This window comes from Lissotriton vulgaris, chromosome 1_2 (genome assembly GCF_964263255.1).
Source record: "Lissotriton vulgaris chromosome 1_2, aLisVul1.2, whole genome shotgun sequence".
Taxonomy (NCBI): domain Eukaryota; kingdom Metazoa; phylum Chordata; class Amphibia; order Caudata; family Salamandridae; genus Lissotriton; species Lissotriton vulgaris.
Genome location: NC_141686.1, coordinates 172,820,962 through 172,893,050, shown reverse-complemented (window position 1 = coordinate 172,893,050; position 72,089 = coordinate 172,820,962). Strand labels below are relative to the sequence as shown.

At 44.5% G+C, this 72,089-nt stretch overlaps 1 protein-coding gene across 2 annotated transcripts; it reads right to left on the bottom strand.

The window, feature by feature from the left end:
• Positions 1 to 17,193: 17,193 nt before the first annotated feature.
• LOC147734790 (interferon-induced protein with tetratricopeptide repeats 5-like) lies at positions 17,194 to 54,498 on the bottom strand. 2 transcript variants are annotated; one of them, XM_086953065.1, is made up of 3 exons: positions 54,411 to 54,491; positions 31,733 to 31,783; positions 17,194 to 19,154 (listed from the first exon to the last, which is right to left on the bottom strand). In XM_086953065.1, exon 3 carries the CDS (start codon positions 19,148 to 19,150, stop codon positions 17,849 to 17,851), a length of 1,302 nt encoding a protein of 433 aa, XP_086809191.1. In that variant the 5' UTR covers positions 19,151 to 19,154; positions 31,733 to 31,783; positions 54,411 to 54,491; the 3' UTR covers positions 17,194 to 17,848. The 2 variants fall into 2 exon arrangements, with proteins under 2 accessions (XP_086809191.1, XP_086809190.1); XM_086953064.1 differs by lacking the exon at positions 31,733 to 31,783 and having other exon boundaries at positions 54,411 to 54,498.
• Positions 54,499 to 72,089: the final 17,591 nt, after the last annotated feature.

The following is a 72,089-nucleotide window of genomic DNA, read 5'->3' as shown; positions in this document are numbered from 1 at the left end:
AGGATACTATTGGATCACGAGTTTGATTTCGATCTCTGTTGCTTGTGCCTTATAATCCTGTACATTGGAACAGTTCCGTCTCAGGGAAAGGATCCAAACAGGAGGGAGAAACACCACCCTCAGAGAGGTATCAAACAGACCCCTGATAAACTGAAGTCTCTGAACTGGATCCAGATCAGACTTGGTCAAATGCACCCTGAACCCCAGCTCCAGGAACAGGGACAACGTAGCTGCCAACACCAGAAGAGCCTGAAGAAAAGACGAAGCAGAGACCAAACAATCATCAATATAGTGAAACACTGAGAAACCCTGATGTTGCAAAACCCCCACAGCAGGAGCCACTACCTTGGTAAAAGTCCAGCAGGGGAGAGGCTGAACTGCAGAACCTAAATCTGGAAATGCATCCCCTGGACTGCAAACCTCAGGACTGGCAGGATGGACCGGAACGTAAAAATAGGCCTCCTCTAAGTCCAGGGAAGCCCAAAAATCGCCCTCCTGGATGAGGGGGATGACTGGCTGCAACTTGACCATCCAAAAATGATCAACTGCACAAATTTGTTCAGGTAACGGAGATTCAATATGGGGCGGAAGGAACCATCGGGCTTTGGAACCAGAAACAGAGAGGAATAGAACCCCAGGCCCACTTCCTCCACTGGAACCAGCACCACTGCCCCTTTCCGTAACAACATGACAACACCAGACAACATGGCAGATCATCGCACGGAGTCTCTTGACAATGGGGTAACCAGAAAACAATTGAGAGGGGGAGGGCACCGGAAGGGAATCTGGTAAGCCCGCCTGATGACAAACAAGACCAATTGGTCTGAAATCAAACCTGACCAACAGTCCAGAAACAAACGGAGACAAGCCCCCACAGCGGCATAGTCACTTCTGTCCTGCACCAGAGTGAGGCTGTTGCTGCTGAGGCCGGGATTTATAATGGAACACGGCCCCTTGACCACAGACCTGACCACGAAAGGGCTGAGAGGACAAAAACCCTTGAAACCCTTCCTTCTGGAAGGAAGACCTTTTCTTAGGAGCAGTCTGAAAAGGCTTAAACAACCTATTTTCCTCTGCAGAGCACTGCACCATCGTATTTAAAGCATCCCCAAAGAGAAAGAGACCTTCAAAAGGCAGTTTATGGACTAAGGCCTTCTGTGCAGCCTCATGACACCAAGGTTTTTTCCACAGAGACCTCCTTCCAGCCACCGCTGCCCCAGCAGCCGAGGGGAAAGCCCACAAGGAATCAAAAGTGACGTACGAGAGGAATTGTGCCAAGACCTCCATTTGAGCCAACTCAGGAGTAGGGCAACCTGATACTTAAGACAGTCAAACAGATTCTCTAAATCCTTAAGCAGGACTTGCGATGCATAGGCCGCATAAGTGCTAGCATGCACCCCAAAGTGAGAAGCGGCTTAAGAACGTTTGAGAGCAGACTCCACCTTACGCTCCACTGGATCAGACAGGGAAGCCTGCTCTGAGGACAAAGAGGAAGAGGAGGTAGCCATAGATGACAAAAGAGAATTAACTTTCGGAATCGCAGAAAACTGGGAATCAAAGTCCGCCAGGCGATGCCTCTTCCCCAGGAATCACGGAATACCCTGCTTATCCACCTCAAGCCACTCTTTTGTGAGGATATCCTTCAGGACATCATGGAAGGGGAAGTCATCCACCACAGAGGAACTATACTGTGCGTAAAATCCTTCCTCAGCCAGGGATTTAGGGTCAAACCCAAACACCTCTCGAATATGGACCAGCATGTCAGAAAAAACCTTGCCCTGAACGTACTTTCCCTTAGGGAAATTGTCCATGTCTTCTTCATCATCCTTAGCCCGCTTAGCTGCAGGCCCCAGCAGCGCAGACTGGACCGCAGAATTAATCAAGTCCTTTAAATCTGCGCTAGAAATCTGCAAGACGTCATCCTCCTGCAGTTCCTGAACATTATGCTGCTTTGAAATCGCTTTAGCAGGCACAGGTGAAGACGCCCCTTCACTCATGGCGAGAAATCCATTGTCAAACAAACCACAACTCACCACACAATGAAAGGAAGTGCCCAGCAACCTCCAATAAATACCGCCCCATAACACCCAATCACAAAAAGGTGAGACTGGTGAAGGAAATAAAAAAGGGCAGCCCTGTAGTCTCTACCCACAGTCACAGATCAAAAAGATAATGGATAATGGCCATGGGTCTGGACGATGCACGAGTGCCCCAGCGCCGGAACAACCCGGTGCCAGGAAACCATAAAACTCCCCGCCCCAGCCCAACACATGACCGGGGAGTGTTCCTGACCCCAGAACAGGAGCGCGGTCGACCGGAATACCGGAGCGGCCACGCCAATATAATTACAAGAAACAATGCAGAATACATAAAAACTGCAAATTATACACTTGCGGCACCGTCCTGAAGAAAATCCAGATCAGGAAACAGGAATCAGGAGCACCAGCGTGCCGACCGATGTCACAGCAGAAAAAAACAGGCATGGCGGTAAGTGGGTGGGGCTTATGTAAGTTTATGAATACTGGCGTTGTGATTGACTGGATGGAGGCAGAACTGCCTCATGTAGTAAGGACTAGGACAGGGAGGACCCATGAGGGGGTAATGCACCATACTGACTGTGAAAGCTGTGGCAGCCCAGTGCGCGCTGCTCTGGGCAGGCTTGGGCGCTGGCTTAGCTGTTGGCAGCTAGAGCTGCTTCTGCAACAATGTTACAATGGTACCGGACAGAGTTGCGCTGGCATTATTGAACATTTACTGACGTTACGTCAAGAGTCAGTGCCCAATCATGGCTGTTAGCCAAATGAGGTAAAACTGTGAGTTTTTCAGACACAATTTAATAGCCAGGTGACAGAGTTTATGAGAACGCTTTGGCTGATGGCGACAATGGCATCACACCTCAAACGTAGTAATGATACCTGCGAACGGACCCGACCAAACCAGCGGCTGTCGCCATGGTTCCTCAACAGTCTTGAGCACACCAGTCCAGTGTGCATCTGAGCCTCAGAGTCGTCGCTGCGGGCGGCCACCATGCCCACTTAATTGCCCTCGCTGTAAAGGAGCAGTCAGGGCCTAGCCTGGAGCGAGGTAGAAGTTGCTCATGTTTCCTGATAAAAATGTGCTGCTTTCCTTCCTTGCACGCAGTCATGATCTTCAGATTCATATTCTGAGCTGCCACACAGTCTGCTCACTGATTTAACTCATTGTGGGTCTTAGTGAGCCACCGTGGGGCCCGCCGGACAGGTCAAACTACTTTACTTTCAGCGCTAAGCCGGAGCGTCACAGAGCCAGCAGGCTGGTGTGATCTGATGCCACTATGGGGCAGACCATTCAGCAGCTGGGTCATTATTAGGGTTGAGGCTGCTAAACTACTGTCTTTTTGAAATAATAAAGCTGTGACCTAAATGTGGGCCTCAGCCTAAGTCTCCCGAGGTGTGCCCAGTGCCCGGTACTGTGTAGGGCGGGTCAAGTCCACAAGTCAACTGACTGTTGACTAATATTTTATTTATATTATTAGACAGCTGAAAAGAGATCTGTGTTGGGGCCTCTCACATCTCGTTTGGGAGACTCAGCCCGGGTCCTTGGGTCCCTCATGGGACAGACAGCGACCTAGAGTCCGGAATATTGCTCTGCATTATCATGTTACAACAGATTCTATGTCTGGTGCCTTGCAGCCTTTTATAATCTTCGTATTGTTTCTTATTGATCAATTTGCTCGTGAAAAGAAGCCACTCGTACTTGTTGCTTCCTTGGTACGCCAATAGTTTTTACTCAGCTAAGGAGGTCATTAGGATGGCGGGCAGACTTTGTCCTCCCGCCATCCTATAGGGAAACGGGACCACCCGCCATAAGGGTGGGGGTCCCGTTAGGGCAATTAGGATGCGTCCGCCACAGTGGCGGGCGCATCCTGCATTCCTGTCATTGTGGTGGGCGGTGCACTCAGCACCGCCCGCCACAATGCCAGGAAGGCATGTTGTGCACTTCCATGCACAACATGGCAGGCACCGCCCGGTGCCTGCCATGTTGTGCATTAAACTTCAGGGGGGTACCATAGGTACCCCCCATGTGCACCCCCAGGAGTCCCTGGGGGCATGCAACAGGCCCCTGCAGTCTATTTTGCATGCCTTTCTGTGGCGGCAATGCCGCCACGGAAAGGCATGTTACCGCATGTTACCACACCCATGGTAATATGGCTGGTGGTGTTCCTGCGGTCCCCCCGCCATAGTAATATGGCGGGGGGGAAATGGGTGGTGGGGGGAAATGGGTGGTAGGTGGGGTCCGATCACAGGCTGATCGCCACCGCCATGCGGGCGGTGGCGATCCGCCTGTTATCCTAATGGGCCCCTAAGTCTCTACCAGGTTCTTGCTGAACAGCTCAGCCAACTCAAACCTTTTGGTACCATTCTGGGACTTGTAGTTCTGATTTTATAATCGTATGCATAGGACTGCAAATTCCACAATGCAATGCAAAACCGTACTGGGTGGCCTACTCACAATGCGGGGAGGTGTGGGAGCGCAGACCACAAGGATAAATTACAGTTTAAAGGTCGACTGCCAGTTAAAAAAATAATGTAACTATTTATTTAACAAAATTAGCTCCTGCTGCCTTCGAACTCTTACTATGAAATCAGTAGGAGCAACATCTCCTCAGCTGAAGAGGAGTGTACAATCAGCTTTTAATATGAGCCAGTAGTTGTACTCATGTGTTTAGGATCAGCACTTATTTTTCCCCATCAGTCATTTAGCGAGCATAAGAGAGAAGAAAACACAAAGCAGAAAGACGGAGAAAGAGAAAGAAGACAAAACCATCACCGTGGGAGAAAGCAGGAACCTGCAGGAGGGAGATAAAAGGACAGGGAGAGTCTAGCAGTGGATTAGAGGAGCATCGCATGGTTTTAATACTAGTTTGCCTTGATATTCGGCGCACCGATGATTAATTGGACCGGCCGCTGGCTTCTGACTAGAGCTTCGGTCACGGGCACACTTCTTTTACAAATTAAGCACTGTGTGCGATTTAAAGGACAGCTATTACACTTCAGGAAGTTCAGGAGGCGCAGGTCATGGAGGGGTCGGGCGCTACCACAAGTTGTCTTATGTGTCGACATATGCAAGATGACAGGCAGCCTCGTCCTTGCTAGAGACCTGCTTGCTACATACACATCTACATTACAGGGTCAGTCATGCACTGGGCAATTAGGTCATTATTCATGGGAGGCTGAGAGCAGGGAAGGATTGGCATGGGCACACCGAGTTCTACTGACTGGCATTGCTGATTACTTGGTGCTTTGGGGAGGGTGTGGGGGGGGGGTGGAGCCTTCCCAACAAGACAACATAGACATTGCCTTCCCAGGAGGAAAGACATTCATAGTACAGTGACTAACAGTGACTATACAGTGCATGTTTCTCAATGTCTCACTGTCAGAAATGAGGCTTCAGGTTGGCTAAGGTAGGCATCTCAGCCAGGCAGAGCCCACCAGTCTAGTCAGGTTGAGTCAGTTACACACCAAAGATAACCTGCGCTCGCTCACCCTCTGGTAGCTTGGCGCAGAGCAAGCAGATTTCTCTACAGAGTCAATGTGTAAAGCATTTGTGCAACACACTCACACAGTAACGCAATGAATACACCACAAAAAGACTCCACACAGTGTTTATAAAAAAAGATCACTATATTGTACAAACGTCAAGGACAAAACGAGAGAAATCATATGATTAGTGCAAGTAATGCAGAATTACAGAGAATCTCATACATTGCAGTAAAATTGTAATGATTGCATTGGGCACGCCTTGCAAAAATGGCTAGTAACGCAACCTTTGTTTAAATTATGTTCACTTAACCTTTTATTCTAGGAAGATATGAAAGGAAAGGGGGTGGTGCCCATGAGCCTGTACAGGAGTCGCTGCTGGAGGAATGGCAAGTGGATGTTACCCTATCTAATGGCTAATGTAATGCCTGACCTGCCTATTTCTCATTGTGGACTATCAGAAATGGAAGCCAGGAGATTAAATGTGGAGAACATTTGTCACAGAAGAACCATGATCAGACCTGCCCAGAAAGACTCTGCATGCAGGCTCCTCTGCTTTGACAGTACCTGGCAGCAGCGGCTCCTATATACGGGAGCAGAGGTTCAGCCCCTTTCCTTTCATAGCTTCCTAGAGTAAAAGCTTAAATAAACACAATAAACACAAAGATTACATTACTAGGCATTTTACCAAGGCATGCCCCTTTGCGAGGATGTGCCAGATTCAGTACTAGCAGGCCTTATCCACGCAAAACCCGGGGCAGGGGTACGAGAGGGATTCAGAATGGATAGTTTTCATGATCTTTAGGTGTCATCACTGGTGAGGGTGGTACAGTTGAGCAGGGTCGACTGGGGTCTGCAACATTCCGGTGCAGTGGTTGCGGGGTTTGGTGAAAGAGAAACGGATGTAGTGGTGGTCCGTCCAATGTAGTTCGGAGGTATGGCAGACAGAGATGTTGTTGCTTGTGGAGAAGTTGGGGTTGAGCGGCAGTCCTGCTGAGTGGGTTGGAGAGTAGACCAGTTGTTTCAGTCTGCTGGAGGCAAGGTTCTCCTGTAAGGTGGTCATCGAGGTTGTCCAGGTGGAAATTAACAACTGAGGAGGTTGTAGTTAGTCTGTTGAGGTGAGTGTGTAATGTGCAATGAAGTCGGCTATGGATTTGCTGACATGGGGACGGGTTCCGGGAGGTCTGTAGAAGAGGGTGCCGCGGAGAGCAGAGTTCGGGCTGGCCCTCCACTTCTGCTTTGGTAGATGTTGGAGTGTGGGCAAGTGATAGGGAGGCGGAGCAACGTTTTCTTGTTTCACTTTCAGCCAAGTTCTACATGCCACATACATATACATACCTACATATATACACAAATGAAGAGGAGAGTTGAGGAATAGTCTAGGAAGTCAAGAAAGAAGATCGATAGAGCAGCAGTAAATGGTGGAGGACAATATTTTTTAGGACAGAGCACAGACAGAAAAGGGATGGACAGGGATAGAAAGGGCAGATGAGTGGCACAAGTGAAATGGGTAGAGCTAAATGTTCAGGTAGGAGAAGGCTCAGACGGAGGCTTAATGAAGGGTGCGAGCAAAGAAAGGTGATGGCAAGGTTGGGATATTGAGAAAGTAAGGGTCACTGGAAGAGTGTCGAAGGGCAAGAGAATGGCTGAGAAGAATTAGACCGAAAAAGTTTCAACCACTTCACTGTTGTACCAGCTGTAGAGTGTTCACTATACAAATGGCAATAACACAACATAAAGCACTAAAAAGGGTAATGTTTTTATGGAGCTAGGTAGGGAAGCACAGGTTAGAGAAAAAAGCTGACCAACAAACTACTATTGTCCTAGTGTTCAAGGCAGTTACCATACCATACAAAGATCTGCAGGCATGTCTGGTTGTACATAGATTACAACATACCTCTCTTCTTACAATGAATCTAGAGTAGGGGATATCTCAGTCTACTGCCACTGTTAAAAATAGCCCAACTCTGATAGACAGACTTAAACAAGTAGAAAACCCACATTCACCTAGTGTAACGACAGAAAAAAGGTGAAAAAGCGAGATGGCACCTCACGGGCGCACCACCAATGGATCCCCTGGCTGGTACTAACCAGGATGGCCCTGTTATCATCATTGGTGCCATCAAGCTATAACGGAAACGTGTCCTAAACCCAAAGAAAAGACAGTGAGTGGTGCAGTGAACACAAATTATATGTAACACAACGTACAACATTTAACAATTAACATATAATATACTCTGCAACTGGGACAATTTCTTTAATGGTGTTCCTTCTTGTTGCATACGGTACATATATGAACAATAAAAAAAGGAGGATGTGAATACTACCAATCGATTCACACCCTACTTACAGCCGACATGTTTCATTGCCTTGGTTTATATCAGGCAATTTCCTCAGGGCAAACCACTTTCAATGCCACTGCAAAGGACACTGGCTTTGCGCGCTGTAGTAAAACATAAAACATACAAAGTCGAGGTTACCTGCTGTCCTACCCTGTTCAATTCACAATGCTATTCTGCGCAGAAAAACATCGTGATGCTGCAAGGAAGGAAATAATTACCCTTCAATGAACCTTGCATCTCATACCAGCCAAGAGGAATTTAAAAGGATAACAGCCCCCATTGGTGAGCTTGGTCCAGTCTCCCTTCGTTACTGTTGCTAGACCAAACATCAAAAGATCAGGGTTACATTTAAAAAGACACATCTTGTACCTGTAATTTGAAGATCTCTCATCAAAGATGCACCCAAAAGGCCCCCTCGCGCCCTATTTAAGTTGTTACCAATAGAGGAGAACAGTCCGGTATGCACTCAGCCCTGGAACACCGGCACCCTCATCAGCTATTGCATTTAGCGTGTCTAGTGCCGATTTTCGCACTGCCTGATTGGCTGTGTGAGTCACGTGCTTCCGGCCGCCATATTAGAATGGGTCCCGAGTCACTGTAATACAAGGACCCTGCGTGTGTCTCGTAGAGTTCTCGTGGGATCTCGATCTTTCCTCTTGAATGGGCTTTATTGATTTTAAACATAATCCGTTTTTCTGTATTTACACGGTACTAATTAGAGAGTCCTGATTCTGGATTTTAGCATTTTGAACATGTCCAAACCTCCGCTATAAAGTGCGCCAATTAAGACGTGGTGCCCCTTTTCACAAGCTCTTATTAATGCCAGTTTAAATATTATGCTGGACTCGCCTGCAGATATTATTTAAAAGGATATCTCTCATTCTGGCCCGCTTATTCACATAGCTTAATATTAATACAATCGATACCTCAGGTATAGTCGCCATCTTGGATAGGTAGTTCTCCTATTGTGAATGCCATATTCTCTGTATTTTCATGCGAAATCTCGCGAGATTTCACCGTGAGTGCCGAATTTTCATTCTATAATTTTATTAGTCAGAAACATTATATCTGACCACACATCTTGTTACAAAATAGGCAAAAATTAACAATTTATTATGGATTTTATAGTTATGAGGCCACTGCTTCCATAGGTCACATTTGTCATGTATTGCTAAAGTTGAACTTATGTGTGTTGTATATACTACATTGGTATTACACACATAATATGGTTATGTTGAACTTGTGTGTGCTGTATAAACTTCATTGATATTACACACTTAGTACCCCACTTTCCACCACTACATGTGCGACACTATTATAAGGCCTGTTGTGGACCTATATTTTCTGTTGCTGAATTAGGTGGTTATTAGAGCATGTAGCTGGAATGATGTTTACGGGCCTGCAAGTACACAGCAGTCAGTAGCTACCTTCGCAAAAGAACATCTCTAGCGTAGCTTATTCCACTCAAGGAGTTCGTTGAGTCCTTTCTGTTCACTCTTTTCCTGGAATATCCATCTAGCTTCTTTTGTAATTAAACGTCTCTAATTTGTCTGGGCATCCCCTGTCACTCTCTCCAGGACAACCCACGTGAAAGTGTGTCTGTTGCGGTGGCAATGTTGCACTAGCTTTGTGGCCAATGCTCGCGCTGCTGCCACCAGCGCGGCATCTTGAGGAATACATGAATAAGTCTCGGGATCGAATGTCATTTCACTTAGGACATTTAAAATGTCCATTGTGTCCTTGACAAAAGATTTCTGTGTTATCACAGATTCGCGAAGATAGTAGTCAGCGAACTGAGATAACGGTTCCAATATAGATTGGATGCCAGATACAATCATCCGGCCCGGCGGAGGCCCGGCTGGCTTATGTATTTTTGGACGAATATAGGAGGTCGGAGTCCTAGGGTTGTTATTAATAAAGAACTCCGCCTCCTTCGCACTGATCCATTTCTTCTCTTTAGCATTACCAACCAATTCCGTTATAGTTGTCATTAATTCCGGAGTGGGATCTTTCCTCAAGGGTTGGTAATTAGCTCTCACATTTAGTAAACAATGGACTTCAGCTTCATAGTCACAGGTGTTTAATATGACCACTGCACCGCCTTTATCGGCGCTCTTTATTGTGATGCTGTTATTATTCTGAAGAGACTTCACACCTTCCCAATCTCCTTTGGCCATGTTCTTAAATCCATTGTTTTTGTTGTTGTTGTTTTCAATCTTCCCGATTTCTTCTAAAGACTTTAGCCTCGAATACAGCCACCTCGGGGCCGACCGCCCCAGTTGGTGGGCAAACCGTGGAAGGTTTCCTCAAGTTAGTATTAAACCCTTTATTCTCCTCAGAAGGTTGTTTAGCAAAAAATTTCTTCAGCTTTATTTTCCTTGCGGTCTCATGAAATTCGATCCATTACTTAAAAGCATCATGGGAAGGTGTCGGGACAAAACCCAACCCTTTGTTGAGTACTCTTTCTTCATTCATGGTCAATTGATGATCCGATAAATTGACCACAATACTTTTCAGACTGGTCTCCTCCCTCTGCTCCGTGTCTGTCGCAGGGAGAATGTTTGCCATTGGGGTGGAGGTTGGTTGCCTCGTCCCTTCCCTCTTCCCTGTTGGCCGGTCCTTGTTTGTAGCTTGTCCCTGTTCTAAAAAATTCTGCAATAATGCACTTAGATCTGAATTGGAGGACTCCGATTGGTTGAATCTCACTCTACTAGTACTTGGTCCAGGTTCGGGCTCTTCCTCGCTGGATGTGTTATCAAAAGTCCAGTTTGATGGTGTCCGCCTCTGATGTTTGTTGCCTGGCTCCTCTTCCTCTTCTTGCCCCTTCAAAATGTTGTTGTTGTTCTTGGGCAGGTTGATAGTGTGAATCATTTACATAGGGAAACGCCCATTCGTGTGTATAGCGCTGTAAATTTTGCTGTAACCCTCTGATTTTCTGGGTCCCCATATACTGTTTGTATTCATCTAGATCTTCCTTAATTTTCTGCAGATGTTCTTTTGTGTCGGTAAAGCTACTATCACGACTAATGGTCTCCTCAAGCTCAATGATCTCTTTGAGCACCTCCTCACTAAGCCTCTGGGCTGTACTTATTATCAGAATCAACCAATCTCTGGTACATTTATTTGCAATATAGCTCCAGTCAAGGCGGAACTGTTTGTCATCCAGGAAAATACGAGGTTCAATCCTCACTATTAAGCTAGCTGGGGAGGCTCCTGCTCGATAGTACTCAGACATAAGAGCCCCATGTAGGGCAATCCTTATGTGTTTTTTCTTTAAGTTACTCAATTTCTCCCATTCTTCTCTTATTGTATTACTACCTGTTAGGGGATTACCTTCAAGCAGCGATGGACCCGCCAAAATAGCAGCAATCTGTTCGTCCGTAAAGGCCAAACAGTTTTTGTCCATTCTAAGAATGTAGACTTATTCACTGTTAGACTGCGCAGCAAAAACACAATTTGTGTAAAGGGTGTCAAGACAGGATTTACCAACCTCGAATAAAAATCAGAGTAACTGAAAGGGCTAGTCAGAAATACTGAAATACTCTCATGGCTTAGCCGCCGTACATGGTATGGGAAAAAATTAGGAGCAAAGAGGGAAACAAACAGCTAGGACGCCCTAGAGAAGAAAGCTGGACAATATCTTTACAGTGTGACTGGAATGATAGTCAGGTTTCACTTACCTATTCAGATATCTTCTAATCTGGGGTAGCCAAAGCCCAATAATACCTTCAGAGCCCAAACATTTGATGTGTTACAATATTGTGTCACTGGTGAATTGATACAAACATATACATTTTTGGGTACCAAGAGAAATGAATGGTGTGCATCTAACACAGGTTTTCACCGAGAATGTGAAGCTGTAGGAGCACAAATACATTTTAATGGGTTCTAAGCTTACACGGAAAGCAGTTACACCCACGGGTCTCCAAGTTATAACACTAAAGTTCCTTAGCATAATCAGACAATAGCTTGCACACCAAATCACTAAAGAGAGTACCAGGCATTAGATGGGAGGGCACTGCGCTGGGCAAGTCTGAGGTCAAGGTAAAGAGCCCTGTCTTCAGTTTCTCGTGGAATCCAGGGAGTGGGGAGCTGGCTCTGATGCTATTGTTTGGGTGTGAGTGACAAGAAGGTGTAGACATCGGCTCTGGATCTGTGGATACAGAGCATGTCAGTGAGTAGAAGACTAGCCGCACATAGGCTTGTGGTCGGGGATTGGAAATTGGTGAGGCTGTTAAGGTTGAGAGACCTAGATTGTGTGAGACTTACTAACTGTGTGTGAGGAGCATGAAGAGATTATGTTTGTGGACGGGGAGCCAGTGGAGCACTTTGAGGTCTGAGGTGATGTGTGTGCAGGGTGGGAGCCTGAGTGTGAGTCTGCATTTTGTGTGCAACCCATTTGTGACAACTATATTATGTCCACCACCAGTGCAAGAGTGTTTTCGCGTTGTGTTTGTATAGTGATTGTAATTCTATGTTGGGTCAGGAATAAGTGATAGTCATGAGTGTATAAGAGGGTGTGTGTGTAGAGAGAGTGGTCTTCTATGCAAGGGATTATGAAAATAAATTGGACATACTTATTCAGCACATCTACCGTTCAACAACATCCGTTGTCTTGTGGTTTCGGATGTATTTTTGTTCATAGGTTAATTTCCTAAGAGGAAAAAAACTAAATATCAACTGCAATTTTTTTTAATTAAATTGTGTAATTGTATATATGCATTGTGTATATGTATTTTTTGTTTCTATTGAACAATCAAATGCACACATTGGACAGCACTTTACATATAGCATGTATGTATTTATTGTCGTATGTTTCTCCTTACTGTGAAAAAAGATATTTACAAAAATGATTAATCAAAGAAATAAAAAAGTCAATGAACATAATAAACTAAGAATAACATGATAATCCTGCAAGGATGTTGTTTTTCATTAGAACAGCCGTCAGCTCATTCTAGCCGTAGTAGAAGCAATACAGGTCTGATAGGACACCCTTCTTATTTCATTAGACTTCTGCAACACACTCTACATCGGCATCCAAAACGAGCTCACGCTAAGACTCTAGACCATCCAGAACAACGCTGTCGGACTCATCCTAGACGTCCCCAGAAGCACCCACATCACTCCCCACCTCGCTGAACGACACTGGCTACAAATCCAAATTAAAGCTGTTCATCAACACCTACAAAGCCCTCCACAAACCAGGACCAGCAAACCTCAACAGCTGACTCCAACTCTACAAAACCAGCCAGTTATGCTCCACCTTTCTCTCCTTAACACAAATCCCCAGCGTCCGCAGAAGCAAGAGAGGAGGACATGCTTTCTCGTTCACTGGCGCCAAAAACTGGAACGACCACTGCATCTAACCTCCAAAGAAAAATGAAGACCTGGCAGTTCAACTAGGCCTTGCACCTGCACCTGCTGCAGAGCCTGGATACCCTCACAGGTAATAAGCTACGCCTTTTAAATCTAAATAACATAACATAACAATAGATGGAAGCCACAATATTCATATCCAATTCTGACCCATGCTTATTGCTCATGCCACCTCTACCAACTTAAACTGCGCCTAATTAACTCCCTTCTTCATGCCATCCACCTTCCCTATGTTCTTGCCTTGGTGACCTGTACCTCACTCCTTTACACCCAAAATACTGCTTATGGTAGTAATATCCAAATTGCAGCCATTTCCTTACTCATGATCCTTCCTGCCTGCACCATATACTTCTTCTATGTGCTGAACATCTCTTCCTCCTCCTTTCCCTCCCCATCTGATCTTCCCCAGCTATTGCATTCCCTCATCACAGGCGCACCTCATACTGATATAATTCTCCCTATTACAGGATCTCCTCTTTGGTTCTGCAATGTCACTGCACTCGTTAACCATTACTTTAATGAGCAGGGTCTTCCTAACATAATTCCAATTTCCAAACATCCCTCCCGGTTGTGCCAAAGACTTCTTGCTTTTGGTGATTGGTCTTAGTGCCCCCTCTTCTTCTCCCTTGGTGAGGTTCTTCTAGTAGACAATCTGGGCGCCCAGCAGGATTACAATACTCTCTACTGAGGAAAAATAAAACAGTCAAGCAGGAGAGTAACAGAAAACATTTGCTTTTTTGACATGCTTTGAAATAAGTAGACTATAGTCATGAAATTTCCTATTGCAGTTTATAGCTAAATCTGGAAATGTCTACATGCTTCTGTTCATTTATCTTTTTTTAAAGCAAAACGAATAATCGATGGACGGAATGCAGAACAATATCATACATTCACCCCAGTACAGAGCCCCGGGCCTAAATCCATCGGTGTTTTGCTCCATATGCCATTCCAGTTTGAGGCCAGCCATATGCAAATCAGGCTTGACCCTGTGCCCAATGAGAACAGTCCAGCCCGAACTGCCACGCCATGTCCTCCCTGGACTGGAAACAAGCATCCTAGGACAGGTTTTGGGGTTTCACCCCTCATCAGCCAGGATAGCTTGAATCCAGCGGCATGGAGATTACGGGACCCACATCTCGGCATACCCGTCCTACTCTGGGCGACAAATGCAAAAAGAACAATTTATGAACAGAATGTAGAACAATGTCATACATTCACTTGAGAACAGAGATCTGGACCTAAATCAGTCTATCGTTTTTCTGCTCCCCATGACATTCCAGTTTGAGCCAGCCATATGCAAATCAGTCTTGACCCTGCGCCCAATGGGAACAGTCCAGCCCGAATTACCAGGCCAGGTCTTCCCTGGACTGAAAACAAGCATCGTCGATCAGCCATGATAGCTTGAGTCCAGTGGCCCACATCTGGGTATACACGTCCTACTCGGGGCGACAAACGCAAAAAGAACAATTGATGAACAGAATGCAGAACGATGTTAATAAATTCACTCGAGAACATAGACGTGGGCCTAAACCAATCCTTTATTTTTTTTTTTGGTCCCCATGCCGTTCCACTTTGAGCCCAGCCATATGCATATCAGATTGACCCTGTGCCAAAATGGCAACAGTCCACCCTGAACTACCAGGCCAGGTCATCTCTGGACTGGAAACAAGCATACTAGGCCCGGTTTCGGGGTTTCGCCCTCATCAGCCAGGATAGCTTGAATCAAGTGGCATGGAGAGCACGAGACCCACTTTTGAGCATGCTGTTCCAACTCTGGACGACAAATCCAAACAGAACAATTGATGGACAGAATGCAAAACAATGTCATACATTCACTCCAATACAGAGATCAGGGCCTAAATCCATCATGTATTTGCTCCCCATGCCATTCCAGTTTGAGCCCAGCCATATGCAGATGAGTTTTGACCCTGCGCCATATGGGAACAGTCCAGCCCAAACTGCAAATCCAGGTCCTCCCTGGACTGGAAACCAGCATCCTAGGACCAATTTCGGGGCTGATGAGGAGTTTTACCCTGAAGTCAGCCCCAGGATGCTTGTTTCAGGTCCAGGGAAGACCTGGCTTCGCAATTCGGGCTGGAGTGTTCCCATGAGCAACAGGGTCAAAACTAATTTGCATATAGCTGGGTCTAAACTGGGGTGGCGAAGTGAGCTAAAGAACGATGATGGATTCAACCCAGATATGTGACTGGGGGAGAGTATCTGAAAAGTTTCAGCACTATGTCCATCATCTACTTCTGTTTGCTTTGTTTGCCTTAAGTTGGCATGGTATGCCCAGACGTGGGTACCTTGTTCACTTTGCCACTGGATTCAATCTAGCCTGGCTGATGAGAGGTATTACCCTGAAACAGGTCCCAGGAAGCTTGTTTCCGAACCAGGGAAGACCTGGCTTGGTAGTTCGGGCTGGACTGTTCCCATGAGGTCCCAGGTCAAGACTGATTTGCATATAGCTGGATCGGCACTGGGATGGTGAAGTGATCTAGAGAAATATGATTAATTAATTAATTAATTGCAAGTTTATATAGCGCTAGGATCGACTCCCGGAGGAGTATCTCCGCGCTTCGACCGCTGCGAAACCCTTCCTGGCTTCCCTGAGAGATGGTCCCTTAATGGGTATCTCCAGGGTGAGACCAGGCATCCCCGGCGGTCTGGTGGGGCCGTTAGTGAAGATGAGGCAAGCTAATGCCCAGAGTTGCCGAGTGTGATCGCTGATCAGAGTGGGCACCGAGGCGAGAGAATTATCGAGTCCGCTGACCCTGGTCCAGAAACCTGCCGCGTCGGGAATCGAACCCTGGTCCCGGGCCGTCCTCTGCTCTCGGGTCTGCTGCCTCTAACCAGTGAGCCACACTACTTCATGATGGATTCAACCCAGATCTGTGACTGGGGTGAGTGTCTGAAAAATGTCAGCACTCCTTCCATCGTCTCCTTGTGTTTGCTCTGTTTATTTTTAATCATTTTTCATAAATAACTTTAAGAGTTAAAAGGTTTTTAGTTTATTAATCTAACATGCTTCATTTTTGGATTAACTGATTTATGTGGCATTTGTTTAATTGTATGTCTAAATAGCAGACACAATAACTTAAACTTTTAATATAATTTAGTTAATGCTATTTGACATCCTTAATGCTAAACCCATCAGAGCACTGTACTAAACATTGTGTATATATAGAATTACAAATCACACAACAATCAGATACATCCTCTCATTGATGTTGAGTTTTAAAACTTCCATTGTCATCTTAGAACATTTTTGTCCTCAGAAATTCAGAGTGAATTAATTTGTATAATAATGTAATTTGTGCGGCATATTTTTCAATGTAATATATTGGTATCTTCCTCATTCAACCCATTAATATTTTAAATATTTTATATTTTCTGTATATTTTATGTTGTAGCTGGGAGTCCCATTTATAAAATAACCTGGAAATGTACTCAGATTGGATTAAGTTGATATAGGGATTGCATTTCTGACATTATTGACAGTTTTCAAAGAATTCCAAGAGTACTTATGGTAATCTGTGACTGTCACAGATTTGCAGAAGACACACAATTGATGGAAGGAATGCAGAACAAATCAAAAGATTTAACCCTAGTCAACAGATCTGGGTTAAATCCATCATTCTTTTGCTCACCATACCACCCCAGTTTAGACCTGGCCATATGCAAACCAGTCTTGACCCTGTCCCTCATGGAAACAGGCTAGCCCAAACTGCCAAGACAGACCCGCTGTGGATCGGAAACAAGCATCCTAGAACCAGTTTCAGGGTGTTACCCCTCAACAGCCAGGATAGCTTGAATACAGTGGCACAGTGAGCCTGGGTCTCACGTCTGGGCATGGCCGGCACACTTAGGGCGAGAAAGCAAAAGACACACAGATTTGGGCAAGTTTTCACAAGGGCAAACCTTTTCACATAAAAACACATTATTCTGAATATGTCAGTTTTATTTATTTATTTGTTTCTCCCACCGGCAAAATATTTCTCCTGTGGAGATGAGATAGGATTTCTTGTACACCCCTGCCAATTTTGGCATGTTCACTCCCCTTTCCACCCAGAAAAGCTATTCATTTCTGTCCTCAGTATTCAGAATGGGAAGCTACCAGTAGAGCAGTTGTAAAATGGTTGTGAATAGCAGAAACCCATACCTTAGTGGATGTTCACCAGGTGTGTTCTTAAATACTTGCCCACCAACAAGCCCCTGTAAATGGATTTGTTCACAAAGAAATTCTAGCACACTGGCTTTCTGGCAATTTTCTGCATTAACACATCTATTTATTTGTGTGAAATCACATACTGTGGACCTGTAATGAGGATTTGCACTCATAAATTAACCTGTTAGCGCACCAAAGTACAACGTAGGTGCACAAATACAGTGTGTATTGGGCACTGTGCTATTAGATCACACTAGATCACCTTCTCAATCAGGCCTGTTCTCATTGGTCTAGTATTTCAGAAAACATTTGTTCTGCTCTATTTATCCATGGTTTTGGTTTTCTTATCGTGGAAGAATGAACTCTGATCTAATGTGGCCATAATTAACTCTAATGACCGCATCTTCTGTACTTTGTTGTTTCTACAAAATATCTCTTCCCTTCTAGATCCGTTGGAGAAGTTGTGAGAGCTCCCTGGCCTCTTCTGTTCTGCCATCTTCCTCAAACAGACTAACTATCTGTGACAGCTCATATTTACATTGAATTGCGCTCTTTGTTTCTCTAGATATTTCGAAGCCCTTTACAAATATTGTAACTGCATCATTTAGCAAATGTTTCTTATAGAGTAGAAATTTCCCGACGCTGACATAAAAAGCTTGTTGACATTTCTCACTGGCAATAGGGAGCTCCCTCTCTAGATTATCATATATCTCTTGCTGGTAGGCCTCTTGGTTATTAGCTCCATACATTTCTGCTAAGTCAATTTTTGCATAGACACAAAGTGGATCCAATTCAATGGCACGTTTGTAAGCCTGGATCCCTGCTGCTATAACATTTTGTGATGGCAAAATGTGTGCATGTTTCTTCTTCATTAGTAGTTTCTGGTAGAAATAGCCCAGGTCTCTATGGAGAATGTTATAATCTTCATTGATGGAAATGGCCTGCTCTAGAATGTCACGGTATCTTAGAATGTTTTTTGGCAGAAAGACGTGTGCCACATTCCTCAGGACCTCAGGATCCCGACTGTTCTGCACCACATCTTCTGCATGTTCTTGTGCTTGACCAAATTTTGAATTCTTAAGCAGTATAGCCAGGTAGGCCCTACACTCATAATTGATTGGCTCTTGGTGGATGACTTCCTTAAGTTTGGAAATTGCTTCTTCTTTCAGTTTACTGCCTGCACCGTAGCGTGTGGCCACTGCATAAAGTGCTATTGCCAGCCCAGCACAGAATTCCACATTTTTGGGGTTTTCTGACAATGCTGCCTGGAAACAGATTGCTGCCCGCTCTCCGTATCGACTGCCAATTGCCATTAGGGACCAACCAATGATTCCTTTTATCTCAGGAATAGTTGCTGTAGATTGAGAGGGCTGAGAAAGGAACTGATTGATTCTGTCAGATTTGTCGAGGTATTGCTCTACCATTTCATAGTTGCACAAATGATAGTAGATCCAGGCGTAGTTACCATAGATGACCAACTTATATCCGATCGAGTTGACTTGTTGAATTTCTCCCAAAAGCTCTTCAGCTGTCTTAAGACTTTCAAGGGCCTCCAGGTATCTTCCTTCCCGCTGGAGTATATAGGCCTGGAGTGCGTAAAAGATGGATCGGTTTTTGTAAGGTGTGTGTTGAATTCTGACGTTGAGACCTTGCTTCACGTGTCCTATATTAATTTTGTCTTGCTCCTCATCAAGACTCAAGGTAAAGTGACACTGAAGCTCCTCTAGTCGCTCCTTTAAGGGCATGGTTCTGCAAAGAAAAGAGGGTCAGGGAGAACATGTTATACATCCCTCACTTCTTGAGAACAATCAGCAGAACTTGTCAGCTTTGCAGTGCTTCATTTCTTTTCCACAACCTGTGAGCAGCATTATTTTTGCCTTCAAGTATGTGTGATTGTGTGTATGAGAGTGGGTTTTGAGAAGAAGGCTTGGTTCAGTTGCTTGGGGCTGTGACAGGTGGTGAACTTTGAAACAGATGGGGGGGCAAATACCTGACACAATTGTATGGAGCTAGTGAGGGATATGAGTTAAAGTGAATTGGAAGTTGAGGAAATCTGGGGTGCCTCTGTCTAAGAACATGTTAAAAGAAAGAAACATTTGAGACAAATTGTGCATTCTACTTCACACCTACACAAATCAAGTGATTAACAAATCAATGCGTATCCAGACAGTAATAATAGAACATTAATGGAATATTGCAAAACATCAAGGAAACTCAATACTATCTAGGGGTGTTTGGAGGTTTCCCTCTATAGGAAAGCAAAACATTTGGCCCAGCCAGTGCCTTTCACTACATAACTTCCCAAACACAGTGACCAAAACACAATTTGTTCACATAATCTGTGTTTGCCAATTCTTCAAATATAAAAAGAATGAATAAATAAAATTGAATTTTTATTCTGTGCACATAAAAAGCAGCTACTTCTGGAAGGAAGTGACTTCACAATAAGGGGTCCATTAGGATGTAGAGTGGATTGCCACCGCCAGCATGGCAGTGGCAATCCGCCCTACATCCTACCTCGCCAGCCACCCATTTCCCCCGCTATACTAGGCGGACGGAAAGACCGTCCGCCACATTTCCGTCCAGTCGACTCATTGACCGAGTGGAAAGGGGTTTAATATGGTGGCGGTGTCTGCTAGACACCGCCATCCATATTGTGTGCAGGCAGAGAGCAGCCTTTCCTTGGCATGCGGAGTTCACAATTGGGGGCCTGTCGCAGGGCCCCAGGACGTTGGGGCGTGGGGGGTGCACATGGGGGGTACCTATGGTCACGTTGTGCATGCAAATGCACGACATGCATGTTTTACATTGCGGCTGGTGCTGCTTACAGCACCGCCCACCGCAAGGTTAAAAATCCATGATGCGCCCGCCAGTGTGGTGGGCGCATCCTTATCTCCCCCACGGGACCGCCGCACATAAGGCGGGTGGTCCCGTTTTCCATCAGGATGGCGGGTGGCTAATGATGCCCTAGGTCTCTTGAAGGATCATGAAACCTCATACATCTTTATATCCTCCCCTGCCTAGTCCTTGATCATCACCAGTCACATAGGTAAGAACTATTGATCTCTATTGAGGGTGTTAAAATTAAGTTATAAGGTGGTAATTCTTTGTGAAACAATTATGGCCTGGAGTCAAGGGTGTGATGATGAGGGGAAATAATAGTTGCAGGCATACCTGCTTCTTTTCTTTATTTAAGGCTTTATCTTTAAGCAGATTGCAGGCAAAGAACAGGAGGTGATGGAGTACATTTAATTGCTTTGGGACTTCCCACGAGGAGCTTATATGAATAATACTTTACTTGAAAGGGGAAAAATTTAAAAATTAGGTTATACATAATAGTGTCCCATGGGTTAGACATCTTTTAAAGAGGCTCAGCCACTACCAAAGAAACAGCATATTTCCACAGCCCTATTTGTACACATGGTGTGACAGAAATTCTAATCACAAATTTCACTTTTTTGTTAAAGTTTGATTCCTGACAAGCCACATGAATGCCAAATAACTCATTTTTAATGAAGATGGTTCTTGCTCAGTAAAAAATGCGTATACACTCGTGCCATTTTTACCTTATCACCGTTCTGAACACCTATTAGTATTTTGGTCCTGATTTTGCTCCCCAAAGGGACACTGATTAGCTTTCAACATTTTACCTTCACAAGACACCTCTCATAAAGGTGAGTAAAGACGTGAGACCCCTCATGACCGCAAGCAGTCTTGGTCATCTTCCTACAGTCTGGTGTGGCATAGTGGGTGGAGAATGATGGACTGGAATGCGACCCGAGTGACTGGCAATGGATATTTGCAAGCATTCCACCATCACCTTTGTGTTTTATTCAGTGTTAGATACTAAGTGCTAAAGCTATGCCAGGACGCGGGTCCTATGCCCCTTGTGCCACTGGACTCAAACTATAACTCGCTGACGAGGTGCAGCTAGGTCAAATTTGGTGTAATGTTGCTTGTGCTGTTGTTCAGAATGGACATGGGATAGCAGTTTGAATGGGACTGTTCCTACTGAAGCATGATTAATACTAATTTGCATACATCCGATCCCATCCTTGAAAGTTTCTACCCTAATTGGGATCAACTCAAACCTCAGAATAAGGGAATCAGAAGTGACCATGTAGCAGCCAAATCACTTCAGACACAATTCCACATTTCCTCCCCCTCTGTACCTCCATCTCAGCCAATGGTGTTTGTGCTAAGATTGTAATTAGAGTGATTAGTCAGAGACCAATATCAACTTTCTGTCTCCCTACAACTCAGACAGCCCCCATTGCATCTAGAGAACTGACATGGAGCAGATATCACCAGCGTGCCATAAAGGTAAACGAAAGGCCATAGTAAATAGATAAAAGAAGGTGCTTTTGTTGGGTCAGGACACAGAAAAAGGTTTTCATCTATGTGTAGAATGCAGCAGAATGTGTTCAACCTCGATGCAGGCCATAGCAAAAGTCGTTTGGTTCATTTACAATTCAATGCAGCCACAACAGTCCTGTATCCTCCACTGCCACTGAGACATAAAACCTCCATCTTCCACTGTCACAGAGCCGGTCATATGTCTCTTCCTCCACTGTTCCAAATTCCTGACAGTTTTCCTTTAGGTTTATTTATTTTATTTTTATTTAGAGAGTTTTATATAGTGCAAACGTGACCCTTGGGTATCAGAGCGCTTCACAGACAACTATACATTCTGTCGATATGTGATTCACATAGCATAACATTACCATATATTATCATAGTGAGGTAGATCAGTGTCGAGTGGCTTAATTCACATAACATAGCATTACAATACTATAATGAGTGATAGATAAGTGTCGAGTTATATTGTAAATATTTCCCATTGTCATGTGGTAGGTTAGGTGTTCGTCGAGGTATAGAAAAGGAAAAACCTAGAATACATAGTGCTGTTCTGTGGTAATGTACTTACATAACGTAGACATTGCCTCATAATATATTGAGTGAGGTAGAAGTGTCGAGGCTTAATTCACCTAACATAACATTACAACGTAATATATTGAGTGAGGTAGATAAGTGTAGAGCTATATAATAAATCTTTCCCGCTGGGATGCGGAGGTATAGACTGAAGAAATATCCTGGCATATATATTCTACGATTTGTAAGGGATAGTCTGTATTCCTGTCCAGAATGTTCTGCATTGTCCTTAAACAGTGTATCCTTCAGTTCCGGGACTCAATCACCTCCAGTTCACCTCCAGGTTGGGTCAGGATAGAAGTGTGGAGGATCCTTGGTGCTACGACAGTTCAATCAACACAAAGATGCATTAGCTAAGCAGATGAGAAAATCCTAGGGATAGTAGGAATAAATGCTGTGGAGGGAGGAGGGTAACCTGTGAGATGAAAGGAGAAGTAGGGCACAACTAATCTGACAGGTTTGGTGGAGTAGGAAAGAATAAAAATTGAGGCAGGACAGGAATTGTATAGTAGAAGAATGAGTAAAAGGTGCTGTAGAGGGTTGATTCTGATGTTTGGAAAAGAAGAATGGTGAAAAGAAGTCTGGGAGGAGATGTCTGAGAATTAGTATGAAGATGATGTCTTATCCTCATCCTTCATCGAAGTCCTCTCTGGAGAAGCTCTCTCGCCCCTAATCACAATTGGCAATGCCTTCTGCACACAAGGCATCTTCCTGGCTCTCCAGACATACCAGACACTCCTTCTTCTAAGGAAATATACACTATACCATGAAGACCTTGCCAGCTTATGGCCTAATACTAACCTACCCTCCGTCATCATGATCATTGCACAAGCAGTCTATGTTCAACTCCATGATTATATCAACACCACCCAACCCTCTACACAGCTACCAATTGTGCTCCAGATAAAGTTGCAGCACGAAGCCAGTTATGTTACATATCAGAAACCTTTCATAGCGGTCAGAGAAATATAAGCTCTGCCCACTGAAATTGTTCAGTGTCTCAGCCACTTTTCACACCTTCCTCCAGCCCACCAACTTCCTTGCCCTGAAGTCTCAAAAGTGATTTACTGTCAACGTACGTCAGTGGTTCACCTCCAACTATGAAACCAACACCATCATATTCACATGTATACCTATAGGTCCAGGAGCCTCCCTGTTACCTGCTTAGTCTCCCCAGTATTCATCTCACCCCTCATATTCTTAAACCTTAACATGCAGCCCCTTGAACTCTATTCACTGATAAAAGGAGTAACATTTAGAAACATGCCAATGCGGCACAACTCCACTGAAAAGTCCCCTTCCTCCAGACATTCAGCACCTCTGGAACTTGTATTTAATCCAGAGCTAAAATGCCAGCTTTAACTTGTAATTTAACATCACCAAAATAGAATTTCTATTATTTGTCAAGAACAAAACGCAACAACTAATTCAAACCTAGATCAGAAACGTGAACAATGACTTCCCCCTCAAGGAAAAATCAGGAGAAAATGCTAGACAGCCAGGAGACGTCTTACTATTTAAAAAAGAAAAACTGTTCCTCCCAGAAAGTTCTTTCATTACTTCCTTCCTTCTCAAGCTTCTTGGTGTGGTGGACATTGTACTCCTCAATCTCCGAGAATCCTCATTGGGCCTTTGTGGGGAATCCTGGACTCAGCAGCCTGTCTCATCAAGTATCTCCCACTCCAATAGAATTCCACTTGTTAACCTTGATGGCCCACACCATTAGCATCTACAAATCCATCATGACTAGCACCCCGATTATCTTACTGACAAACTCATATCCATCATGACCAGCACCCCGCTTATCTTACTGACAAACTCACAATCTCTGGTGGTTCATGGCATGCCCTCTGCCAATAGACCATCCGACTGGAGACGAAAAAGTGTGCACAAGAAAATCAGACATATTTCATTTCTTCACCCAGAATCTGCAAAGAAAATACTGTATACATCAAAACTGTCAAACTCTTTACCAACTTCAAAAAGAGAAGAAGACACTCCTTTTTAAAGAACACTACATCACAATGCAGTACCAATCCACTTCTGCTCTAAGAACCCACCAGCCCTTTCAATAACTTGTGGACTGTGTCATTGCCTTCGACTCAATAAAGCACCATTCGGTTCCCTTTTAGCCAAGTATGCATTTTCAAATGCACATGCAATCAATCAATCAATCAATCAGGATTTATAAAGCCCAGCTAATCACCCAACAGCGTATCCAGGTGCTTGCAGGTTCCAGAGGCTTATTCGAACATCCAGGTGTGGAGGGCCATTGGGAATTCTGGAAGGGAGGTGATGGTCCGGAGGTTCATGGGAGGCTGTTCCAGATCTTTGCTGCTGTGTGGGAGAAGGAGAGTCCTCCACTTCTGCTTCAGTAGATACGAGGAGTATGGGCGAGTGAAAGGGAGGCGGAGTGTAGTCTTTGCAATGGTTGGTGGAAGTTTAGGTGGTTGTTAATGTAGGCTGGTCCTTGGTTGTGTAGAGCCTTGTGTGCGTGTGTTGGCAGCTTGAATTGGCATCTCTACTGTACAGGGAGCCACTGGAGTTTTCCTAGGTGGGGTGTAATGTGAGTTCCTCGGGTAAGGCCAAGGATTAATCTGGCTGAGGCGTTCTGTATGGTCTGAAGTCTCTGTAGGAGGTGTGCGGTGATTCCTACGTAGAGGGCATTGTCACAGTCGGCTGCAGATGAGGGCTTGGTGTGTCCTGTATGTGAGAGTAGCCACTTGAAGATGTCACGTAGCATGCACAAAGTGAGAAAGCAGGAAGAGGAGACGGCGTTGATCTGTGATTTCATGGTAAGCTTTCATGCCAATGATGATTTAAAAGTTTCTGGTGTGGTTGGAGAGAGTGGGTGTGGGTCTGGGTCCCAGGTCTGATGGCCAGGAGTTGGTTCATGTGTCTGTTGCTGTTACACATACATACCTACATACATACAGACATATATATGCATGCAGAGAAGGATAGAGCAATTGTCCAGGAAGTCAGGAAAGAAGACCAATAGGGCAGTAGAAAATAATGGGGAATTTAGAGGCTTTTTGGAGAGAGCACAGTCCGAGAATAGGGATGGGGAGGGCAAATGGGTGGCACAGGTGAAATAGGTAGAGCTAGATGTTTAGCCAGAAGAATGCTCAGGCAGAGGCTTAATGAGGGCTGCTCAAGCAATGGAGATGGAGATGAGGTTGGAATATTGAGAAAGTAATGGTCACTGGGAAAGTGGCAGGGCAAGAGAAGGTCTGAAAAGAGTGAGACACGTAAAAAACCTAAACCACTTCAATGTTGTAGAGAATGTCCTCTACAAAAGCCAATAAAACAACATAAAGCAATGAAGAGGAGCTGGGTAGAGCAGCACAGGTTAGAGAAAAGAGCTAACGAAAATATCTTCACAGTGTGTCTGGCATGGTAGTCAGGTTTCACACACCTATTTAGATATCATTTAGTCTGTGGCAGCCAATTCCCCGAAATACATCCAGAGTTCAAACATTTGACAGGTCAGACCAGAGTGTCACTTGGAGACTGAAATATTTCACAATACACAGTTTTTGACACGAAGAGGAATTAGTGGTGAACACCTAACACAGGTCTATGCAAAAAACATGAATTTGTAACAGCAGACATCATTTTATAAGTTTAAATGGGTGCTAAGCTTATACAGACAGCAGCCACCCCAGTGGTCTCCAAGTTGGAACACTAAAGTTCCATCGCATATTCAAACAATTGCTTGCACACCAAATATAGTAGTTGTGGGAAAGTGATATGCTAGTAGAAGTTGGTAGGGACCTATCACTAGCAATAAGGCCAAAATCACGATATAACGTCCATTCAAGGGCTCAATAAATTATCCCCTGGCTCAACCTTTGGTAGCTGGCAATGAGCAAGCACCCTTAACTTAGAAAACAGGTGTGTAAAGCATTTAAAAACACCAATATATTAAATAAGTAGGACACAACACACAATACAAATCAAACACCCATTATTAGAAATAGAAAATAACAAAATCCAATGTATGGTACTGGAGATAAGATTTTTTAAAGAATAAGGTGCAGATATACAAGCCACGCACGCCACATTTGCGCCACCATTGCGTCACTTTATGATGCAGCGGCGGCGCAAAGCCTGCGCCATGCTGTGGGGTATTTACAACGTTACGCATCTGGGAGATGCGTCACATTGTAAAGCCCTGTGCCACATGTAGGCCTTTTGGCGCAGGAAGGGGCGTTCCGGCGCGGGAACGCCTCATAAAAGTGGCTGAGTGAAATCTACTTTTAGAACCATGCTGCGTCAAACCCCTGCATCTGCTTGAAGCAGGCGTAAGGATTGACGCAGCATGTTAGGCATGGGGCACCCCAAGCCTTGATGGAGCTGCCTTGCTGCAATGCGTCACCTTTCCGGCAGTAGATGAGTTACACATCTGTCTATTCTTGCCCCATGGTGCGCCGCATTGTAAATGTGGCGCATCCATGGTGGCGTAAACGGTGTCTGCCATGACGCACAATAACTGGTGCATCCCTGCTGATATTCCGGGATGTGCCAGTTATTGTAAATCTGCCTCCATATGATTTCTACTGCCTAAAAACAAAAACAACCAACTTGGGACATCTGGTCACGCTTGCCTGGGACAAGGTCAAAGTTTGAGGCCGAACGCAATTGAGGGCGGGTTGGATACACTGAGCTGGAGGACTTGGTCTAGTTATTACCTTCACACTTGTTTTTCTGGAGCCTTTTTTTCTCTGCATCGAGTAAGGCACCTCTTCAGGCCGGAATCTGAGTAGATAATGGTGGCTTACTTCAGCGCAAGGCCACAGTGAAATCCTGGAACTCTCGTTGACAACAGGAGCTCCTGAGCTTTCAGCTGGACGAACATGGAATCTAGGCCGGGTAGTGGTTTGACCTCAGCGGCTTGCTCTCTTTTGGCGTCAGAGAATTGACTCTTGACGACAAGTCGTTCAACTTATGAAGCTATTTCTAAAAAGTTCTCTGTACTTCTGGAACTTCTTTGTGGGTTCAAAGTGTCCGAAACACCAATCTAAGTCCGCCCGCCATCCCGTCGTACAGTGGGACCGCCCGCCATAAGGGCGAAGTCCTGTGCCTGCCATTAGGATGCGCCTGCCACAGTGGCGGGTGCATCCTGCATCCCTAACATTGTGGTGGGCGGTGCACTTACATGCGCACAATGTTTCAATGTGTCAGGGAGTCCTTAGGCCCCTGGCCACCCTTGATTTTGCGAATCACTGACAAAATTTCAACCTCAAAAATTTTGAGGCACAAAAATATCGAAGTCAAGAATATCGACATCCTATCTACATCATAGTGAGTACAAAAACATTGAGAAAAATATCAATGTCAAAAATATTGTAAAAAATATAGTTTTTTTAAATGTTAAAATAATAATGTAAAATAAAGTAAATAATATATATAATGAAAAGAAACAGTTAAAATAATTAAAAATAAAAACTGATACATATAATGTTAAAATAAATAAAACATATACATATGAAATATAATAAATTTACTGACGTAAAAATATTCATAAATAATTATCTTAGTAACTTATCAATTGTTAAAAACATTTTATGAATTATAAATACATATATACACATACAAAAATAATATTATTACAAATTTTACAAATATATTTAACAAATTTAAAAAATTACAATATTTTTATTTATTTTTTGATAAATTATACACAATATTAACTAAAACAATACAGAAAATATGGACAGCGGAGGGAAAGAAATTACTATTCCTACTCCAAAGATTGCAACAGTAGGGAAAGTGTTGGAAAGCGTAGGGGTAAAAATTACTATTCCGACTCCAAAGAGTGCAACAGTAGGGAAAGTGTTGGATAGCGTAGGGGTAAAAACTTACTATTTCAACTCCAGAGAGTGCAACAGTAAGGAAAGTGTTGAATAGCCTAGGGGTAAACATTGCTTTTCTCACTCCAGAGAGTGCAGCAGTAGAGGAAATGTTGGATAGCGTAGGGGTAAAAATTACTATTCCCACTCCGGAGACTGCTACAGTAGGGAAAGTGTTGGCTAGTGAAAGGATTGAAATTACTATTCCCACTCCAGTGAGTGCAACAGTAGGGAGAGTGTTGGCTAGCGTAAGGGTAAAACTTACTATTCCCACTCCTGTGAGTGCAACAGTAGGGAAAGTGTTGGATAGTGTAGGGGTAAAAATGACTATTCCCACTCCAGAGAGTGCAACAGTAGGGAAAGTGTTGGATAGCGAAAGGGGTTAAAAATAACATTCTCATCAATTAAATACGTTTTTTTAATTAAAGAATGATTTATTAATAAATTAACAATACATTCATTAAAAATACCAATAAATGAAATTTAATAACTACTTTAATACAATAAATTACTTTCCACCCAATTCCCTAATAAACACAAATCCCACTCCACATCAAATCTAACACAATTAACATAATTATCAATTAACCAATCAATAAAAAATTATTAAAAATTAATAAATAATTAACAATTAAATAATTATCAATACCAATAATTAATACTTAATAAAAATTAATTACCCAGTCATACATAATTAACAATACATTAATTATCAATACTAATACATATTAATACATTATTACCTAATTATAATACATCACTTCCCACCCTATTCCCCTATAAACACACAACCTGCTCCTAAACTGAATTAACACAATGAATATATTTATCAACTAATTAATTAATACAAAATAATTACCAACTAATAATTGATGAACAATAAATTAAGTATCAATACTAAAAAATAATAATGATTAACTACTTTATTATAATTAATGTGCTTCCCACCCTATTCCCCTATAAACCCGCCACCCGCTCAAATAAACGTACATAATTAATATAATTGTAAAACGATCAATTAATTGCCAATTAATAATTAATTAACAATAAATTAAATATCAATCCCAATAAATATGAATTAATCATCAATCAATCAATCAATCAGTGCATTTGTAGAGCACGCTACTCACCCGCGAGGGTCTCAAGGCGCTGAAGGGAGAGGGAGGGGCCGCTACTGCTTGAATAGTCAGGTCTTGAGGTGTTTCCTGAAGGTGAGATGGTCCTGGGTCAGTCGTAGGTGAGCGGGGAGGGAGTTCCATGTCTTGGCGGCCAGGTAGGAGAACGATTGTCCTCCGGTGGTGACTCTGTGGATTAGTGGGACGGTTGTGACGGCGAGGCTTGCGGAGCGGAGCTGGCGGGTAGGAGAGTAGAATGAGAGGCGGTTGTTGAGGTATTCGGGGCCCATGTTGTGAAGTGCTTTGTGTGCGTGGGTGAGGATCCTGAACGTGATCCTCTTGCTGACGGGGATCCAGTGCAGTTTTTTCAAGTGGGCCGATATGTGGCTGTGGCGAGGGATGTCAAGGATGAGTCGTGTGGAGGCGTTCTGTATGCGCTCCAGTCGTTTCTGAAGTTTGGCTGTGGTTCCTGCGTAAAGGGTGTTCCCGTAGTCCAGACGGCTGGTGACGAGGGCCTGCATGACTATCTTTCAAGTGTCTGTGGGAATCCACTGGAAGATGTTTCGGAGCAGGCGTAGGGTGTTGAAGCAGGAGGATGAAATGGCGTTGACTTGTTTGGTAATCGTGAGCGAGGAGTCCAGGATGAATCCCAGGTTGCGTGCGTGGTCCTCGGGTGACGGTGCGGTGCCCAGGGCAGTGGGCCACCAGGAGTCGTCCCAGGACGGGGATTGTCTGAGGATGAGGACCTCCATTTTGTCTGAGTTCAGTTTCAGCCGACTGAGCTTCATCCATTTCGCGACGTCTTTCATTCCTTCCTGGAGGTTGGTGTTGGCGGTGGTTGGGTCTTTGGTGAGGGAGAGTATCAGCTGGGTGTCGTCGGCGTAGGAGATTATGTTGAGGTTGTGTTTGCGTGAGATGGTGGCGAGGGGGCTCACGTAGATATTGAAGAGGGTTGGGCTGAGCGAGGAGCCTTGGAGTACGCCGCAGATGATCTTGGTGGCCGCGGAGCAGAACGGCGGGAGGCAGACTCTCTAGGTTCTGTTGGAGAGGAACGCGGTGATCCAGTCCAGCGCTTTTCCCCGGATCCCAGTGTTGTGGAGGCGGTATCAAAGGCGGCTAAGAGGTCTAGGAGGATGAGGGCGGTTGTCTCCCCGTTGTCCATCATGGTCCTGATGTTGTTGGTGGCTGCGATGAGGGCTGTCTTGGTGCTGTGATTGGCTCGAAATCCGGACTGGAATGGGTTGAGCGAGTTGTTTGCCTCGAGGAATGCAGTCAGCTGTTTATTGACGGTCTTCTCGATGACTTTAGCCAGGAAGGGAAGAAGAGAGATGGGGCGGAAGTTCTTGAGGTCTTTAGGGTCAGCTGTGGGTTTTTTCAGAAGGGCGTTGATCTCTGCATGCTTCCAGCTCTCTGGGAAGGTGGCTGATGCGAAGGAGTTGTTTATGACGTACCGGAGGTGGAGTGCGATGATGGCGTATGCTTTGTTGTAGATGTGGTGGGGGCATGGGTCGGAGGGAGAGCCGGAGTGGATGTTGTTCATGACGTGGGTGGTGACTGTGTGCTGATGGGGGTCCAGTCGCTTAGGGTGGAGGTGGAGGTTGTTGGTTTGGAGTCCGGAGGCAGAGTCTGGGCGTCAAAGCTGTTGTGTATGTCTGCGATCTTGCGGTAGAAGAACGTGGCAAGGGAGTTGCAGAGGTCTTGTGATGGTGTGATGTCATTGTTGTTGGGGTTGGAGAGCTCTTTTACGATGCTGAAGAGTTCCTTGCTGTTGTGGGTGTTGTTGTCCAGCCGCTCTTTGAATGATTTCCTTTTGGGGGTGTGGATCAGCTGGTGGTGTTTGCGAGTGGCGTTCTTGAGGGCTGTCATGTTTTCTGTCATCCGTTCGTTGCACCAGGTTTTTTTGAGCGTGCAGCATGATTTCTTTGAGTCTTTGAGGGCGTCGGTGAACCATGTAGTTTTCCTGTTGCTGGTCTTGCCTGGGGGGTTCTTAGGCGTAGCGAGGTTGTCGGCGCAGTTGGTGATCCACTGTGCGACCGTTACAATTACATTACTTCACACCCTATTCCCCTATAAACCCACAACCCACTACAGAACTAAAATGCAAAACTTAATTACAAATAATTAATAATTTCTAAAAATTATTAATTCACTTACTATAATTAAATTACGTCCACCCTATTCCCCTATAAAACCACAACCGGCTACGGTACTAAAACACAAAATTCACTTTAAGAAGATTACTAACTTCTAATCAATAATACATATATTTAAAAAATAATACAAAACATAACAAAACATGTGGAACACATACATATAAAATACATACTAAAATACATAACACTAACAAAACATCAATATTATTAACATTGATTTCTTTACTATCAATATTAATAACTTTGATATTAACAAAAACAATATTTCTTACCTTCAGGTTGATATTCTGGTCACTGATATTCTTGATGTCGATACTCTGTCCCTACGATATTTAAAACTCAATATTAATGTAGGTTGTTATTAAAAACTCAATATGTTGTCTGTGCACCTGATTTTGTATTACTAATTTGCGATTACCAATTAGGTAACCGTAAATTAGGTAATGCAAAACCCTTTGCACCTGTGCGCATTTAGACCCCTATGAACGAATGGAGTACCATTTTTATTATTTTATTTATTTTTTACATTTGTATGGCGCTCAGCTACCCAACAAGGGTTTCTCGGCGCCTTTGACATTAAGTTGGATTGAAGGAATATGCTGAGTTGTATTTTAGCACAGTTGTTTCTGGAAAAGCCAGGTTTTTACATGTTTCCGGAAATTAACGTAGCTTTCCTCTTTCCGGATATGTGGGGGGAGTGAATTCCATAAAATTGGCCCTCTGACAGAAAATGATCTCCCGCCAGTTCTTTGCAATTTGAATCTGGGAACAGCGAAGTTCGCTGCAGTTTGGGAGCGAAGGTTTCTTGTTGGCAGGTAGGGGGAGGCCAAGGCTTGTAGATATATAGGTGCCGTTTTGGTTTTGATTTTGAACATGTAACTCAGGGTTTTGAAGCTGATCCGATGTTCTATCCTGAGCCAATGTAAATCGTTCAGGTGGTTTGATACTCTTTCAGACTTTGGTATCCTACACAGGAGTCGTGCGGCAGAGTTTTGGATCATTTGGAGTCGCTTGATCACTGCTAGATTCGAGCTTAGGTAGAGGATGTTTCCGTAGTCAATACGCGATGTTATTAGTGCGTTGACTACGTTTTTTTGTGTGACAGGGGGCAGCATCCAAATGATTTTCTTCAACCATTTTATTATGGCGAAGCAGAGGCCGCGACTTTGTTTGCCTGCTGTTTCATTGACAGAGTATTGTCAATAATGACTCCTAGATTTCTTACCTGTGTAGCTGGAGAGGGAAGATTACCCAGCTCAGGTGGCCAATGGGAGGGATTCCAGAGCTCCTTATTCCTTCCCAATAGGAGGACCTTGGTTTTATCCCCATTTAATTTCAACTGGTTGGTGGTCATCCAGTTGAAAATTTTCTTTAGACCAGTTTTGAGTAGAGAAGGGGCTGAGGGATTTGACTCTGATAGGACAAAAATGATATGAGAGTGGTCAGCGTAGGACATTAAAGTCAGGCCTGCGCAGTCCGCCAGGTCGGCCAGTGGTCTAAGGTACAGGTTAAAAAACAACGGGCTCAGGATGGAGCCCTGTGGAACTCCATGTGGAGCGGGAAACGTGTATGAGCATGCAATGCTGGATTTGATCTGGAAGGTTTTCTCGGTGAGAAAGGACTTAATCCACTGTAGGGCATCACTGCGAATGCCGTTTCTCTCTAGAGTAGCCAGAAGAGTTTTGTGTGATATGGTATCAAACGCCGCACTCAAGACTAAAAGAATGAGTGCGACCGTTTGACCCTCATCCAGGAGTTTCCGAATTTTTTCCGTTACACCCAGTAGGGCGGTCTCCGTGGAGTATCCTGCTCGGAAGCCTGATTGCGATGGGTGGAGGAGGTTGTTTTCCTCTGTGAAGGTAGTGAGGACGGAGTGGATGTGCCTTTCCATGAGTTTGGAAAATGCATGGAGCAAGGATATAGGTCGATAATTAGAAAGAACAGTGGTGTCGGCTGATGGTTTTTTTCAATAGTGGGGTTACCATAGCGTGCTTCCAACTCGACGGGACTGTGGAAGATTGGAGGGAAGCATTTAGCATGTCTGCTATCGTGATCAGGGGGGTAGTGTCAAGTTGTTTTAGAATACTTACAGGGAGAGGATCGCAGGGGGAGCCTGATGAAATGGACTTCAGGGACTATTTTAGGGAGTCCATGGTTACAAGGGGCCATTTCTCGAGGGAGTTCACTTTTTCCGGTGACCTGGGGATATCCTGCTGTGTGCAATTATCATGGGGTCTGGTAGTGATGTTGAGGATAATGTTTTCTATTTTATCATTAAAAAATGTCGCAAGGTCTTGACATTGTTTTTTTGTTAAAGGGCGAATAGTAGCAGTTGTTTGAGCACCTGCTAGGTCCTTCACTGTGTTGAATAGAGTCTTTGCTTTGTTTGTGGCATTGTTAATGGAGTTGGCCACGTAAAGGGCCCTGGCTTTGATGCAGGAGGAGTGATATGCGTTTCTTGCCTTGTTGTATGTTTTCTTATTTTCATGGTTATAATCTTTGCGCCATTTCCTTTCTAGTGCTTTACATTTAGAAGTTTCTTTTTGCCTCTGTTAGGGGAAGGCATTGATTGGCTGCAGTTTCTAACCACTGGTTGGTGGCTATAGCTAGACTTTCCACATTCTGGTCGTGAGAGGGTGTGCTAATTGTTAGCGCTTGATTCAGTTTGTTTATGTCGAGTAATTTCCAATTTCTCATTGAATGAGCAGGCCATGTAGTATTTCTGGGGGAGAATGTTCTGGTTAGGCTGAAACTGATGAGGTGGTGGTCTTACCAGCATAAAGGGCTGGTTAGAGTCCATTTTAAATCAGGGATATTTGTGATTATGGGGTCTAATAGGTGTCCTGCCTTGTGCGTAGGACCGGAATTGAGGAGTGATAGGTTTAGGGCAGTCAGATCGTCTATTAGATTACAGCAAGCCACGTTTGTTTGGTCCTCAAGATGCAGATTTAGATCCCCTAGGAGTGTAAAATTTTTGTAGTCTAACAAAAATGGAGCGATATGGTTTGCTAGGCTGGCTGTCCAAGTATTGGCATTCCCAGGCGGTCTATATATTAGGAGTCCAGAGAAAGTAAAATTGGGGTTAAGGGTGATTTGAAAAGAGGCGGCTTCACAGTCTGGGATATTAACTGGGAGCATATTGCAGGTAAAATCTTTGCGAAATATAATAGCGATACCTCCACCCACTTGGCCTTGTCTATCTCGTCTTGTGATGGCATAGTTGGCTGGGAGAGCAGTTGCTACATCCGGGCTGGAGCTGTCGTGTAGCCAAGTTTCTGTGAGGAAGAGAGCACTGGGTGCTTCTTCTAATAGAAGGGTGAAGATGTTGAGTTTGTGCTGTGGCAAGGATCTGCAATTTACGCTAAAAAAGGAGTAATTGCAGCTGGTGCGTTTTGGGCGTTTGGAAGGGATTTGAGCTAGGGGTTCTGGGTCCGGGTATGGTTGGATATTTGTGAGTTGAACATTGCAATTAATGCAGTGTGTGTCACCCAATGGCGAGAGCTCTATGCAGTCGCGATGTATTGCGGGGCGTAAAGCTTTTAATTGCGTGGAGCTCATACCTGAGAGGTGGTTAGAGTAGGGTTCCCTGACCCAAGCCCCATCCAGTCCCGGACGGCCCCAGACGGGCATGTCTTTGGATTCTCTTCGGTGCGGCTTTGGCGCGGTTGCTGCGCGTATTCGCTGCGCGTTATATGGTGTGACTGGTTTATGTAGAGGACGGGCTATTGTTCAGCCCCGCCTCTACAAATCAGTTTGCCCAATCAGTGCCTGCCCCTGCCTGGAAGCCGGAAGAAGGTACCACCCTTCCTAATATAAATTCACTAACTGTGATTGCGCCCCTGTAGGAATTGATATTAGGGAATAGCTATTTTCTTACGTACCATTTTGCATTCCCTAAATAGCATTTACCTAAAATTCGCTATTTAGGGAATGCAAAATGGAACTTTGATACATGTGTCCTGAAGTGTCTCCAGGGAAACTACAGTACTGTCAAAAGGAAGTTCAGTATTTGGGACACATCATTGTGAAGGGAGCTAGAAAGGTATCTCCAAAAGTAGCGTAAGCGATCGTGCAGATGAACCCACTACGAACTCAGAAGGAAGTCAAGAGGTTTTAGGTAATGGTTTGCTACTATAGACAGCTGATACCAAACGTTCCTTTAATGAGGAAAACTCTACTGTGGTTGACACACAGAGATGTGTCTAATTCGATTACATGAGACAACAAATGTGCAAAAGCGTTGCTAAAGTTGAAAAAAAATGATGTTGTCGTGCCTCAGCACTAGGAATGCCTGATTATTCAAAGGAATTCACACAGTGAGAGATGGGTACGCTCTCTCATTGTTGACCCAGATGCATGGAGATGCCGGAAAAACAATTGCCTACATTTGTACTGCATTTAACCTATAGCTGCAGGTCTTCTTGGTTGCCTTAAAGTGGTTGATGCGATAAGCACTAGTCCAGAAAAGAGTGGGGACATAGTGGTGTGATACCCTTTAACTGTAATGGTCTCACACTCCGTCGAGTTGTTATTAACAAGAAAGAAAACCCAATATTTACCCACAACAGACTTGCTCGCTATGAATAAGCCATTCTCTCATCCGAAAATACTGAGATATGCAAAGATATATAGGGATGCATCTTAACCCTTCAACACTGTTGCCAGTAAATAATACTGATTGTGATGAAATTGAACAGGATTGCCTAGATGTCACAGATTTATGCACTAATCTCTGACCTGATATTAAGAAAACCCCTGATTGAGCCTGGCCATGTATTGTTTTTGGATGGCTCATGTTTAAGAGGTAACAATGTAACACTAGGAGTAGCATATGCTGTGTGTAAAAGATGTTATCAAAGCTTCATAGCTTCAGAAAGCCACCTCAGCACAAGTTGACAAATTGATCACCCTTGGAGTTTAACTGCACAAATGATGGTTACCATTTTTACAGACAGCCATTAACTATTATCCCAACGGGCATTTCTGACCTCCTCCGGTGTTCCTATCAGAAATGGTGCTGCCTACATTAGCGATTTGTTGGAGGCTTTCCAGTTTCCAGGAGAGTGGTAATAGATATGTTGCCATGGGCAACAGATATATAGATTCAGTTTCTAGATACGGTGCTTTCTAGGACTACACATGCAAAGAAAATTTCACCTTTGAGTCCGAAGAGTAGAGTTCCTTTACCATGTTGATGAAAGTCACTGGCACATAGGATGACTTGAAAAGGGAGCAGGAAAATGTGTCAGAAGCAGACCAAAACAGTTGGGTAAAAGAGGTTTGTGAGAAAAAGGCAAACTACATTTGGATGTTGGCTTATTGGAGACCAGTATTACCAGACAGTCAGTTTCAGTTTCAGTAAAGCTTTATTCGATTTTTGTAAAATATAAAATCAAAAAAGCTACACATATATATCTATACTACTATTATAAAGGAAGAACTTTGAACCTTTGAGGCGGGTAAACTCAGGAATCACAGCACCAATCACAACACCCAATACAGCGTTGGAAAGGGCAGTTGCAGCAGAAGGACATAGGCTATGCAGACGCACACCATATACATTTAAAAGGTAAAAGAACCGTGCCAGCAAAGTAGTCCCTTGTGGGCGTGTCTGCGTTGTGCTGTGGGGGCGTTACAAATGGGGGGGGGGGCATGTGGTATGTTCCACCCTTTGGGCTGGTCTGTTCCCATGAGGCACAGGGTCAAGGCTGATTTGCATATGGCCATGTCTGAACTGGGGTGGTGTGGAGTGCAAACCAACGATGGATTTAGGGCCAGATCTCTGTACTGGGGTGAATGTATGACATTGTTCTGCATTCTGTCCATCTACTGTTGTTTTTGCATTTGTCACCCCGAGTGGGATGGGTATGCTCAGACGTGAGTGCCATGCTCTTCTCGCCACTAGAGTCAAGCTATCCTAATCGAAAACGGTTGATAGCCAGAAATTGGTCCTAGCATGTGTGAGTCAGCTCCAGGAAAGACATGACTTAGCAGTTCAAAGGGCCTAGATGTTTCTCTTAGGCACAGGGTCATGGCTGAGGAGAAGTGGAGTGCAAAAAAAATGATGGATTTTGGCCCAGATCTCTGTATTGGGGTGAACGTATGAGATTGTTCTGCATTCTGTCCATCATCTGTTGTTTAAACAATCTGCACTTCATGCCATGTCTCATATACCGTGCTGGGGGTGTGGGTGGCTGCGGGGCGCGCGTCGTGTCAAATATTTCATAGTTTTTTCTTCCCAGGTTCTGCACATTCCAGCTCTGGGTGTTCACCCTGCTCCCTTTAAATACCTCTGCACTCCATAATCAAAACCCACCCTTACTCCTTTAAATACCCCAACACCCTTAAACACTAACCCATCGTAACCCTATAAATATACCCTGTACCCAAAACCCAAACCTATACCTAAATCCTAAAAATACCCCTGTACCCCAAAAACCAAACCTACCCCTGAACCCAAAAATACCTCTGTACTCCAAAACCCAAACCTAGCCCGAACCCTTAAAATACCCCTGTACCCCAACACCCAAACCTACCCCTGAACCCTAAAAATACCCCTGCACCCCAAAACTCAAACCTAGCCCTGAACCATAAAAATAACCCTGTACCCCAAAACGCAAACCTACCCATGAACCCTAAAATACCCCTGTACCCCAAAACCCAAACCTAGCCCTGAACCCTAAAAATACCCCTGTACTTCAAAACTCAAACCTAGCCCTGAACCCTTAAAATACCCCTGTACCCCAAAGCCCAAAACTACCCCTGAACCTTAAAAATACCCCTATACCCCAAAACCCAAACCTAGCCCTGAACCCTAAAAATACGCCTGTACCCCAAAACCCATACCTATCCCTAAACGCTAAAACTACCCCTGTACCCCATAACCCAAAACTATATCTGAACCCTTAAAATACCCAAACACCCCAAAACATATACCTCAGTACCCCAAAACATATACCCCTATACCTATACTTACCTTATCCGAACATTTAAAAAAAACATGCTTTTACCATTCATGCATTTACAACGTATTTCATTGTAAATGTATGCATGGTAAAAGCATATAACATGTAATGCCATGCGTTATAATGGCCTTGCGGAGTCATGGTACTTTCATAATGAAAGTATGCGGAGTGATGGTCTGTGGAAAGAAAGTTGCAGAATAATGGGTGTTTACCCTCCCCCGGTAAGTGCATTGGTGGCACGGCGGCCCACATCTCCAGCAACATACTCATATTTTTTCAACACCGATTGGAAAAATGCACAGGTCTCTCTCATTGATGGCCAGCACCGACATACACTTTTAGACACACCTCCCGCCACAAGTTCTAAAATTGCGAACTTTAGAGCTGGGGAGCTACGTTTGAATCTCGGCATCAGGTCAACATCCTGTGATTCCAGGCAAATTGCTTTGTCTCCCCGTGCCTACCACAAATTAATGTGTTCTTCTGCAATGTAAATTGTGCTCATGCCACATTGTCGAGTTCGCGCTATATAATATTGCAAGGAAAAATAAAGTAAGGAAACTCGAGTTCACACACTACTGAACGCGCACTCTTAAGTGCATCAGCAGTGCACTGTGAATCGGAGCGTTTCACAGGCCTGTCACAGATAAGAAATGCTATCAAAACGAAGTCCTACAAAACAATATACTACTGGCCGACAGCAATTCATACCCGGACAACGTCGGGACGGGCTGCTAGTATATATATATATATATATATATATACACATCATTATTTCATAAAAAAATACATAGCCATCATCCATTAAAATTATTAAAAAAGACATTAAATTTGTGCATTTGTCAGAATAAAGCATTACAAAATCAGAATTAATTAATTAAACAGTTTCCAATAATCTCCGCTTCCTCAGGATGCTTTTTAAAAAACACATCATGACCATATTACATTTATCGTTTCCTAGTTGTTATAGACTTAAATACGCTGGTCTACATTGTCGCCAATAACCCTGTCTCAGATATTGTTTAATCCACCTCCTACATTTGTAATCATAATATTTACAGACTAAAATCAGATGGAAGGTGGATTTAATAGACTGGTTATCACATGGTCATGGTACCAGGGTTCTTGACCAGTCATTTCTTTCTGGAAAAGTTACTAAGCGGAAAAATAGTTCAAATCTGAACCTGGTCAATATAAAGTGGTCAAAACCCACAGCACAGATTTATAAATAAGGTTGATTTGTCTGTCTAATCAATGTCATTTGATGCTGGATTACTGTGCTTTTCGTAAGTTCACATGTTACACTCAACGTATCAAAATGGGTCATACATAATCTTTTTAGGCCCTTCCTTGAAATTCCGCTATTTGGTTCAGGGTTACTATACAATTCGGGTATTTACAGGTCAATTAATGTATTCTGGACATAAGCTAACCACTGGATACTTTTAGCTTTGTCCAGGGCCATCGAGTCCTTTATGATATCCCTATTGAGACCCAGGGCCCACAGTCCATACCCTGTGCCCTAAAGTAGAATTGGCTGTAATTTTATTAGGTCGGAAATATGTTCCATCCCTAATTCTGCATTACAGTTAAATACAGACGCACCCTGGGGAAGCGATAACAAATATCTTAAAAACCCGTTTTCGGCTATTTGAATGGAGGATGCGTCCCGGATTCCCCAGATTCCGGCCCCATATAGGGTTATGCTCCTACATTTGGCCATATATATTTTTAGCAGGATTTCAGGTGGTCTTTTTCCTAACTGTTTTGCAAAGTTCATTAGGGCCGCTATAGATCTTTTGAATAATAAAGTCCTAGATTTCATGGCTCCCACCCATGAACCTGAACCATCGAGTAACACCCCCAGGTAGGAGAAGGTTTTGGCACACTCAATTGAGAGGCCATCCGTCTGGATTGTCCTACATTTGGCACGATCTTTCCCGCATTTTATCACGAAAGACTTTTTGGCATTAACTTTTAACCCTCTTTTTCCCATAAATTGGTTGTATATTGCTAATGCCCTCCTTGCACCTATCAGCGTGCGGTACATAAGCACCGCGTCATCCGCATAAAGGAGTGAGACAGCCTGCTTCTTACCATATCTGGGAGAATCAATTGTGCTGGCCTCCAACTCCCCCTCCAAAGCGTTCGTATAGATGGAGAATAGGAAAGGGGCCAGCATGCAGCCCTGTCTCACCCCCTTCTCAATGCGAAAGGGCCCTGTGCATTCTCCATTTTTTCTGTGTCTTACCCTAGCCGTAGCCCCGGAATAAAGCTGGCGTAGGAATTGTATTATGGCCGGTTCCACTCCTATTTCTTCCAGGGTTTGCCATAACTTCAGGGGTCCACACAGTCAAATGCGGCTGTGAGATCAACGAAGATGGCATATAAAGATTCTTTCTTAGATAGAGTATCTTTCCCCTGAATGATTACAAAATTGAGAACTTGCTCCACCATGCCCATCCCCTCTCTAAAATCATATTGGACAGGACTAAAGATATTATTGTCACTTGTCCATATTTGAAGTTTCTCTAAGATCACCCTCCCTGCAATCTTCATAAGGGAGTCTAGTAGGGAGATTGGTCTATAGTTTACTGGGCTCTCTCTGTCTCCCTTTTTGAAGATCGGTATTATTACCGATTCAGACCAGGTTTTGATGAAACCCATTGCACAACAAGCCTGCAGGACAAGCGTACAAATCGGAGCCCACAGATCAATAGTCAATTTAAATATATCATTTGGTATTCCGTCTGGGCCCGGGGCCTTACTTCCTTTGCTCTTATTTATTGTCATCACGACTTCAGTATGTTGAATTTATATATCTATTGGTGCGTGTTCCATTATAGGTACATCCACCTCAGGTATCACTTTAGCGTGGCCATCATTTCCCCCGTCCTTTTTAAATACACTAGAAAAGAAGTCAATCCAGATGGATTCATCAATGGCAATCTCTATTCATGCAATGTCTTCCTTTTTAAAGTATGGGGCTTTCACTGCTTGCGAAAACAGTTTCGGATTTTTACTTTCCGACGCTTTTACTAGATTATGCCATGCCAATTCTTTAACCTCCTTTTTTCTACGGGACCTCGCTTGATTGTATGCCCTTCGGCAGTCTCTTATTCATTCGTTATCTCTGGGTTTAATGCTAAGAGCAGTTTTAAGCTTGTTATAAGCCTTTGTGCAGTGGGTATCAAACCATCCAGTAGTCTTATCACGGATATTATTATTAGTTTTAGTGAGAGAATCCTGTATTACCATGGTAATATTTCCGTAGGCATCCAGCATTTCTTTGTGTGTGGAATCTTCATCTAGGCAGACCTGGATATATGGCAATGCCTTAGAAATGATTCCGTCATTTGTTTTTACGGGATCTAATGTGCTCCACTTCAATGCAAACCCATTATTGCATGCCAATGATATACTTTGCGTCCATGCCAACGACTCGATAGTCGTAGATTTACTCCTTTCCGATAAGGATAAATATAGGCTAATTGGCAAATGGTCACTAAGGCCATTCATATGCGTCTCATACTTCTCTACCCTATTGGCATGTTTATTAGGAACTAGTATAAAATCAATCACCGACTGGAAACCCCTTGATAAAAAAGTTGAACTAAACTCCACCATTGGGGAGCCCCTCAAATTTGCAAACCCAAAGTCCAGGGTAGCCATAATGACATTCATTTTCTCTCCTTTCTCCGTGTGAATAACGTGATTTGTACCACTGCTTTCTTCCCATTCATTTTCTCGGGAGCTACACACTAATGACTTACATATACTAATGTTAAAATCCCCTCCCCATACCACAATTACATCTCTGCTATTGACAAAGTTTGCATGGATTAGGTCTTCCGTAAGATTACTCATTACCTCCATAAAGTTACCTTTACTGGTGTTATTATAGAGGTTTACCACCACCATGTTCAGGCCCGCCAATAGCTGGATAGAGACTATTTGATAATAGGATGTATATTTCATCATTTTTATCCCCCGCACATTCATCAAGTTGGAAACATAGACACAGATACACCCTTTATGTCTACCATGCATAGAGGGCACTGCTGGGATGTTGAAGGTCTTATATCCGTCTATATGTGTTTCCCCAATTACCCATGTTTCCTGTATACAGAGGATATCAAAGTCATGTATAAACTCTGACCACTCAGTGCTAGAGATCTTGTTCTCCAGACCATTTATGTTCCAGAACATTACCCTTACCAGCCCGCGTGGATTTGCTACCTTTATTGACGGGAATTTAACACTATAGTTTGGTGGCGTCGGTGCTTCCAATGTGGCTATTGCCACTACACCCCCTTTATTCCTCATAGGGTTATCGTCAGTTGTACTAGTTATTGCCTGAACACTATTCATGTAAGTCAGGTCATTGGTCAGACATTTTTTATATCTAGTCGCTCCTGTTATCTCGGTCACCCCTACTAGATCTAATGCGTTCACTATTCCCGTTGGTACGTTCCCTATCTCTTCCATTCTAGGGGGTATTACTTTTTGTCCTGTACCATGCTTTGGGATACACCGTGCATTTTCCCTATACTTCCTATCAACTTTACTCATCCCACACAGCCAGTCACAGTCATTTAGACCGGACAGTACTGCTAATCTGTTTTGCCCTGATGGCGTGGTATTCCCCTGCCATCCCCCATATCTGTTTTCCTCTGCTCCCTTCCCAATGTCTAGCCTGATTATGGGGTGCATTCCTGGCTTGCTGCCATGTATTCCAGTTATCCTTTCTTACTTGATTCGTGGGGCTATAAAAGAAGGCTAGTGGTAGGATCTCAATGCCTAGTCCCCTGGGACCCCCCCTGATCCCCACTTCCCTCATAATCCTATCAACTGGCACTTTACTGTTAACCCCTTCGCTGCTCATGACGAGCTCAGCTCGTCATGAAATAATGTATTTCAAGCGTTTCCAGCACAGGATGGGAATTGCCTTAGCAGTCATGTGGTTAAAATGAATCACAATGCAGTCCCCCTTGTTTGGCTTCCTTGAGCTACCTACCCAGAAAACCTGTCGGGCCATTATGATATGTTGCCCTGCCAACCTCCCTTCTAAGGTGTTACTAGACAGCCAGTGCATGACTTTATTTTGTAGCTGGCTGTAGTCCTCTGTCACTCCCTCCTTAAGAGGTGGAACATTTCCTAGAACTAGGACCAGGAATGCTGATTGTGGCGGTAAATTGAGTGTCCGTAGTTTAATCCAGGAGCTGTCAGGCTTATCAGCAGGATTTACCCCCTCCACCGGTACATTTAAGGGATTTATCCTAGGATTACTGTGTTCTTTGGTATTATTACTCTGTTCTATACCCTCTTTTTTAGCTGGCTCACACTTTGTTTTATTCGGTCTGGGTTCCTTCACTATACAAGTTGGTATCGGACATGAGGGAGGTTTACTGGTTGTCCCCTGCTTACTTAGGTGTATAGCCATACCCCCTCTTTGATTTTTGGAAGCTACATTCACTGCCCCAGATTTGTTATCAGCGACTACCTTGACAAGATTATCTACCAGTCTGTTGTTTCCAATGACACAGTATTACCATGGATATAAACACTAAGGCAGGGATTCAATGGTGGGACATTTCAGAAAAAGTTGGTATAACCCCAGATTCTGGATGTTAGCAGAGGAGATCTGCCTTTGGTGTAATATGTCAACAATTGAGTGCAGGAAAGACAAAATGCAACACTGTGACACAAATAGGGAGATCAGGCGGTCTTTTCAATAGGATGCAGGTAGATCTGATCAAAATGCCTGTGCAAAACAGACTGAGATGTATCCTGATGTCCGTGTGCATCTTTTCAAGATGGGTGGAAGCCTACCCTCCAGAGGACATGACAGTCTCACTGTAGCAAACTGTTATTTTAAGAATTAATACCCAAGTTCGGCATGTTGATTTCCCTTGAGTCAGCTAGAAGAGCACACTTCAATAAAGAAGCGTTGAAAATGATCTGCCCAATCCTACAAATTGAACAAAGATTACAATGCAGTTACAGACCAGAGGTCTCTGGTATCATAGAGCAGGTTAATGGTACCATCAAATCTACATTTGCAAACGTCCGTGCTTCAACGTCTCTGAAATAGCCAGATGCATTATATTTGGTGTTGATGAGCATTCAAAGTAGACCAGACAGGAAAACGGGGTTGTCTCCCCATTGAAATACTGATAGGCAGGGCAATGAGATTTCCTGAAGTTCCTAAAAATGCACCATTAAATATCACTAATGATATTACCTTGAACTACTGCAAGGGATTGGCTGATGTGGTTCACTATATCCCTCATCAAATTTCAGCTGCAACCCAAGAGCCACATTAAGAACAGTGCCACAACCTCAATCCTAGTGATTGGGTTCTGATTGAGGGCCTAATTCTGATGCGGGTTGGAAAGCTTCCCAACCGAATCGGTTTGGAAATGGTTTCCGATCCGCTCGGATCGGGAGAGTCCGACCGACTTAGTACAATGCAGCCGGATGCTACTTGAAACGATTTGGTTGGACTCCCATTGACTTCAATGGGAGCATATGTTCCTAACCGCATCATAATTGGGCCCTGGGTCAGGAAGACACGTTCCCGATCTGATTTGGAAGGAGCAAATGTCATTAGGAGGCCTTCCTAACCACATCAGAACCAGCCCCTAGGTGTGAATGCTTTCCTAACCGCATCAGAATCAGGCCCTGAATATCACTTTCTAAAGTCTTGTCTTGAACCTAGGTGCCAAGGCCCTCTCTAGGTGATCCTGACTGCAAATACTGCTGTTAAGTGTGCTGAAGTTCCAAACTGGATTCATCCCTGGCCCACCAAGAGAGTGAGCAATCCAGAAGAAGTTCCAGTGGTCTATGTTCCTGGACGAAGATCATTGGTGACTGCACCACCAGTCGAGAGATCATCCAGACCAGTAACACCATTGTCAGTACAACAGCAGGAAGAAGAGAGGGGTGAAGACCAGAGGCAAGTTCAAGAAACTGTAGTTACACAAAGGGTTGTTGAGATCTCTAAAGAAAAAAAGCAGAGATTGAATCACAGCATGGAAGTGCCATCAAAGTTGTATAAGTGCAATCAGTCAATCATCATTAAAGCAAAACACTGTCACCCCTAGGGGTATCTGGGCACTGGGTCTCAGCTGAAGAAACAGGTCTTGAGTCTCTTTCTGAAGTCTGCCAGCAAGGGAGCTGTAATGGAGCTGGAGGGGATGGGCATTACAGGTCTTGGCAGTGATGCAAGAGAAGGAGCAGCCACTCCCACAGATGCAGGGTCTGTGTGCGAGGACAAGTGATGGTGAGTCAATGGGCCCGATTCACAGAATGAACTTAAGACTCAATCCTAAACTTACTAATATTTTGGTATTAACAGAATGCACTTACTACTTTTGGCATTCACAGAATGAACTTACAACTTTTGGTATTCACAGAAGTTAGGATTTTGTCTTAAGTCTGTCTTAAGTCTGTCTTAAGACAAACCTGAGACAAAATCCTAACTACTGTGAATACCAAAAGTAGTAAGTTCATTCTGTGAATGCCAAAAGTAGTAAGTGCATTCTGTGAATACCAAAATAGTAGTACGTTTAGGATTGAGTCTTAAGTTCATTCTGTGAATCGGGCCAAATGTGTCTACAGGGTTGGTGAAAGTTCAGTCAATGGCTGATATAGGCCGGTCATGGGTCTTGAAGGGCTTTGTAGGCATGTGTGTGGATCTTGAACTGGCATCTCTTCTGAATGGGAAGCCAGTGGAGGTCTCTCAGGTGGGGGGGCAATGTGGGTTCCTTTGGGGAGGTATGGGATTAGCCTGGCTGCAGTGTTCTGTTTGGTTTGGAGTCTTCTGAGGAGCTGGGTGGAGATGCTGGTGTAGAGGACATTGCCGTATTCGAGGTGGCTGGTAATGAGGGCCTAAGTGAAAGTCTTTCTGGTGTTGGTTGAGATCTGTTAGATTTGGGGGTCTCTAGTTGGCATAGGTAGGTACCTGTGACAAATAAGGACCCTTGCGTCTAGTCAGGTTAAGGGGGTACACTCCTAAAATAACCCCTGCTCACCCCCTTGATAGCTTGGCACGAGCAGAAAGGCTTATCTCAGAGGCAGTGTGTAAAGCATTTGTGAACACATACAGTAACCCAGTAACAACACTACAGATGGACACCACACAAGTTTTATATAAAGAATAAGTATTCTTTATATAGAGAATATATAAAGAATAAGTATTCTTTATATAGACTTATCACAAGACCACAAACGACAAAAATCCACAATACTGTAATTAAAATGGCAGAATTCGCTTAGTTCTCTTTAGATGTTAAAATGCGACACATTGAGTCAATGTACCTTAGGATGCGTAACGCTATACACTGAAAGTGTTGCAGGGAAGGTGATGCGTCTGTCCCTTGTTTGCAGGGACGGTGATGCATCGGTTTCTTACTGCTATTCCCTGGTGATGCGGCTCGCAACGCCGTGTTGCGATGAAGATCCAGTGCGATGAAAACAAAGTTGGCGTCTCTTCCTTGCGAGAAGATGCGTGCACGCCTGATAGCCTTGAGGCAACTCAATGATTCTTCTGAGCCGCAACAGGCCCTGCTACATGCTTCTTTAGTGATGCGGGACGCTCCAGCGAGGCGATGCAGCAACTGCAGCAGCGACACCCTTGCTCAGTGATGCGACTGCAGCGGCGGCGACATTCTTCTCCGGTGATGCAAGACGCTTCTACAATGCGATGCGACAGCTACAGTGGTGACACCCTTGTTTAGTGATGCTGTGGCAGCGACACGTATCTTCTTCGTGAGTCGCGCTTGCAACACCAGTCCTTCAGAAAACCCAACACAACTGCAGGCACTTCCAAAGAACTCTGGGGAGCTGGCGGTTGAAGTCTGTTGTTCCTGAAACTTCAGCAGGAGGCAAGCTTTTTCTCAAGCCCTTGGAGATCCTTCACAAGCTGCAGAAAGTACACACAACGTCTCTCTCTCCTCTCTTTCACACTTAGGCAACCACCGCAGGTTAATCCCCCAAGCAGCACTTCAGCTTAGGGATAGTCTCTCCTCAATCTCTCTGGTTCCTCTCCTCAGTTAGGATTAGGCTGCTTCTGTGGGTGACACAACCAGTGCTGCAAACCCAGCAGCAGCATTTGGTTTACAAGCCCTGGGCACACTCAGTGCACTGTACTAGGGTCTGACAAGTAAACCAAATCAGCAAATCATGGAGTCACTAATCTATACAACAATTTACCAGAGGGAACACTTGGACTGTGGTTTAGTTTGTCCACCAAGGGAAAACCTCCTTTTTACTGGACAGCAGTGGCACAGTCCCCAAAGCATCTAACTCCAGCAAAAACACATGAGGCAACAGCAAAGAAATGGAAGGGAGACCCACGCCAAGGTGCCAGGTCTAACAGGATCTAACTGAAGATTTTGAAGAGCATGCAAAGTGTGTGGAAGCAGGAGGAGGAGGCGAATTTTTTGATTTGTTGTTTCATGGTTAGTTGGCTGTCGAGGATGATGCTGAGGCTGCGTGAATGGTCAGTCGGTGTGGGTGTAGGTACGAATTCTGCAGTCCATCAGCTGTGGTCCCATGCAGAGGTATCCTTCCTGAAGACCAGTACTTTAGCATTGTTGGAGTTGAGTGGGTGGCAATTGTCTCTCATCCATTTAGCTATGTTGTTCATGGCATTTCAGAAGTTGTTCATGGCATTTAAGAAGTTGATTTTGGCATTGTAGGTGTCCTTGGCGAATGAGAGGATCAGTTGAGTGTTGTTGTCTGTGTTGATGATTATATTGAGTCTATAGAATCAGATGACTTCTGTGTTTTAAACAAAAATCTGACATACCTTTAGTACATTAACAAATAATTATTTTTGCTTACAAAATACATATAGCCAACTCACTAAAGTGAAAATATAGCAAGCTGTGCTATTAATTAAATAAGAAATAATGTATCTTTACATGCTAAAACACATACAGTCATCTCACAAAAGTGAGAATTAGCAAGTAGTGAGAGACATGATGATTGTGGGGTCCTTCCTAACCTAGGGAGAGGACAAAGTAGATGCCTTGGACTCAAAGAGCACATTATAGAGAAATGATTTGTTGGTGGTCCCGTCCTCCTAGGACCACCCCAAGCACAGGTATGTGCAAAAATATAATCCCAACCAAAGGCCCTGCAAAGCATTATGGGACGATATTCTAGAATGCAGTGAATATTATAGTATCCAATATCAAAACACTCCTCAAGGGGCAGGCTCTGGGGCTCAGCTGAGAGCTAAACTATATTATTCTCTAAACTCTAGAATCTCGCCCCATAATGCTTTGTAGGGCCTTTGGTTGGCATTGCATTTTTGCCCATAACTTTGCTTGGGGTGGTCCTATGAGGATGGGACCACCGCTGAATCGCATGATATGCGTTTTGTGTTCAAGGCATCTGTTGCACTCCCCCTAGGTAAGGGGTGACCCCAAAATCATCAACTCTCTCATTGCCTGATGATTTTCAAAGTTCACTTTTGTGAATTGGTTATATGCTTTATAGCATGTAAAGTTAAAGTTGATTTACCAAAGGGTTGTGGGTACAGTAGGTGCCTCCATTACGTAGCGGAGTGGGAATTCTTGCATGAATTCCGTGTTTTCAATGAAATGCGTAGTTATCAAACCTCCTAGCAGAGCGGAGTTCATTGCTCAGGGATAGGAATAAGTATAAATATATTGTGTATTCAATTTTTGTAATAACAGTGTTAATGATTACCATGGTACTAATAGGATTTTAGTTAAAACCAGAGTCAGATATCAAGGCAAAGAATGTTACTAATTCACCTTCACACAATACTATGAAAGATCCATTTAGTTACTCATTTGTTAGATTACAAAACAGGTGATTTCTGCATTGTTTATTTTAGGTTATTACAAAAATACAATAACGCAAAGATATGTTTATCTGAAGAAGTTTGCACAGAGCTGGAGATATATATTGTAAGACACGGGTTGAACTGTAAATTGAATACTCATTTTCCACACTATTGCTCCCCTGGAGCTGATTTAAAATTCAGGTTCTCACCCAGTGAAGTAGTGTGGCTCACTGGTTAGAGGCGGCAGACCCTAGAGCAGAGGACGGCCCGGGACCAGGGTTCGAATCCCGGTGCGGCAGGTTTCTGGATCAGGGTCAGCGGACTCGATAATTCTCTCGCCTCGGTGCCCACTCTGATCAGCGATCACACTCGGCAACTCTGGGCATTAGCTTGCCCCATCTTCACTAACGGCCCCACCAGACCGCCGGGGATGCCTGGTCTCACCCTGGAGATACCCATTAAGGGACCATCTCTCAGGGAAGCCAGGAAGGGTTTCGCAGCGGTCGAAGCGCCTTGGGACCCTACGGGTAAGTAGTGCGCTATATAAATGCCTATACATTTACATTTACATTTACATTTACCCACTCATAAGCTGTCTTCCTTAGTTCCCTGGGACCTGACAGCTTAGAGTGCACTGGATACTGGTGTAACTTCTCTTGTAAACAATGAGTCAGAATGTGAGCATCGAGGATTAAATTGGACAGCCCCTAATAAGTACTCCCCCGGTTACCTTTAATCCAGCCCTCAAGTGCCTTCACTGAGATGTCTACAAAGTCCAACCAGGACTGTTTGTTTACTTTCAGGGTGTCCCTGAACTTCACGCTGGACTGCTCTGGGATAAGACCAAGTTTCCTGACTAGACATTTCCTCATATGTGAGAGGTATTCTGCCTCATCCTTCTCCAGGGTCAGGAGCCAATCTTTCCCAGCTAATTGGATCAGCCCCCACAGGAGTGAACCCCACTATTTGGAGTGAACCCTTGTCATCCTAAGGGCCTTTTAAAATTCTGTCATTTATTTGTCGATGTCATCCCCCTCTTCATACTGGGAAACTAACCCCTTGGGAAGCCTAGGATCAAACCCACCACTCTTACACATCTCAGCAGCTTCCTCATTTTCGCTGCCACTATTTCTTCTCTCTTCCTCCCTTGCCCACTACTTTTTAACTAATTTCAGCTTCTCCTTCTCTATGGCAATGGAGCTAAATGAACCTGCAGTTGTCTCTCCTCAAAGGATAGCTGTGGTTCCTCTGGTGGGAGCTATCCTTTCCTTCCCCAGCTGGACGTTTGTGCCAGGCACTGGAAGTTATGGACAAGTTGTCATAATCCTCCTCCTGAAGGTTCTAGGATTGGTCAGTTTCCCCTTCCCCTCCACTCTCTGGAGCTGAATGTGCCCAGGCCTTAGGGGACCTAATCAGTTCTGCCTTCATAATCTTATTAGCATTAGGTAGCGCCCTGGACCTGCACTGTACCCTGAGCTCAGCTACTGTGAATTTGGACGGGCTAGCCATAAAAATATCCATTGTATCTCAGAGATAGAACAATTTAGAAAAATTCAATATGAATTTAAAACAGTTTAGTTCAAATTCAAAATTCTATTTCTTTTCTGAGTGCATATAGGATTTTTAAAGACGTTTACCTAATTACTGTATGGTGTAGTTTAAACACAGGTGCTGTTCACACTGCTGAACATCAAATGTTGGAAGATGATTTATTAGGAGGTGTGGTAGCAATAAGGCCACAATAATAATATAAGGCCGAGTCTCAATTAATTATTCTGTTTCTCAACCTTTGGCAGCTGGCAACGAGCAGGCAGGCCTAACTAAGGAGACAGGTGTGTAAAGCATTTAAAACACTAATACAATAAATAAATAAAAACAACACACAATAATAATCCAAAACCAATTTATAGAAATAGGAAATATTATAATGACTAAAATGACAAAAATAGAATGTGGGTAAACGGAGATATGAATTTTAAAAAATGAAATGTTTTCTAGTGCCTAAACATTAAAAGCGCCAACTAGGGACATCTGGCCATGCTTGACCGGGACAAAGTAAAGGTTTGAGGGCCACTGTGATGGAGTGCGGGTCGGATGCACTGAGTAGGAGGCCCTGGTCAACTGTTTACCATCCCATTTTATCTGGAGCTTTTTCTATCAACGTTGAGCGAGGCACCTCCTGAGACCAGTATACGAGTGTGAGGCCTTGGTGAAAACCTGGAAGTCTTGTCAATGACAGGAGCTTTGGAGCTTTCAGCAGGACAAACCTGAAATGCAGGTTGGATCGCGGTTTGGCGTCAGAGGATTGACTCTCGACGACATGCCGTTCTACTTATGAAGCTATTTCCAAAAAGTTCTCCAAACTTCTGGTACTTCTTCCAGAAAGTTTATTTGTGGGTTCAGGGTGTCCAAAACACCAATCCAAGGGTCTAGAAGCTCTGAGATTGTCCTTAGGGTTCTTTCGGTGGAGATGATGCAGGTAGCTCTTTTAACCTGCTACTTTCAGGGAGCCAACTCCTTCACTTTTAGAAGCAAGGAAAATTCCTAAGAACTGAAGTTCCAATGTGTGCAGCAGGTGCAGTCATCCAGAGTACAATCCATTAAAGTGAAGGCCAGCGTTGCAACAGGGCAGTTCTTCTTCTTCGTCTTGTTTCAGGCAGGGATCTGAGTTGCTGGGCAGCTCTCCCCATTTGGATTGAGGGTTATTGGGTGAAAAGTAGGGGGTCATATTGTTGACCCAGAAAGAACTATTTTTTCAAAGTCCAAAATGGAGAAACTCCCACCCACTAGCCTGGCTAAGTTTCCCTAAAATGTTCCTCCCACCCGACTGGTAAACTAATTACTGGGGCTCCTGTCTGGCTGGGGTGGGAAGCTGTGGGGATGAGCCAGTGACCTGCCATTCCCTGCTTGAAGACCAGTTTGGCTATTCCACACCCATAAGCCTTATATTCTGCAGCTGCAGTTCTCCTCCCACCAGAGGCTTCTTTTGTCTCAGCCCAGGACACCGCACTCCTCATTAAGGTTTGTTGGCTCAGCCTGGCAGAGACTGGCCAGTCAGAAAAAACCTGCTGGAAGGCTGGATTTTAGCTCATCAGAAAAGCAATTTATATCACTTATTTTTTGTGATAGTTATAACAGATCTAACCCTGATAAGTTCTTGGATGTATTCTAATTATCACTTTGAAACTATGAAGTATGTTTTGAGCTCCCTCCTATCTATAGTTACATTTTCTTAAAGTATTTACATTTTAGCCTATGGCGCCAATGTGATACAATGGGGGAAAAGAAGATGGCAGTCTTTCCCTCACCACTTTTATAATGTCTTTGCTTATAGTTACAAAGCGCCCCACCCCTGGGGCACCTAGGGAGGCCTTAGGGGTAATATATATGTAAAAATAAGGTCATTCAAGACTTTAGAAGTACCTTCAATTCCAAAGTCGAATTTGCGTATAATGTAATTTTATAAGCAGCCTGCAAAGCAGGGCTGTTTTTAAAATGGCATTAGGCAACACAGGTGTGCCCACTTAAGGTCATCAAAGTCATTGGGCCTCTAAACCTGCATGTCCTGCCTATACTTACAGGTAGGTTGTAATTTCCAACTGTAATTATATGTAATTACCATGTACCTTTTCCACAGAGCACTTGCCCTGGGTCTGGTTAGCAGAGCCCAGGGCACAATCAGAGTCAGAACACCAGCACCTTGGATTCAAAATGTGGGCAAAAGGGGGGGCACTGTAAACATGGTCTTGATTTCTCACAGCAGTGTAGTAATTCTTTGGTAACTGATTCAAAGTGAGTCCATAAAGAAGCTTAACCAGTTTTCTTTTGTTTCAGACTTTCAGTCAATATATGACCTGTAGCCAACATGTGTTTCGTCTATGGGTGCTAATCCCAATTACATTGTCTGGGGTAGAAAGGACACACCCAAACAGTTTTGAACTATATCGCCAGATGTTATATTTTGACGTTTTGTAGAGCGCACATCTCACTCTGGAGGGTATACAGGCATTAGATGAGAGGGGACTGGGCTGGCCGAGTCTGAGGTCTAGGTAAAGAGCCATGTCCTCAGTGTCTTGTGGAATCTAGGGTGGGGAGAGATGGCTCTGATGTGCAGGGAGAACCTGAGGGGGAGGTTGTTCCAGGCGATTGTTTGGGTGTGAGGTACGAGGTGTAGTCACCGGCTCTGACTCTGAGGATGCAGAGCATGTCAGTGAGCTGAAGTCAAGCCTGAACATAGGTTTCTGGTAGGGGATTGGAAGTTGATGCTGTTGTTAAGGTAAGAGAGACCTCGATTATGCAAGACTTTATAACTGTTTGTGAAGAGTGTGAAAATGGTGTGTATGGGGACAAGGAGATAGTGAGGCACTTTGAGATGATGTGGGTGCAGGGTGGAAGTGTGAGTGTGAGTCTGGCTTCTGCATTTTGTATGCATTCCATGTGTGACAACTATATTATAACCTTCACCAGTGCAAGAGCCATATCAAACGCAATATTGTATCATAGTATCCCAGATTAATTAAACTGTGATACTTATAACTCACAATTTTCTTTGTTAATCCATAAACTGCAGGCAGCACAGCAGGAGCTAATCACTGCACATTTATTCTGACTTGTAGTTTGTATCATGAATGTGCTAGTTGTGAGGTATGAGTGCAGTCTGAGTTTGCATGAGAGATAACATTTCCATAATAAACTGATTGCTCCTGGAGGAGTGCAGCATGACTGATTCCCTGATTTACTAAGAACATTAAAGCACATTGCATATGTTGCAGTTGACATTCAGACATAGAGAGACATAGGAAAGTCATTTATTCAACAGTTTTGTGTACCATGGACCGTGCATCAGGAAAAACTCTGTTATATGGATAGTTGTTAGTTCTCACTGCACTGGTGTTTACCAGGTGACATTGATGTAAGCCTCTATATGTCAACAAAGGTGGATGTTTAAAATACCAGCTTTGTTTTGTTGTGTTTTGATTCCTTCCCTTATGTTTGAGTGGGTTGCTTACCCAGCTCTTGCTAGATTTTAATGCTCCTGACTATTCCCGTTGTTGTTTTGGAGTCCTGACAGTGACACTAGTGGAGTATCAAAGTTGAAACAGGCCTAAAGCAAGCAAGGATAATCAAGATAACATTATCTAAAAATGATCTTTTGACGCTTACCTCGTTTTGCAGCCGCTGTATTCTTTACTGAAGAAAGATGTATCGACTGTGACCTGTTAAATGTGTTTGCTGAAGGTATATGAATGTCTCCGACTCCTCCCCTTGACTCATCCCCTTGGTTCAAAGTTGACATTTCCATAGAAGTGTCTCAATAGTAGTGGAAATCATAGTCTGAAGGTTAATTGACTGCATTCATGGTTTCTATTCCTGAGAAACTGAAAGTGTGCACCATTTGACATCAAGGGCCCTTATCTGCCTATGGACAAAGTCCAGCGCCTGTTGTTATGTGCCTGCGTTGGGTACAGTGAATTAATCTCCGAGCAGTAATGGTTGTAAATAGAGCGAAAAAACACACAAGATGATGGACGGAATGTTGCACAATGCGAAAACATTCACCCCCAGTCACAGATCTGGGTTTAATCCATCATTATTTTGCTCACCAAGCTACCCGAGTGGCAGAGTGGGCTAAAGAACGGTGATGGATTAAACCCAGATCAGTTGACTGGGGGTGAGTGCTTGTATTGTCAACGCTCCGTCCATCATTTCCTTTGGTTTTTCTTTGTAAATAGAGCAATACATTAAAAAAAATTTGATTATATGAATTCACTTTACACACAGCAAGCGCAAACAGGTGCCTGGTTCTGCCTATCATGATAGAGCCACAGACATTTGCCTGCATTTTCAGTTGGTCATGGCTATTTACCCATCAGCTTGCCAAATAGTAGAAATGCTTTACTATTTGGCCCGCAGCCCTGGATATAGCAATAAAACATCACAATTAACCCAACTGCTGGCTAAATATTAGGGGCCTTATTTATGAAGGCCTTGCGCCGCCGCTGCGTCACTTTTAACATAGGAAAAAGTGACGCACCAGTGGCGCAAGGCTTTCATAAATGAGTCCCTAGACATTCTGCAATGTTTTTGCGGTGTTTGGCTGGCAGCTGCGCAAATTACAAGGAAACTTCCCTGTTCACCTGGCCACAGGCTAAACAGCAGAGGTTTTATATTATTTGGAAAAACCACAGTTGATGGACAGAATGCAGAACAATGTCATACATTCACCCCAGTACAGAGATCTGGGCCTAAATCCATCGTTTTTTTGCACTCCACACCACCCCAGTTCAGACCTGGCCATATGCAAATCAGTCTGACCCTGTGCCTCATGGGAACAGTCCAGCCCGAACTGCCAAGCCATGCCTTCCCTGGACCGGAAACAAGCTTCCGAGGACCAGTTTCTGGCATTCCAGCCGTCTTCAGCCCAGCTTGCTTGAATCCAGTGGTATGGAGAGCATGGGACTCACGTCTGAGCATACCCATCCCTCTCGGGGTGACAAATGCAAAAACCACAGTTGATGGGCAGAATGCAGAACAATGTCATACATTCACCCCAGTACAGAGATATGGGCCTAAATCCATCGTTTTTTTTGCACTCCACACCACCCCAGTTCAGACCTGGCCATATGCAAATCAGTCTGACCCTGTGCCTCATGGGAACAGTCCAGCCCGAACTGCCAAGCCATGCCTTCCCTGAACCGGAAACAAGCTTCCAAGGACCGGTTTCTGGCATTCCAGCTGTCTTCAGTCCGGCTTTCTTAAATCCAGTGGTGTGGAGAGCATGGGACTCACGTATGAGCATACCCATCCCACTCAGGGTGACAAATGCAAAAACCACAGTTGATGGACAGAATGCAGAACATTGTCATACATTCACCCCAGTGCAGAGATCTGGGCCTAAATCCATCGTTTTTTTGAACTCCACACCACCCCAGTTCAGACCTGGCCATATGCAAATCAGTCTGACCCTGTGCCTCATGGGAACAGTCCAGCCCAAACTGCCAAGCCATGCCTTCCCTGGACCGGAAACAAGCTTCTGAGGACCGGTTTCTGGCATTTCAGCCGTCTTCAGCCCGGCTTGCTTGAATCCAGTGGTGTGGAGAGCATGGGACTCACGTCTGAGCATACCCATCCCACTCGGGGTGACAAATGCAAAAACCACAGTTTTGGCTGGACTGTTCCCATGAGGCACAGGGTCAGACTGATTTGCATATGGCCATGTCTGAACTGGGGTGGTGTGGAGTGCAAAAAAATGATGGATTTAGGCCCAGATCTCTGTACTGGGGTGAATGTATGACATTGTTCTGCATTCTGTCCATCAACTGTGGTTTTTGCCTTTACAACTGACAGCCGTGCCGCATCAGGTTTTAAGCCCAGATCCACCTTTATTCCTGTCATGCCTCATGATGCCTTAGATACCTTCCATGATTGTGTCAGCAAAGAGCTGTGTAGATATAGACAGAAAACAAGAAAACCTAGTTATAATAATAACAACTTATCCATGGCTCAGAGAAATTCTTTGAAATCTCTCATAGAGGACGACAGTATCGTGATCTGCCCTGCGGATAAATGCGATAATATCGTCATCCTTGATAGAGAACAATATATAGCAGAAGCCAATCGCCAGTTGGGAGACCAGAAGTTCTACCGTCCCACCACTTATGAACTATACAATAACAGCATCACCACTCTCTGGGATAAACTTAATAACTGGAAATACAAGGGCATTCTTGAGTGGGAGGAATATAGATATCTAAAAAACAATCACCCGTCCCTGCCTGTCTTATATCTTTTGCCCAAAGTGCATAAGAGCAATCCCCCAGGAAGATCCATCGTGTCTTCGAGGGGAAGTGTCTCAGAACATTTATCCAAGTATGTAGACAACCATCTGCGTGATTGGGTTCATGATCTGCCCAGCTACATAAAGGATACTAAAGATTTTTTTAAGAAGTTACAAGAGTTGAAATGGGAAGATGACTACCAACTCATCACCATGGACGTCCAAGCCCTCTATACCATCATTGACCACCAACAGGGCTTGGCAGCATGTAAACATTTTTTGGATGCACGTCCCCTCCATTTCAGGGATCATAGCACTATGCTGCTTAGGATGGTGGAATACTGTCTCTTGAATAATTTCTTCCTTTTCAATGGTAACCTTTATAAACAGGCATTGGGAGCAAAGCATTTTCATGGATCCAGCTATATCAGACCATCTGTGTCACGTCACCACTTGGTGGCGTTATATAGATGACCTGTTTGTAGTCTGGAAAGGATCGGAGAATGATGCCAGAATTTTTATTGACCTCCTCAACATTAATGACAAGAATATTGTCCTGACGAGTAACATTAGCAAGGTCATGGCAGAGTACCTAGATGTCAGTATTGACATCCAAGACGGGCGTATCTTGACATCCCTTCACAGGAAGGCCACTGCTGGCAACATCATTTTCCATGCCCTTAGCAGTCACCCCGAAACTTTAAAGTGGAGCATTCCATTTGGGGAGCTGTTAAGGGCACGGAGATACTGTAACACAGATGATGCCTATCAACGTGAAAGCTTAGTTATGCTTGCACATTTTAAGAGCAGAGGCTATCTGGCATGGGTGTTAAACAAAGCCAAAGCTAGAGCAGATACCATCTCCAGAGACAACACACTGGAGAATAAACCATCTGATGGTGATGACAACAATGAGAACACCACACGTCTCATTCTAACCTATAACACTGAGTCACGACAGGTGCACAAAATATTGGGAAAGAACTGGGATATCCTTAAAAGTGACAACGTCATAGGTGAAACTATTCCCAACAGACCCAGCATTACGTACAGGAAAGGGGAAAACATCAGAGACCTTTGTGTACGCAGTGATATTACCATCTATCCTACTAGCCAGGGACTGGGTCTTAACCACATGGCTGCTAGGCGTTTTCCCGTCCTGCGCTAAAAAATCTAAAACACCATAAATCATGACGAGCTGGCCTTGTCATCCGCGCACGGCAGGTAAGCTCCATGACGAGCCCAGCTCCTCATTCGCTTCGAAGGGGTTAAGGGATTTTTTCCTTGTGACCACTGCAAAGCCTGCAAAAACAGCACACATGTTAAGAAAATCAAATACAATGGAGTAGAAAGGGAGATCACTCAATTTCTCACATGCAGTACCATGTTCGTTGTCTATGTTATAGTGTGTCCTTGCAAGCTTTGGTACATTGGCAGTACGACTGCCCATGCTAAAAAACGCACATTGGAACACTATTGTGCCATTGTACGCAAAGACGAAAAGTACCCCGTGGCGAGACATTTCCGTGATGAGCACTTCTCCAACCCAGCATTATTGAGCTATTTCATTCTGGAGCAGATTGAGAGGAACCCCAGGGGCGGAAATAGAGTGTTAAAACTCAGACAGATTGAGTCTAAATATATCATCAATTTCCAGTCTAAGGTTCCAGGAGGGCTGAACCAGGACGAAGAACTGGCAGTCCACCTCAAAGAGAACTAATACACTGGTCCTACGTCATTTCTATTGTAATTTATTTGCCAACTGCCTACCTCCCTTCACACTTGGGATTAACAGATCTTTGACCCCTTTCTGTGGAGGCAGTTATCTCCGCTGTGAACAGCATCTCCTCATGTTTTTTCCAAATGCTGTAGTCAGTTTATTCATAGTTTGTACACATTATGATAGGTTTTCTCTAACATTTTAACTCATATTTAACTTTTGTATGTTTTGTTTGACAGTGTTACGTCACTTCACTTTTCTTCATGACCCATTCCAGTCCTCATTCTTTTTCGTCACTTTCTGCACTGGGCAAGTTTAGAAGGGCATCAGTTACAGACACGGGACATGACAGGATTCTAACAGGTCCGGCCAACCAGGACTCTGTCCCCGAACCCGGCGTTGTAAGGTATTTTACCTGTTAAATGGACTACACCGTGCTGGGACTCCCCCCGCCCCCCCCCCCCCTTTGGCCTGGCATTACACCTTACAGCTATATAGCTGTTTTGTTGTTCAGTCACCATTGCCAGATATCCATCCGTAATTTGACATTCTGTCTCTGCTACCTAGTGGATTTAATAACTATCACATACAAGTATTTTACTCGTTATATATCCACATTTCACAGCGACATGTATCCCACATGATCGTTTGTATTTGAACTAGAGGCCATCTCTATGGAGATTGAGGCTTTCATAACCCTTGAACTTGGACAGGTTCTCACTAGACCACGTGGTCAGACCACTTTTGATATTATATTGTCTGGCTGAACTCTGATGCGCATTTATATATGTATAACCTCTTTACCATTCCAAGATGTCTGCCGTTTTCACGTTGGGACGGTTGTCATTTGTTTGTGTTCACAGGATATTCACTGTTGCCTTTATCTTTATTAACAAGGTTTGCACACGCTCTCACTTACGTGAACAAGGCTTGTCTCAAGCCGAAACATGTTGTAGGTGTAATTAAACACCCTTGGACTTACTTTCTGGCGTGGAGTGGCGTTTTTTCTAAGAGCGTGGATATTGGTATTTGTTTGCTGATATATATATATATATATATATATATATATATATATATATATATATATATATATATATATATATATATATATATATATTCACTTAGAAAAACATAGGTTTCAGGCCTTATATAGTTAGGAATTAGCATTTAAAAAACCTTGCAAATTCACTTAAAAAACCATAGGTTTCAGGCCTTATATAGTTAGGAATTAGCATTTTAAAAACCTTGCAAATTCACTTAAAAAACATAGGTTTCAGGCCTTATATAGTTAGGAATTAGCATTTAAAAAACCATTGAAATTGCTCCTATATAGTTAGTTGTACTAACTATATTTCGCGCACCCGCAATCCACTGCTGATGATGTCACATATTACATCATTCATGACATGGTCAGTGACATCACTGATGACATCACTGATGACATCTCAAATGACATCACTGATGACATCTCATTTGACATCACTGATGACATCACTGATGACATCATCCAGTGACTGTGTGTTTCTGTAAAGTTTAAATATGTTTTACATATTGAAGAATGAGTGGATGTATAAGTGTCTGGATGAAGGATTTAGTAGGTGCGTGACTGACTGTATGAGTGAGTGATTAAATGTGTCTTATTAAATACAAGGGTTAGTGACTAAACTGTCTGAATGTGTGCATCAGTATGTCTGTTGTTGTGTAAGCTGCTGCATGTGTTGATCAGTAGTTATATGAGTGGCTATATGGGTTATTGATTGGTTGCCCAAGTATTTGAATGGGAGACTGAGTGTGTGTGTGGGTGGCTGGGAGGTGTGTGACTCTGTGCGTAGATGTGTGAGCAGTTGATTCACTAGGTGTATGAGTTCAAGAGTGCATGTTGAAACAGCTATATGGGTGGTTGACTGTGTGCATGGGTGTGTTGGTGAGTGAATGGATATCTCAGTGCTACATGTCCAAGTAAGTACATATGTAAAACACAGTGCATGTGAGAGTTGGCATATATAAATGACTGTACATGGGAGCCAGTGAATGTGCGAGTGGCTGTATGGATCATTGTGTACTTGTATCAGTGATTGTATAATTGAGTAAGTAGGTGTTAGTATATGTTTGAATAAGTAAGGTGTTGTGTGTATAACTGTATAGTTGAGGAAATGGAAGTGTGATTGATTCTTTGCATGACTGACTAGGTGTCTCTAGGTATCTCACTGCGTCAGTGGTCCATTGGATCGGGTATTCCGGATCAAACTTCCTCGTAGCTGGTGTGAGTGGGAACATAAGAGATTTGTCCCAATTCACGTGTATGCCCGAAAGGGAGCTAATCAGGACCACCTCGCGTAGTTCCCCCGGCAGGTGCACCTCTGATTCTCGGACATATAAGAGGGTGTCATCCAAGTATGTAGACACAATCAACCGGTATGTGGGGAATCGTATACCCCTGTGTCCATGGTATTCGCGTAGAGCGCTTGCAAGAGGCTCGATTACAAGTGCATAAAGAATAGGGGAGAGGGGGCATCCTTGCTTCGTACCCCTGCCTATATCTATAGGGTCCGTGGTCAGCGAGCCAATACAAATGCGGGCCATGAGAGAAGAGTACAGTGTAGCGAGCAGCTGAAGAAACAGCGTTCCCACACCCAGAACATGTCTCAGAAAAGGCCACTCCACAGAGTCGAAGGTCTTTTCCATGTCCAGAAAGACCGCAACAGCAGAAACCTCCAGGCGAGTATGTTGAAACGCTGCAAATACCATTTGTAGATTGTAATTGAGGTTGCGACTGGGCACAAATCCCGCTTGCTCCGGAGCAACCATGGAGGTAACCATGGGGCTGAGGCAATTTGCAATCATTTAGCGAGTATCTTCGCGTCGACGTTTAATAGCGACAAAGGACGATATGAGGCACAGTCCCCCGGGGGTTTCCCTGGTTTAAGAATTGCAATCAAGAGCACCTCATGCATAGTGGGCGGCATTGAGCCGGTTTCAGCCATGTCCTCAAAGAGCGCAAGGAGCCAAGGTATCAAGCGATCCGTGAATGCCTTATAAAAGGCCACAGTAAGACCGTCACTACCCGGCGTGCTCCCCGCTCTCATAGCAGATGGCACCCAGACAATTTCCTTCCGCTGAAACGGCAGCGCCAGAAACTCTCGATGTAGAGCAGATAGCCAGGGCAGTTTAATGTGGGTAAGATAGTCCAGTATGTGTTCCTCTGGGACAGGGCCGCGGGAGAAATAGAGGGACGTGTAATACTCACGAAATCAGTCAGCAACCTGCTCCTCAGTTAGTGGGTCGTCCGACTGGTCACACCTCATATCCGGCATTGACACCCTGCTCGCCAACTGTGCCAGGAGCGATCCTGGGTGCTCCCCATAGGATCTAGCAGTGGCATACTTTCCCAAGTGCTTTACTTCGGAGTTGGCTTCCTCGTGCTATTCCCGCAGTGTTTGAGCAAGTTCCCGCAAAAGGGCCTCACTATCGTCACGGAGGCGGAGAGTCTCCAGATCCTTGAGCTTGGTCTCTAGGGTCGCTAGCCTACCACGGATAGATTTGAGTACCCCCGCATGTTTAGAGATCGTGACCCCCTAATATATGCCTTAAAGGCCTCCCATACAGTCTTAAACGATTCAACGGTCCCTACATTAGTGTCGAAAAACATCTCAATCGATGCCGCCAGTTCCTCCTTAAAGGAGTCGTCCAGCAGGGAATATGGGGGAAACCGCCAAGCGAATGGCGGGATGCGATCCGCAGGCGCAGAGACAGTTAATAGCAAGGGAGAGTGATCTGAATATGTGCGTGGGAGTATCGAGCAGACCTGTACTCTGTGCAGGAGATGGGAAGTGATCAGCCAGTAGTCAATCCTAATGTGTATGTTGTATGGTGCCGAATAGTGCTTATATCCCCCCTGAGTCGGGTGACGGTGTCTCCACACGTCCTACAAGTCAATGTGAGTCATCACCTTGTTCAGTGTTCTGGCAGAGGCCAAAGGGTGACGGTCAGGACCATCCAACCTGTCAATGTTAAGATCCTCTCCCCAGAGGACATAACTCTCAGAGTGCTTCAGAACCTTGACCGCTAGATCTGAATAAAATTCTGGGTGGTCCTAGTTATGTCCATAAGTGTTAACTATGCAAAACTCCTTGCCCTTCCCACAGCATTTTGTGATTGTATAACGTCCTTCCCTGTCCGTCTCCAAGGGGGAGAACTTCAATTGTGACTTAGGGTTGACCCACGTGAGGACCCCCCTAGCATGCAATGTGAATCCCGCCGCGTGTACATCACCCAGGAACCCCCTATACTGTAAAGTATGACTATCTGGGCAAAGGTGCGTCTCTTGTAGTAGCGCTATGTCAACTCAGTGTCTATTGAGGTATTGAAGGACTTTCCTCACCTTTAGGTGGTCATTTAGACCCCGGATATTACAGGTCAACAGTATCAATTAGTCTAAAGGGTACCCTGGTGGTGTCATCTGGTACTCAGTAGTTGAAGCATAGAACTAAACATTGTGGCCTGCACATCGAACATCCCATCATGCCTTGTCTCCTCTGTGCAAAACAAAACCCTAACCCCCCCAAGAACTGTGAACTATACCCCCAAAGCCCGAGCAGCATAAGGCGATATCGCCCCACCCTCCACTCATCCTCCTCCCCCACCTGCCCAACCCCAACTAGGCCGTGATCTACCCCCACCCCTGCAGAACTCCGATAACGTCCATCCCCGTCACCCAGAACCTGAAGCAACAAAACAAACCTCTTCTTTAGGGAAGTGGAATTCACGCGGGTGAGTCAAACAATGTTATATAGCCACCCGCCACCCCCCCCCGTCCTCGTGCAAAGAAATCTTGCCTGAACCCGAACTAGCATTCAGTGAACCTACTGTCCTGGTGCCGTAAAGTAGACCTCCAGGTGCCCACATGGAGTGCAGAGTTAGCAACATCGTAAGTCACTGGGTGCCTTTTCGCACGGAAGCGCATAGTTACTGGACATTGCCCCATATCCATGTGCAGCTGAGCACGAAGTCACAATCATGGCAACAGGGACCCCCAGACCGCACCCCAGCAGTTATAATGAGTCAGAGATGTCACCAGTAGTGCCCCTCAACCCCCGCCCCATCACACCCAAAACTTGCTAGGGGCAACCTCTGCAAACCACCCCCACCCCACAAGGTCGCCACAGGATCCATCATAACTCCCATTTCCAAAGGCCTCCTGCCCAGACCTCTCCGCCGTCACAGCTCGTACTGAGAAACTTCGTGTCAAGCAGAGCAGTTAATCCCGATCGTCCAGGGAGCCCTCCATTGCCTCGGTGCGCTGCGTTCTGTCCGGTGGGGGCCGCGATTCTCTGAGCCATTCTTTAACGGCCTTCTGAAGAGCCCTAGGGTCAGAGAAGATCATAGATTTTCCTTGTCTGTTGACCCGGAGCTTTGCGGGGTATAGCATTGCGTAGTCGGTGCCCATTTCTTGAAGTTGACGTTTCATAGGCACGAACGGTCTACGCGCTTCCTGCACTTTCGCTTTAAAAACTGAAAATAATGAGAGCACCTACCCTTCGTAGTGTAACGTCTGTTTTTCTCTGGCTAACGTCAGTGCTGTGTCGCAGTCCCTTTAATTAAGCAGTTTAGCGATTATGGGTCTTGGGGCGCACCTGGTTTTGGTCTCGGGCCCAAAGATCGATGAGCTCTCTCAACCACAAACATTCCAGAGAAAGCTGTGTCTCCGAAGAGTTTCTTCAGCAGATTTTACACAAACATCTCCATATTCCCGGTCTGATTGTTTTCCAGGAGACACGTGAATACGGAGGTAGCCTCTCAGGGAACGGGTCTCTAAGTTCTCCATCTTGTCTTGCAGTATCTGCATCACTCTACCCAACTGCTTATGTTCCAAATCCAGGGAAGTTTGGGCCTCCTCCACCTCCGTGAGACGGTGTTCAGACATATCTATCCATTCTGCCTGTTTGTCTAGCCTCTCCGCCAGGCGATCCATCCTGTAGGTGAGTGCGTCCATCTTGGACCCCAGAGTAGCAATCCCTCTGTTGTTAATAAAACAGCGATAGTATTAAGCATTCACTGAAGACATGCTATTGTGTCTTTGTTTTAGTTTTCCCGCTCATACTTGAAATACGGCCAGACTCCATTTTGTTTTCTGGCGTCCATCTTGTGTGCTATACATTGCCATGTGCTCGCCACGAGGTGAGTCCTACCTCACTGATTATCACCCCTGGAGTTTGCCCAGCAACAAGCTATAAATAGTTACTTGTGCGTCTAGCGCATGCTCAGTAGGAGTCACATCTGTCTCTGATTAGCGTAGATTGGAATGTGCATTTTGGCGGGTCTCAAGAACCGTTAACTCCACCCATGTATCTATCATGTTCAAGAAATGTCCATACATGGTTGTAAATCATGTTTTGAGCTGTAACCGCCTACTTATGAGCCCCTTCTTTGTGTATAAAAGGGGACCGCATGTCTGAGTTCTTTGTGCTACCTTGTACAATACGGTAGAGTGTTGTGCGGGCTGTAGTACCACCTTTAAAGGTTTATTAAACTATGTCTTTGTATTTCCAGTTTCCGTGCCAATTTCTTTGTGTAGTCTGAGGACTCCGTGCACAGAATGGCAATTCCCTTTGCATTAGCAGGCCTTGCTGAGGCCTGTATTCATCAATTGGCGCCCGTCACGTGGGGCTCATCGACGACAAATGCTCGATGGATTGGAACCTTGCCGGGGATGTGACCACTGCCAGCGGCGCCTTTTAGTCCTGGCATCCCGAGGTATTCTTCCTTTCCTTCCGATCTGACCATCTGGGTGGCGCCGGTCATCGACTGAGACTCTTCTGTTGGTTTGACGCATAGTGGCCGTTTGGGCGAATTTGGAACTTGGCAGTTGGAATCTGGATGCTCTTGATTGGTAAGAATCGTTGTACGGTACTTGCTGCGAGCCTTTGGTACTCTCGATTGGCAAGGCAGTTTTAGGATACGCTTGCCGCAACTAATTTGTTTGTTTGTTTGAAGTGACTAGTCATATTGTTTGGTTTGAATTTGTACATATATGCGTTGCAACACATATAGGCAGGCAATGTGGAGATATTTCTCCTGAACTTTGGATTTGAGCAGCGCAACGTTTTAAGTGCCATTTTAATTATAATATCGCATAGTTTGCACTATTTTGGACATGCCTGTTTTTAGCGCACTCCGTAAGTGGTGCTGCTGTTTTGGAAATGGCCGGATTATACTTGAAGAATCACAGCCGGCTCCCCTGGAAGGGACGCCGAATAGGGATATGTATGTAAAGTTTGGTCTTTCCCCCATAATGTACAGCACGTTATGGAGGAAATATACCAAAAAGGATCCTGAGTTACGATGGCCTCTGTATGGATCGTTTGATTTGCGGAAAATTGAGTATGTGGAGCAGTGTATGTGTAAACGGCAAGTGAGGCAAGACATGTTTGAGTGTATACGTATGTGGGTGAAAGAGGTGCGAGAGCGTGAGAAGCGTGAGCAGGTACTGATTGAGAAAGAGCAACGTAAGAGTGAGTGTGAGAGAGCGCAAGAGTCGAAAAAGCGCGAAGCAAAGGAATTAGAAGAGAAACAGGAGAAAGAACGTCAGTTGCAAGTATCTGGCCAGTATCCTGTTCGACAGCCTCTTTATCCTGTCCTTAATAAACCTGACGATGATTTTTTGTTATTAGATCGCTCTCCGCCCCTGTAGGCTGGCCCGTCTGCTCCGAGAGGAGGAGTTCAGGATTCTGGACCGCCCGCGCAGAAAGTGGATACGCGGTGTATGTTATCTGCCGACCGTATGGCTGATTTCCGAAAGATTGCTTATCGGGTCAACAAGGATACTGTCTCCCTTGCAGATTTATTGAAAGAGCTTGAAGTATGGGAGGATAGGAAGAAATTGTACTTTACTGAGTTTGTTTCTAATGAAGTAGTGACAGCTTTCGGAAATATTCCGATGTTCTTGAACCAGATGATGTGGTAGCTGATTCTAAAGAGTTGCGTAAAGGTCTTCTTCTTCCTTCTCAGGTGCCTGATGCGGTTCGACGGTTGTTTGCGTTGCGGGATGAGATGTTTCGGCTATGGGATGAAGCGCAGAAAAGGAAAGCTGGTAAGGAGAGAACAAATCCAAATGGCGACGGGAAGCAGTCATCCATCTTTTATTCAGATAAGATCGATGCAGTGCATGTTAAACCGATGCGGGAGGCAGCGCCTTTGTATGTTCCTCCTGAAGGAGCGGGTACTAGTTCGGATAGAGGGTCTCCTGATGCTCAAGGGTACTTCATCTATAACTGGGTTTATACTACTTACCAAAAGAATCCTGCCGCCTTTTATGAGGAAGTTGAGGGGGACCTAAATTCCTGAACTATGACCCTGGCCGATATTGATTTATTTTTCGGGCTTATATTACCCCCAGATATGTGGAGATCTGTACGAAGGGTAGATGATTTTGTAACATTTAAGGCTAGATGGGTGGATCTTGAGGATGAGGATAGAGAAAGGAAACCTGCACAGAAACCGCCCCAGTCGATTTTAGATCTTCCTGCTGCTATTTTGACTAAATTAAAAACGATTATCCCCCCTAAAAAGATTGATTGGACTGTGTTAGCGTCATGTAAACAGAAGGTAGATGAATCAGTCTCAGATTTCTTTACACGATTTGAGGAAACTTTCCATGATTTCAGCGGCCAGTCGCTTATGGACGACACGGATCGACAGCTTTTCGTTGATAAATATGTTTCGAATTTGTTGCCGGGAGTAGCAGCTCAATTGAAAGCGAGGGAAAGCTCCTGGACGACTTTGTCGCCAGCATCCATCCTGACAATGGCTCAGTATTATGAGCGTCAGGAATTAGAAGCGAAGGGTAATGATGAGAAGAAATCTAAAGATATAAAAACGAAGGTTATGTTAGCACAAGTGTATGGACCGCCTCGTAGAGGTAATGAGAGAGGCGGTCGGAATTTTCCTGGTTCTTCCTCGAGGCGCACTGATTTGGCCCGGAAAAAATTTGCATATTGCAGACCCAGAGGCCATTGGGCGAACGAGTGTCCATTGTTGCGCGCACAGCGGCAAGAGCATGGGAGGGACCGATGAGGAGTAGGGGAGGTTCTTCAGGCCCTAGGGGCAACACGAATGATCCAGCTAGGTTTGACTCTGGTATGCGACCGCAAGATGGGTCCAATGTCTTTGATCGACGAAATCAATACAAAATGTCTGAGTATGTACCTCCTGAACAGCACGATTCACAGTATGCATAGGATTGCGTAGGATGGGGTAAGGAATCAGTCGAAGTGCCAGTAGATCAAAGGGGTCCTTACGTTACAGCACATGTTTTGGGTTCTACTGATCGGCTCCTGGTTGATACAGGAGCTACTCATAGCGCTTTGTCTAAAGAATTGGTTCCGAGGGCTGCCCTGTCTGCCTTAACAATCACGTCTATAGGGTTCGATGGAACACCTTCTCTTAGCCCACTATCACAACCTCTTGCACTTCATGTAGATAAAGTTTGTTGAACTATGTCCATTTTTGCTTTCCCTGAACACGCCTGATAACATTGTGGGCCTGGATATGCTCAAGCATTTTCGGGCTACGATACGATGCTCCCTTGAAGTAGTACGTGTTATCTTGAATGACAACTATCCGACAATTGAGAGGGTGTGTATGATTAAAGAAGATTCTGCATTGGCCTCTTTACCTCATAATTTGTGGGCTACTTCCGATACTGATGTGGGACAGATGATCATCCCCCCGGTACACATTAGTATAAAGGAGGGAGCTTTGTTGCCACGCCTGCCTCAGTATCGAATTTCACAGGAGGGGGAGGAGGCGCTAATACAGATAGTGCAGGATCTGATTAAAGTAGGGGTTGTTGAAGAAGTTCCATACAATGTGTGTAACAGTCCTATACTACCGATTTTGAAAAAAGACACTGACACTAGGATTTATCGATTTATTATCGATTTGAGGGAGGTCAATAAGATAGTGATACCTCAATACCCAGTGGTTTCTGACATTACGACACTTCTTACTCTGGTCCCGCCAACTGCAACAACGTTCTCAGTTATAGACTTGTAGAACGCTTTCTTTTCGATCCCTATTCATCCTGACAGCCGATACCTTTTTGGATTCACTTTGAATAATAGATCATACAGATTTTGTAGAGTTCCTCAAGGCTATACTGAGAGTCCTAGCATTTATAGTCAGGCATTGAAACGACAGTTGGATTCTTTTATTTTACCTGAAGGCGTGGCGCTTATACAATATGTTGATGATATCTTGTTGGCAGCCAACACCCCCGAACAAAGTGAGGAGTGTACATTGTCTTTGCTTACCTTCCTGGCATCGCACAATCACAAAGTATCGAAAAAGAAATTGCAATATTGTAGACCAAAGGTAACCTACTTAGGTCACCTTTTGTCTAAGGATGGACGTGCACTTACACCAGACCACATTCAAGCCATTTTAGATACACCAGCACCCTCCACGCAGAAAGAGGTTTGAGCTTTCCTGGGTCTCACTTCCTTTTGTAGACTGTGGATATCAGGGTTTTCATATATAGTTAAACCACTGTTAGCACTTTTGACAAAGGATACTCCAGCCCCCCTTCCATGGACAGATGAATGTGAGAATGCTTTTCAACAATTACGTCAGGCCCTTTGTTCAGCAAGAGTGTTAGGCATCCCTGATTACACGAAGCCCTTTACATTGTATGTACATGAGAGAGATGGATGCGCATTATCAGTGTTAGTGCACATGCACGGTGACAAACAGCGCCCTTGTGCATACTTCTCGGCAATGCTTGATCCAGTTGCTCGAGCATTGCCTGGTTGTCTTCGCTCAGTTGCAGCAACAGCTGTGTCAATACGCCAGAGTGAAGGAATTGTGTTATCTCATAAGCTGTTGGTGCTGGCCCCCATGCTGTTGATGCCCTTTTGAATCAAACAAAGACGCAGCATCTAACTAGTGCTCATCTGACAGGATATGAGCTAACACTGTTGGCTCCTCATATTACATTGAAGAGATGTGCAACACTGAATGCAGCCACGTTGTTGCCCTTTCCAGTGACTCGACTTGAGGCGCAAGAGACACATGACTGTGTCTTTGTGACTGAGGAACAGACAAAGGGTCGTATTGACTTGCAAGATACGCCCTTTACTGATGTGGATGGAGAGTTGTGGGTGGATGGGTCTTGTTTGAAGTTACCAGATGGAACTACCTCAGCAGCATATGCAATTACTACGCTACACACAATAGTGGAAACAGCACGCATACCGCAGAAATCGGCACAAGCAGCAGAACTGATAGCGTTGACACAAGCATGTGAGCTTAGTGTAGGGTTATGCGTGAATGTCTATGCGGATAGCCGCTATGCTTTCGGAGAAGCGCACGATTTCGGCCTGCTCTGGAAGGAAAGGGGCTTTTTGACATCACATGGAGCACAGATAATGTATGGAGAATTAGTACATAACCTCTTGACTGCATTGACCTATCCGAAGAAGATAGCTATAGTGGAATGTAGCGCACACAAGAAAGTGACAGATAAAGTGGGACAAGGAAATGCCTTTGTAGATCGAGTAGCACGTGAAACTGCGATGGAGCCTGGCTCCACTTCAATGTATGTTGTGAAATTACAAGCTGAGTGGTGGCATGATGCTAGGGAAGAGGTGTTAGAGATACAAAAGACCGCTACTGATAAAGAACTAGAGCAATGGTCCAAAGACGGAAAATTGGATGATGAAGGTTGTTGGAGGAACAAGCAGATGGATAGGTGGAAGTTACCCACAGCCTTCGTACAACCTATGGTTCAGATGGCACATGGGCTAGCACATGTTGGAGCTTCGGCAATTGTGAAATTGCTTATGCAAGTTTGGGAGCATCCAGAAATTGCTAGCACGGCTAAGATTTGTCTTAAATACAATCCAGGAAAGGGGACATGAACTCCAGCAGGAGGATTTGCAACACCCACTGCACCTTTTGAAGTACTGCAAATGGATTATATTCAGCTGGAATGCTGCAATAATCTGAAGTATGTCCTGGTTGTGGTTTGTGCATTCAGCAAATGGTTGAAGCATACCCTACGAAGGACAATACAGCAATGACTACTGCTAAAGTGCTGTTGAAGGAATTTTTCCCTCGCTATGGTGTTTGTAAATTGTTGTGGAGTGACAACTGGCCCCATTTTGTGGTGGACGTTGTTAAGTATGTCCTGAAAGGATTAGGAGTTACGCAAAAGTTCCATGCAGTGTTCCACCTGCAGTCAGCAGGATTGGTGGAAAAGTATAATGGCATGTTGAAGCTCAAAATAGCGAAAATACAGGCTTCTACCTCTCTGACTTGGCCAGATGCTCTGCCTTTGGCATTATTGTCTATCAGATCATTACCGCATTCTCGGACGGGCCTAACGCCCTATGAGATTGTTTTCGGGCGCCCCATGAACATATGGGGCGCCAGAAACTGAGCTCAGTGTACGATGCACCTTGTGTTTTAATGAATGACTATTTGGCTAAATTAACTGATAGCTTGGTTTCCATTCATCAACAGGTTCGAGAAGCACTCCCGGACCGGTCCACAGGAGAAGGCCATAATCTCCGGCCTGGTGACTTCGTCCTCGTGAAGTCCTTTGAGAGGTCGAGCAGTCTGGAGCCGAGGTGGTGTGGTCCCGAGCAGGTTCTTCTCGCCACAAGAACAGCTGTCCGAGTCACCAACCGGAAGAACTGGATACATTCCATCCATTGCCGGAAGGTGCAACCTAACCTGGTGGAGCCTGCTGTATTGACCGATCATCGAGATATCCTGACTGCGGAAAGAGGCCGTGCTGTGGTACCTGACGAATCTGAGTAGTTCTTCCTGGACCCGACCATTCCTGGATCAAGACGATATAATCTACGACCAAGAAAAGAATCTGCAATTGTGTGAGAAGTTGTCAGAACGGTCCCTAGGTCAGTGAAACGGAGAGCCGATGAGGCAAGGGGGGGGGGGATCAGCCCTGCATTAGTGTAGTGACACCCGTCTTGGCCCGCTGGTGAAGAAAACAACGGCTACCTAGGGGTAAGAGTTCTGACAACACTTTAGTTTCAGGAAGATACTGTGTGTACATTTGTTCGAATGAATAAGAAGACGATTTTTGGTTCTGTAGGTTTCATTGCCTTTGTAGCAGTTGTTGCTACAGCCACGTGGTTTGTAGAGGATAAAGCTCCTGCCCGTGAGCTATATGTTGTTTCTACTCCAGTCCCAGATGAGCATTTCTTCTATACACATCCATATCAAGAGCTGAATCATCGACAGTCGTATTTGAATAACACTTTCATCCAAATGTTGCATCACACCCACGTTGCTACGAATGCCACAAACTGTTGGATATGTGGGA

Bases quoted from the DNA above. Each gene is read 5' to 3' on its own strand.
- LOC147734790 (XM_086953064.1), bottom strand. From the start codon at position 19,150: ATGCCCTTAAAGGAGCGACTAGAGGAGCTTCAGTGTCACTTTACCTTG.